The 70,095-nt window shown below is 51.9% G+C and overlaps 2 protein-coding genes across 8 annotated transcripts; both read left to right on the plus strand.

Annotated features, from left to right (window-relative positions):
• Window positions 1-10,526: 10,526 nt before the first annotated feature.
• On the plus strand, window positions 10,527-37,616 carry UNC93A (unc-93 homolog A). 7 transcript variants are annotated; one of them, XM_036870841.1, is made up of 9 exons: window positions 10,527-10,580; window positions 11,549-11,678; window positions 16,292-16,473; window positions 17,398-17,627; window positions 19,243-19,368; window positions 23,236-23,450; window positions 26,223-26,358; window positions 27,441-27,572; window positions 36,739-37,616. In XM_036870841.1, exons 2-9 carry the CDS (start codon window positions 11,592-11,594, stop codon window positions 37,002-37,004), a joined length of 1,374 nt encoding a protein of 457 aa, XP_036726736.1. In that variant the 5' UTR covers window positions 10,527-10,580; window positions 11,549-11,591; the 3' UTR covers window positions 37,005-37,616. The 7 variants fall into 7 exon arrangements, with proteins under 7 accessions (XP_036726736.1, XP_036726735.1, XP_036726739.1 ...); XM_036870843.1 differs by lacking the exon at window positions 10,527-10,580 and adding an exon at window positions 15,238-15,425 and having other exon boundaries at window positions 11,612-11,678; window positions 15,775-16,473; XM_036870840.1 differs by lacking the exon at window positions 10,527-10,580 and having other exon boundaries at window positions 11,448-11,678.
• Window positions 37,617-58,828: 21,212 nt separating this feature from the next.
• GPR31 (G protein-coupled receptor 31) lies at window positions 58,829-59,788 on the plus strand. The gene has a single exon (XM_036872106.1). The coding sequence runs from the start codon at window positions 58,829-58,831 to the stop codon at window positions 59,786-59,788; it is 960 nt and encodes a 319-aa protein (XP_036728001.1).
• Window positions 59,789-70,095: the final 10,307 nt, after the last annotated feature.

Here is a 70,095-nt window from a genome sequence, read left to right on the forward strand (position 1 = left end):
TGTTTTGTTTGTTTGATTCTTAGATGCCACATATAAGTGAGACCATATGGTAGCTGTCTTTCTCTGTCTGACTTATTTCAATTAGCATAATTCTCTCTAGATCCTCTCATGTTGTTGCAAATGGCAACATTTCATTTTTTACACCTGAGTAATAGTTCGTGTTTATGTCTGAGTAAAGTACCGGCATGGTCATTTTTCTCTAGTGTAGCAAGGAACTCACAAGTTTGTCCCTCAAGGGACTATTTATGACCTGGACATTTTGCCTGCAATAGAGATACACTTTCACCAGAAGGCGGTGTGGTCCATGCTGCTCTTTCCCTACAGCCACTGTTACCAAAAAGAGGACTCACAGTTTTCCATTCAACTTTACTTTTTCAACAAGAACATAGTTCAAGCATTTGAAGTTACTTCTTCTGATGCTACCAGGTTTCAAACAATGACAACGTTTATCATCCAAACACTTTTCTGCTTGTTCTCTTAGCAATGACCCCAGTAGACTCCCAGGTTGGTTATAAGAATCTGCTTCTGAATTAGCCTTTTTTTTTCAGGTCAAATCTTGCTTTCTGGAACACAGCTTGAAACCCCACTTCAAAGATCAGCATACAGGTAGTAGTGATTGGAGGGGTCTCTGCACTGGACACTGAGCCTGGGGAAGCTTACTTGCTGACCTCTCTGAGCATGTCAGCCCTGGCGGTGGGGCAGCCTCAGGGGGCGGGCTTGCTACTCGGTTCCCCTCCGCTGGTTGAGGAAGGGGGAGCCCTCAGCAAGACCTCACCTCTGCCAAGCTGCCTCTATGCTTGTTGCAAAACTAAGTGAAGATAAGCCAGCAGTTTACTTGTTTTAATGTAATGAATGGAGAGCAAACTTCACTGCTACTCTGTTGCAAAATATCAATAGCAGAGTAGGTAAGATTCTCTGCCTGAAAATACATTCTTATTTCTTGTTAAATACCTCTTTTAACTCCGGGAAATAGGAACTAATATAAACAGCACTGAGAAGTCAACAGTTTAGCATATGCTCTTCCACCTGCGGGCAGTTCCCTGGCTGTGACCTCTGGAGAAGTTACTTAACTCCCTTGGTCCGTACAGAAGGGAAATTTTGATGATTAGATGGGATAGAAAAGTGTATAGAAAGCACCTGATACTTAGTAGATTTTTATTAAAACTGCTAGTTCCCTGCTTTTGTTCTTTATGGTCTCAGTTTTCGTTTTTCTAAATTAGAATTTGAAAGTAGCTGGCATCTATAGCCTGCTGTAACATTCTATTTGGGTCTTTGGAAGAGATGAAGCTAATTAATGCTTTTGGTCTTGAAGATGTTTGAGAAAGAACCTTATCCTGAAGACTGAAGGAAAGGGGTTGGGCTCCCCAGGGGTCTGAACGCAAGCCTGCCCCGGACATGATTCCAGGTCCCTTACATCTCCCAATAGAGGGCTGGACAGACCTCTCCTGCCGTTTCTCCCTGAACCTTAAAATACCGTTTAACATGAAAACTCCCCTCATCAGGAGTTTTCCAGGTGCCTGATTGGCAGTTTGGATGCTGTGTGGGCAGATGGAGAGAGGAGGGCGTACGTGCAGGTCCATCTCAGTCACGGGTTCCAGTGTGCAGTGGGTATCGTCCTGCAATCACCCCCTTTGATGTCAGGAGCTTAACTAGGGCGTAGCTTCCATAACATGGTGCATGGGACCCTTAACCCCACGTCCCCCAGAGACGTCCGCCCACCTTCCTCTGAAGCACAGTCTCCCCTCTCCAGCCCCCCAAGCTGACCTCTGCTCCTCCCTCATTCTTTTCTCTTGAGAACCATCCTTTCATCATACGGTACTCATCACAGGGCTTCTCAACCTGTGTGACATCGCCCCCTAGGGGACATTCTCAACATGTCATCGTGTTGTCTCCTTTATCACCAAGACAACTGACCCTCAGGGGCTGGCAGCAGGGTGCTAAACACCCTGAAATGAAGGGGACCTTCCTGCTGGGGGAAAACCTACTTCTAATCACAGGAACACAGTCTAAGCCTGCTTTACTGTTAACACCCGTCTTCAGGCCAAGTCTCAACAAGCACTGAATTTACCTGAAACACACACAGCCCTCTGACTTGCAGGCAGATCGTACTTGGCTCTGCTTGAATTTCTCAATAACTGGTGTTAATCGATTCACTCTAGGTTTCTCGGTGTCAGTCTGCATCTTGACTGCATCCATGGGGATCCTAATATTAGTGAGTGGTTAACCAGCAACAGACGACGCCATCGTTATCTTCTCGGCTACTGCACCCAAGCACTCAGATATCAAAGTACATGTTATGTTATTAAATTTCTGTATTAGTCAGCGTCCTGCAGAGGAACAGAACCAATTATATATATATATATATATATATATATATAATACATATATTTATGAGAGGAATTGGTTCACGAGGTTTTGGAGGCTGAGAAGCCCCACACATGCCGTCTGCAAGCTGAGACCAGGAGAGCAGGTGGTGTGATTCGGTCTCGGTCTGAAAGCTTGAGAACCAGCAGAGCTGATGGTGTAAATCCCAGCTGGAGGGCAGGAGAAGATGAATGAGACAGTCCGGCGCATCAGTGAGGCAGGAAAACCGGGAAGATTCTCCTCCTGCACCTTTTGTCCCACTGGGGCCTCAGCAGACGGGACGCTGCCCACCCACGCTGGGCAGGGCGACCTGCTTTACTACGTCCACCGATCCAAATGCTCATCTCGCCCGGAAACACCCTCACACACGTCCAGAGTCCTGTCTAATCCGGCGCCCTGTGCCAATCAAGGTGACACAAAATTTACCATCACAATTGCTTTCTTTTTACTTCTCCTGCATGTAAAGGTGAGGGCCTTATATTGCTTTTTAAAAGGTTGTGCTACCTGTGAATTCCATTTGAAGATCATAAAGGAGCATCACAAAATATTCGCTGCAGTGGGGGAGGTGTGGCGTCTGATAAAATAAAACTGCGTTTATGAGCAATGGTCCACGGGGTTACTGTTCCCGGGGTGTGGGCTTTTTATCAAGGCTCTTAAAGACTGAAATGCTTAAAGTTCTTAAGATAATCTATTTCTAGTGGGGAGATTTCAGAAGACATGACAAAGAAAGATTCAGGAATAAGTGGGGAATTTTCTGGTGCCCTGAAATTACAACTCACAGATGGCTACTGGATTCTGCCTTTCACAACTAAATGGCATGTTAATAAGCTGAGCCCAGGCTTATTAAGTCTGAAATAATGATTTTTGATCCAAGCAGGGGATTAAAGCAGTGATCATCAGGCCCTGAGAGAATCGCCCCAGGCTCAGGCTCTTGGCAGGGGAGGGAACTGTGTGTCCCTAACCTCAGGCCAGAGGCTTCCTGGCCGTCCCTGGACCACAGCCAGCCGTAGGGGCCCTGCCTTCAGAGTCTCTTTTCTCTGGGTCCACGCTGCTAAGTGAGCAGACTCAGAGGCCAGAACGTGGCCTGCGGAGATTTTCCTTCACTTCCCACCACGGATGTCTCAATGGTGGCACGACTCTGAAGAGCCTCGTGCTGGATTCAAGCCCCGTGGAGACACTGAAGTTGACCTGGGGGGTCCCGAAGCTGCTCACACCCCCTCCCCTCCTTCTCCACGGCTTCCCGGGGACACAGCAAAGAGGGAGGGGAGCGTGGTCTCCTCCTCCCGCAGCCCACAAAATCGGGGAATAAAGACAATCCCTGGGGCTCTGGCGAATACCCTGCTTCCTCCAAATTACCTGGGAGAGTAACACGGAGCAGTGGCTTGCTTTGCTTTCGTCAGTCAAGCAATTGCTTCCATTCTTTCCTTTTCTTTTTCAAGAAAAGCAAAGGAAAAGAATTGAAGGAAGGAGGAGAAACAGAAATTTTCAAACCTGCAACTGCAGCTTTCCAGGGTCCTCTTGGAGAGCTGAATGCTTCTGAGCCCTTGTATGTGTGGTGTGAAGGGAACCCTGGCCATTGCTGGGAATTCCAAGATCAAAGGAAGGCCTTCCTGGCCACTGCTGTGTTTTTTTGAAAGCTGCAGCTTTGAAGACGTGCTGCAGCTATTTATTGCTCACTTTCAGAAAGCAGCTTTGTATTCTTTTCTGTTTCAGGTTTTTCTGCTAAGTTAGGAAAACTATCTTTTCATTTACTGCCACCTTCCGTTCTGCCCTGGTGGTCTTTAGATGACGCCTCACCAAAGGGCCTGATCAGTGTGAGACGGGATGCCCGCTCCTGCAGGAGGGGCCGGAGGGGGAGAGACAGGAGGCAGACTGGTCTGGTGAGGCTCCTGGTCCCTAACTAAGAATGAAGGATGGAGAAACCTCCTGCCTTCCTTCCCTTCCGTGGGCATCTTCTTTTTCATTCTTGAATTCTCCCCACTTTGTTGGGAGGCCCTGGGGTTTGGAAAAGTGTGAGAGAAAGCCCGGCTTGGACTCCGCTGAGCGAGGCCGGCGGCGGCCCTGACAGCCTGGCGGGGTTTACTGAGCCCAGGACCTTCCCAGCTTCCCCGCCGGGCAGGCGTGGCCACGTGACTGATTCTGGCCCGTGGGGAGGGGGCAGATGAGCCCTGGCTCTGGATGCTTCTGACCTAGGCGGGGCTTCTCTCCCGACTCCTCCTCTGGCTGAACGGCGAGGATTCCATGGCCCGCGGGGACGGAAGGGTGGGGACACGGAGGGACCCGGCGTAACCACGGAAAAGGTCACTTACCCACCCAATGTTTTCTAAGCAAAAATTAACTTTCTGAGATTAAGCTACAGAATTGGGGGTTTATGTGTTGGGTCAGCTAGTACTATTCTGAGAAACACAGGCCTGTTACCCCACCTCCAAGCCCTGGATTTCTTGTCTACACAGAGTGAGAAATAACACTGCCTGCCTTGCTGTGTTCACACCAAGATCACAGGACATGAAATTTGGGGGTGTGCCTTGACCACCCCCAAATATTTGGCAAACCAAATATTTATCAAGCATCTGTCTGGCCTCGGCAGATGCTTGATAAGTATTTGTTTTCCTACTTTTAAGACAGGCTCTCTAATCATCTTCGCTGCCTTTCTCTGAGGCGTCTCCATCCCTTGCTCATTTGTGTGGCCCCCAAACCCTCACAACTGCCCAAGAGAAACAGTGAGGGAAGCGCCGCGACTCGGCAGCGGGTTACACCCTGTCTCCTGCCATCTGCCATTGTCATTCTTTCCAAGGCACATCCCCTCCACCCCGCCAGTTGCATTTGGTACACCAAGTGGATCAAAATCAGGACACCGGGACAAACGTGTCTATCACACCGATGCCTAATATCAAGAGGGCTCCAGTCGCACAGTCGTCAGGATGACGGAGTCGCTCCCAGTAGGAACAAGGCTGGTATCACTCCCGAAGAGCTCATAACTGTGTGTCTGCCAGCTGCATGCCCGGGCAGAAATGCGCCGAGCGCAGGCTCCAGGCAGGAAGCTGGGGCCCCTCCAGGGCCGGCGGAGTCCTGGTCCTGAGGTCAGCCCCGCAGCCTGTCTCTGGGTGCCAGACGCCAGCCTCTCCCTAAGTCCCGGCCCTGGGGGCACCCACAGAGCAGGACCCACCTTTTTAAAAAAGTTAATTTCTTTTGCCCAGCTTGATTGGGGTGTAAGTGACAAATGAAACTTACATACGTAAGGTGTACAACGTGTGGTTTTGAGTAGGAATACGTGTGAGCTGTTTACCACACCAAGGTCACTGACACGTCCTCACCCCACATAGATACTTTTTTTTTTCTCATGATGAGAACACTTAAATCTACCCTCTGAGCAAATTTCAAGTACACAAAAACGTATTACTAACTACAGGCCCCATGCTGGCATCTGATCCCAGGGCGTCCTCACCTTTTAACTGGAGGTTTGTGCCCTCCGACCGACATCTCCCCATTCCCTGCCCCAGCCGCCGGTGGCAACCACCCTGCTCTGGTCTGGCAGCTGGGCTGGTTTTGATGCAATGCAGGTGAGGCAGGCAGCGTTTGCCTTTCTGTGTCTGGCTCATTCCACCAGACCCCCTCTGGCCCATCCACGCAAACGACAGGAGCTCCTTCCTTGTCATGGCTGGATGATATTCCTCACGTGGGGAGCACAGAGCAGATGGAATTGGGGTTTCGGAGATCAGAGCAAAGAAGGAGCTGCAGGCGCCCCTTTCAGGTGGACACCGAGATGCTCTGAGTCAGCAGAAGAAGGTGATTAAAGGGCTTGGCCTGGGCAGGAAGCTCCTTTACCAAGGGCACCACCGGGCCCAACTAGGCTCCCCAGAAGCAGGGGCAAAATGGGCCACAGGAAATGCAGCTCGTACATTACACACCACCTGTGTCTCACGCGTGCACACACACACACACACTCACGAGGCTCTCCCACAAGCCGCCGCTGTGAACCAGGCACTGGCTGTCTGCTTCACGTGACACCCTTACACTCACACCTCTGACCTCCGTGCACAGGGGCGGGGGGGGACCCCCGAGGGGCCCCTCCCCAGTGGCCTGACACCGTCTCAGCGGAGTCACGCCTGCTGCCGTTTCGTACCTGCCGCTCAGAGGTGATGAGTCACCTGAGAAGCTGGCAGGGGACCCGCTTCTTCTCCCGATCATGTGATTTCAAAACACGCAGTCCCCAGACCCACCCGCTGGCCTTTACTTGTGCCCGTGGCCCTGGTCAGCCATGAAACCTCAGACCGGACGGCCAGGAGGAGGGCTGCCTGCCTGCCATCCGTCCCCACGCCGGGGCTTCCTCACCTCGTGGGGCAGAAGCCATGCCCGGGGGGCCTTAGAAACCCCACTAATAATTCACCTCTCGTACGAAGGGAAAGAGAGTCTCGCGGGCTGCAGACCAGAATACCGGTGGCTTGCTTCCCAGAAATGGCAGGCTTGGGAGGTTTCCAAGGGGGGCAGCCAGCCGAGGGCAAGGGGTAGTGGGGAGACAGGACCAGCGTTTGGCAGAGAAAGTGAAGGGAGGCTGCGGGTCTGGGGCTTCCCCACGCAGAGATGGGGCTGAGGACGGCTACACAGTTTGCAAAGAGAAACTGTGTGTGTGTGTGTGAGTGTGTACACGCACGTATGTGCACGTGTGTGCACGCATGTGTGTGTACGTGTCAATGAAAACAAACGCACAGCGTGAGAGTTGTGAGTTAGGGTTTCTCTGGGGCAAAATGAGGACTATAGCCCGAGAGACAGCACTTCAGATAGCTCTGGGGAGCTGCTCCAAAGAGGTAGCGGGGAAGGTCAGCGTACATGTGATTTGGGGGCAGGTGGGTACAGGCAATCAAGCACACATTTTTGCAGAAGGTTTCTGCTAGTCACTCCTTGCAGGGGGTGTTGAAGGTCAGCGGTCACAGCAGCTTGTGATTTAATCATCGTAGAGGCAGACAGCAAGCACCGATGTTTACTCGGCATGTGCATGTGTGCACGTGTGTGTCCTTTCCTTCCCGCAGTTCCTGCCCTCAGGGGTCAGGGATTGTCACCTGTGACGGCTGACCCCTTCGGGCATGTGAGGAACAAAGCAGTGGTCCAGACCCTTGGCCGCCAAGCCACAGAGCAGCCCTACCTAGTCCAGGTGTGTGAAGGCAGGAGTCCACACCTGGAGATGCTTCCTTGCCAGGCTGGCTGGGACGGCTTTGGCTCTGATCTTGCACCAGGTTCTGGCAACTGCAAGGACCAACGTGCAACCAGAAACTTTGGAGTGTGATGCAGGACAAAGATTTCTTCTGACTTGACATTTCAAAGACTCAGACGTGCGCTATGCAAACCCTCCTTTGATTTGGTGGTGCAGACTCAGGCACCACCATCTTTCTATCTTTAATAGAAAGATCTATTAAAAAGAAAGAACAAGCCCAAAATGGAGTCATTTGTCCCCCCCCAGGACAGCAACTTCTGCTGATTTCTGTTCATTGCAGTTTCAAGCTCTCCCAGAAACGGGACCTTTAAATAGACTGTCGGAAATGCCTGATCAGCTCCGGTGAGGTCATTGGTGTGATTAGACCCCTGCCTTCCCTTCCCCCAGAAGAAGGCGGCCTGGCCTGGAACAATCCTGTTCCTCCTCTTGCTGACAACTTCCTGCCCCCCTCACCCCACCCCCCTGTAAAACCCTTTCTTTTGGGTCCATTCCTCAGAGCTCCCTTCTCGTTGCTCTATGGGGTGCTGCCAGATACATGAATCATTGAATAAAGCCAATTGGATCTTCGCATTACTCAGTCTATTTTTGTATTTTAACAGATCAGAGCCATTGGCTCTCCATCCTCCCAGCCAAAGCATCCACGTGTGTGCAGTGACAGCGGGTCACCTTGGCTGCAGGCGCGGTGATTTCTTTCCGCTGCCCATGTTCCCACGTCGCACACGGGGGCCCTTCCCTTCTCAGTCACACGTCAGCTACAGGTCTACGTGGGAAATGATGATTCCCGTCACCTCTTGTAAAATCTCCTTGGTGACAGTTGATATTTCCTGAAATGATGGTCTTACCAGATCTGCACCCATCTAGAGAAGGGCTGGGATCCAGGCTCCGTTACCTCCCGCCCTGCTTCAGGCACCTCCCCAGCCTCGGGCTTTGCTTCTCATCCTCAAACCCAACAGCAAAACCTCCAAGCAGAGGGCCTTGCTGCGCTCAGTAAGGATGTGATGAAACGTCTGTGAAGTACGCTCCTGCTGTCAGTGAAAATTGCTTGGTCAGGACCGTTCCCTTAGCACCTGGAGAAAGCATCTCTCAGTGGAGAGAGAAGTGGGTCTCCCACACACGCTGCCCCCAGACCCAGCCGATGATCCCAGCACGTTGTCCGCGATAGGCCAGGCCCCAGTTCTCCAACCACAGAGGACCCAGCAAGCGTGGCACAGGGGTCCTTGGTGCAGACCCTCGGCACATCCTGCTTTGTTCAGGATGATGCCCTTGGAGGCACCTGGAGTCTCTCCCCTCACTTCTCACCGCGCTGCTGGTCATCCTGCTGAAACACTGTGAGGCGTCTCTGGGGCCCCCTGTTACCCGGCCACCTGGGACAGCTGCTGGCCCAGGGGAGCCTCGGTCCCTGTGGAGGCAGCTGGATGCTTCAGGGACATTGGGCTCCGCTGGCTTTCTGTCTGTCTTTCTGTCTGTTTGTCTAATGGGGTGTGGCCTCTTCACATCCCTCCATTCTCCAGGCGATTCTCAAGGTTGCCCAGAGAATGCAGGTCAGTCTCCAAGTACGAGTCCCCAGGCATGGACTTTCCTGACACCTGGTGGCCACTCGCCACCTCCCAGGGCACCTCAGGTCTCACCCATCTTAGGGTCACTGCAGAGGCTGCAAATTAGGCTGACTTGAGAGAGAGCAACAGGAGAAAAGCAAACAGAAGTTACTAAGGCGTGTGTGGCGTGTCTACACAGAGAACTCAGGGATGCGGAACTCAGGGCAGTGGGAACCCCCAGCTCAGACAGCGTCCCTGCAAACGAACAGCAGGCTTGGAGAGAAGGGACAGGCCAGAGGACAGGGACCTCGAGCTTCCAGAGGCAGCGAAAGATGGGACGGCAAATGCATGGGGCGCTGACGGGAGGCGAGGGTGTCTCGGGGAGGGGCGGAGGTTGTCACGCAGATTCCTCGGTGCCACCTCTGGGCTGAGAAGAGTCCAGAGTCATCTCATAATTAAGAATAGTCTGGGGCTTCCCTGGTGGCGCAGTGGTTGAGAATCTGCCGGCCAATGCAGGGGACACGGGTTCGAGCCCTGGTCCAGGAAGATCCCACATGCCGCGGAGCAACTAGGCCCGTGAGCCACAACTACTGAGCCTGCGCGTCTGGAGCCTGTGCTCCGCAACAAGAGAGGCCGCGATAGTGAGAGGCCCGCGCACCGCGATGAAGAGTGGCCCCCGCTCGCCGCAATTAGAGAAAGCCCTCGCACAGAAACGAAGACCCAACACAGACAAAAATAAATAAATAAATAAATAAATAAATAAATAAATAAATAAAAATTTTTTAAAAAATAGTCTCTGACTGATTTTTTTTTTTAAAATCCTTTTAATGGCTTAAACCCCTCCCTGCTCTGCCTCAGCCTTCTTCCATTCCACTGAAAGTTAACGTCATCTTAGCTGATTTACATTCACTGGTGATTTCTATGTGCCAGGGCTGTTCCAAGGGCTTTCCCAATGGTTAGCTTCTTGAAATTTTGCAACCCTCCTTTTTCAAGAGGAAACTGAGGTTTGGAAAGTCATGTGATCCACCTGAGCTAGTCCAGCTAAGAAGTTACAGGATTAGGGTTAGAACTTCCAGATCTCATTCGTGTCCACGGTTATCATTCCTTTCCCTAGACTGTGTTGCTCACATGTCTCTGTAAGTGTGAAAATACATGTTTAGTCAATCCCCCAAACTCTTATTTTCCCCAAAATGTGATTTTCATAGAGATAAGTTAAGCTGCAAGGGCAAGAACTTTATCATGCTATTCAAATGGTAAGGTTTGCTTCCCTGAGCTGTGTCACCACCCTGTGTGACATTTACCTACACTGTAAGGTTTGCCTTATTGATCCCAACTAGATGAAAATAACTGATTTCACAGAACTTTGGAAACAATCTCCAAACTCCAAATTTTACCAACAGTGGAATAAAGCAACTGACCTAACAATTGGAAAGGCAAATGATTTCGCTTGCTTATTGGCTGTGAGATGTGGGGTATGTTTAAACTCTAGACTGGTCCTGTCCAATACGATAGCCACTGGCCACAGGTAGCTATTTAAATTTAAATTTTAATCAATTAAAATTAAGTGCAATTGCGCATTCAGTTCCTCAGTTGCACTAGCCACGTTTCAAGTGCTCAAAAGCCACGTATAACTAGTGGCTACTGTATTGGATAGTGCAGAAAGTTCTCTTGGACGGCACTGCTGTAAACCTGAAATCCAAAGCCTCCAAAGTCTTCTGAAGCTGTTTCCTGTCTGGTAATGGGTCTAAATTCTAATGATAATTATCACAGCACTGTAGTAGGACAGCATGTAAAAGTGCTTTGCAAATTATAAAGTGTTATATAATTTTTTTTAAATTATTGCAGTGTTGTAAAATCATAGTCTTTGACATACTAATACTTTGGCCCTTGGATCTTATAATCATGTTAACTCTTTTTCAGAAGTTGAACTATAGATCTTGAAGCTGACATTTATACTTTGTTCTTTAAGACTGAAGTACATTCCAAGTTCTGCACCACTGACAATTTCTCTTAATGAGGAAGGTACCATTTATATGTATGTATATATATATATATATACATGTATATATATATATATATAAAGATATACACATGTAATACTATGTAATATATATAATTATATAATATATGCGATTATATAATAATATATAATATGAAAAGCACCACTTTCCTATAAGGACCATATCTATCAGAAATCAGTAGAAAAAATTTCCAGTCCATATGAGCTGATAAGAGTCCTAATTTTTGCCCAGTTAGAAAGTGATTACTGTGGGTTCCAGAGAAGGTGAATGAGTAACAGCCCCGGGTGCTTCAGTAACTGTCAAGTTCATTAACGCTCAGCAGCCTTAGTGACTAAATACACGTCTAACTCAGACTCCAAGATAGAATGTGACTTCTAGGTACCGACTGCTTTTCCTGAGCCCTATTTGGTTTCTTTTAGGGAACTACAAATCTATTGGTGCTTGAAGCTTTTGGGCAGCACGATGGAAAGAAGCCTAAAGAACATCCTGGTGCTTTCCTTTGGATTTCTACTTCTCTTTACTGCCTACGGAGGTCTGCAGAGTCTGCAGGTAGGTGTGTACAGTTGTCATGTGATCTTACCTTCTGAACGTCTCTGGCACTCCAAGAATTCCCGTGGCACAGACAGCGAGGAACGTGGAGTTTCACCCTCCAAAATCCTCTAAAACAAACAGTGGTTTTTATGTGCAGCCCCGACTCCCAGTTTAGCGGGATTGCACAACCGTGGGTGTTTGACCCTCGGACAAGGAGAGCTGGTCTTGGGTTAGTGATAAAATCCGCTTTGCCTTTGTGTGGGTAAAAGGAGACACAAGACGAATCACTGTGAATCTGTGGTCAGGGGCAGTAATGAATTCATCAGAGGTCCTGTCACCACGTAGATTCCTGCTAGATCTTCCCCCGGGTAGTTCCACTTTAAGTCTGATCTTTAACCGTGAACAAAACCCCAAGGAAGCCCCAGGGCTGGTCAGGAAGCAGCCTGTCATCACGCTCTTGTGCCTTCTTCACCAGCTTCATGCTCTGTGGCCTGGGGGCTGCCACACAGTGAAGTATCTGCAAGGTTTCTGATGACAAGTTAGTGTGGTCCTGGAAGGTCTGTCAGTCAGCGACAAGAAGTAGGCGCCTACTGTGTGCACAGAGCTGAACAAGAAAAGCACGTGCAGGGGGCTCAGAATTGGAGGTGCAGGACAAGAGAGGAGAAATTCAAATTTTCTGTCTTCATTGTTACAGTACAAACTCTTTGGACTTGTAGGTTGGCGAGGTAGCTCAGATTCAGCCCTGAATTCCAAGTGCATGTTTTCCTCAATGAAGCCCTATTCAGTCTTTTTTCTGATTAGGGTCACAGAGAATGAAATCATAGCCCATGGTGATTCCCAGAATCAAGTTGAAGGGGGAGCACAGTCTTCTTGCTTGCCAGGATAGCCCATGACTTTGTAGACATTGCTCAGAACGTTGTGATGTTGTAAAATGCTAATGTGTGTGAAACACCTGTTTTGTCATGCTGCCTTGAGCTCACGTTGAAAGTAGTGTGTGCTTTCTGGAAGGAGCACTTAGCGAGACCATGGACCCATCAGTGACACTGTCCCTACAGAAGCTTGCCCCACCGGAGGAAGTCCTGCTGTCACCAGGTGGGGCAGCTCCCCTGGGTTCGGGCGTGACTGATGGGGTCAGAATTCTCAGGAAGCGGTTGTGATCTGACAGCTGCAGCTGAATGACGGCAAACTGGCCCCCTTGGAAGCCGGGGGAGGGAGTGGGGGGACCCTAGGAGCTGCCAGGAGTCCCTTCTCTCAGGCTATGACTGTGGGACGCTGAGGTCACACACAACGCAGAAGCCTCACTCAGGAAACTCTCAGAGTGGCATCTGAGTGGAGAGAGCAGTGCAGCTGAGGGGAAGGCACATTGGCCTCCACGTCTTCCCCAGGGCTCCGGGGCTGGGCACTGCTGTCACTGGGGTGGCTTCTTCCTCCTCAGAAGACCGGAGATGTTAGAGAACCAGCCCTCCTACCCTGCCGTGGAGCTATCCCACCCACCACTCCCCCCTGCTCCGTCCCCGCCCTTATCTGGCCGCATTTCCTTGCCCACTGATCCAGGACATGTAAACATGGTTTGACTCTGTCAGTCAGGACTGGCTTCGGAAACAGCAGGTAAGGGCAGGGAGGAGGGACGTGGCCTTAGGGATGGCTGGATCCCAGCCACGTTGAAGGGACCTGCCAGTCTCCATCACTTCCTTCTGCTTCCATCTGCTTGGCTTCATTCTCAGGCCCCAGCGAGGCGGCCAAGGTGGTCATAGGCATCCCCAGAGTGCCAACCCCGGTCTGGATTCGGTCGTGCACTTGCCCAGGACGCAGACACGCATCTACCGCCTTCCCCACAGCAGACGATCTCCTGTTTATTATTCAGATCTCGGTGTGCATGTCACACTTCCTTCTCCGCCTTCCCGTGCCCTGGGTCCCACGTCTGGGTGAGGCGCCCCGTGTGCACGCCAGGTCCCGTGGCACACACCACACGGTGCCTGTGAGCTCCATGAGGCCAGGCCCTCACCACTCGGTCCGTCACCGTATCCCCTGCCTCAGGCAGCGCTCAGCACTGGCTCCAATGGATCCAATCCGGCCCCAGTATGGCGTCTGGGGCTCCTGTTGCTCTAGTCTGGCTGGCTGTCCAGCCTCACCTCACCAGAAGAGCTCAACAGCTGTGACCAAAGCAGCTGAATGCTCCTTGGGGTCCTTCCTCTCAGGATGGGGCTTCTGTAAACACACCCCCTAAACGTCCCTCCTCACCCACACCTCCCAACCTTTCCCTGGTCACCGCCACATCCCGCAGGTCTCGCGAGGCCTTCACTCCTTCCAGAAAGTCTTCTGACGCCTCTGGACTGGACTTCGTGCCCTCCCAGGAGCTCGGCCCCTGAGCGTCCCCCTGCAGCACTCACTGTCACACTGCAGTGGCCGGCTGGAGGCGTCAGTGGCCCTGGAAGTCCTGCCCATCACCCGCTCCTGGGTGGTGGCCGTTGTCTTTCCCTTTTGTGTCCCAGGAGCCACACGTAAGCCTCTGTTGGTCAGGGCTTACAGTCATCAGTCGATCGGCTTGCTGAGTGAGTTGAGGGACCGTCCTCGTTGTTTACATACAGGTCACTCCCATGGGCTTCTCCTCGGGCATGGATTTTGCAGGTTGGCTCTCCTAACACATGGAGAGACAGGTATTTGAACATGGTCATTCACTTAAAAAAAAAGACGTTTGGTTTTGAAATTTGGTTCCCAATTTGGAGATTGAAATCGCCTTCCTTTCCAGCGGTGGGCAGCGGAACTCCATTATAAGTAACAAATGTGCCTCGCCGCCGACGGGCAGCAGGGCTGTGGGTGGAAAGGAAATTCCAGAGCAGAGCATGCTGCCAGCCTCTCATTAGCACACAAAGAGGCAAGCTCACTAATACGTAAGTATTAAGAAAACAAAGGGCCCCGGCTGAACCTGTTCCCACATTGCACACTCCTAGCAACTGGAGTTAGGAGCAGAAATTTCCAGATAACCCCACTTCAGGCAGACTGTTCAACTTCTGTCTTCCAACCAGACTTTAGAATTTTCATGGGACCAGATGTTCTTCTTCTCAGTTTCAATTAATCAGCAAACATGACTAAGTACCTGTTTGGGGCAAGGCACTGGGTGAGATTCAGAAAAAGCAGAACGTTCCCTGCGCTCAAGACCCCTGGAGACCCTTGGCATGCACTTGAAGAAAGGGCACCATCTGGAAAGAGGATGAGGATGGTCAGAGTATGTTGAGGGGTGGAAAGGGAGAGAAAATCCTGGGGTGAGAACACAGCCTATGCAGTTTGGAGTCTCCAGGAAACAGGAAAGGGATGGGCAGGGAGGGCTTCAGAGAGGCCCCTGGCTGATGGGTGGGATCTTCTGTTGTGTTGTTGGGGGACCAGGCAGGAAGGAACGATAATAGTCCAGGTGTTAAAGTCCTGGCTTTGGGGTCATCTGGACTAATTAGCTGAGTGTATGATCCTACGTGGTGTGTTTCTTCCCCCCGTGGAGGTAGTAACACCTGTCTCAGCCATAAAGGAGAAGGAACGTAAAAGCTCTTATTTCGGTGTCTGCACTTTGTCGACTCTCAAACAGTGGTGGTTTTCTGAGTTTTGGGCTCTGGCTTCTGCAAGGAAAGAGACCCTCTCTGCGAATTTTTCTTCTCTGGTGTCTGGTCAGTTGTCTGCAGCACAGCAGGGACCCCCTGCACAAGTGACCACAGGGTCGGGCTGAGCTGGATGTGGAAGCCAAGGAAACAGATGGCGGGACCCTTGTGAAAGAAGGTCTGGCTGCGAAGGGAAGCACTTTTCTTCTTCCCCGCCCCCTCCTCTACCCCTCCTCTCCTCCCCCTCCCCCTCCTCTTCCTGCTATTCCTCCTCCCCCTCCTTTCCTCTCCTCCCCCTCCTCCTGTCTCTCCTCTTCCCCCCCTTCCTGCTATTCTTCCTCCCCTCTCCCTCCTCCCCCATCCCCATCCTCCCCCTCCTCGGTTTCCCTTCTCCCCTCCCCCTCCCCCTCCCCTTCCCTCCTTCCCATTCTCCCCCTCCTGTCTCTCCCTCCTCCCCCCCCCTCCTTTCCCTTTACAAGTGAAATAAATGGAGGAAGCAATTATGCTAATAGGTTTTTCTTTCACAGCAAAAGCCAAATGTCACCGCTGCCATTGCCTTTGCCTGAGCTGGCTCTGGTTACCTATTTGACCCTTTGTTCGCTTCACACCAAGCTATGCTAGGCACCAAGTGACAAATGACAAAAACAAGAAAAATGTGCATTGTGTTTACACAGCGTTAAGCTGGAGCTGCTTGCTCTGCCTCAGGCATAGCGGGAACCTTGGTCTCCGAGGAGCCTGGAGACGCGGCTCCCTGGCTTCCCTGGCACCCCGCCTTCTCAGGGATGAGGCAGGGGCTGCGGGAAGCAGGAAGCGTGAGGGCACCTCTGCCCCAGGCCGGCCACACTGGCTGCTTCCCCCTCGTCTCCACTTGCTGATTCCCCTTGACCAGAGTTCTCCGCAGTCTCCTCCCCTCCCATCCCTCAGCGGGAGGAGAGGACGCCCGCCCAGGCAGCCTGTTGCTGGGGGTCTCCAGGACCTGGAGATGACCCAGAGCACCTAGCCCTGGCCGCCGGGCCCCTGACCGGGCTGGCCTTGTCCCCGCAGAGCAGCCTGTACAGCGAGGACGGCCTGGGGGTGGCGGCGCTCAGCACGCTCTATGGCGCGATGCTCCTGTCATCCCTGCTCCTGCCGCCCATCCTCATCGCGAAGCTCGGCTGCAAGTGGACCATCGTCATCTCCATGTGCTGCTACGTGGCCTTCTCCCTGGGCAACTTCTACGCCAGCTGGTATGCCCGCGTTCAGGTGCTTCCCGAAATTCCCCTCTCGGCTTCTGGGACGGGACCGTAGCGTGGCCTTCTTCCCGTATTTTCCCACCAAGGTGCCTCTGTCCCCTCTGCTGGGCCCATGCAACCCCGATTGCCCATCCTGGCCTCTCCTGAGGCCTCCAGCTTCCCTCCTGGGCCAGGGCACTTTTACAGCCCAGCAACGAGGGGAGAATCTGCCTAAGATGCGGAGGGTGAATTTCAGGGGGACTTAGCAGAATGGGACCTGTGGACCAAATGCCACACCCTCACCGCATCCCAGGGAGTGGACACAGCAGGGCTGGAGCCAGTGCCCTGGGCCGGGCCTGAGCTCTACCTGCTCCCTGACAGAAAGGGACCCTCGGGGACCAAGCTCTGAGGGCAAGGGCCACATGCCCTTCCTCCCAGGCATACACTTATCAAGCATCTCTTTGAGGGACACCCCGCTGCCATCCAGGATGTATTGATAGGATGGCTTCACATTATTCTTTTTCTTGTTACCGTGGAGTTCTCATACAGAATCCTCGTGGAGGAGAGCGACAGCTAGATGGATAGGTAGATAGATAAGTAGGTAGATAGATAGATTGATAAATAATAAATCGTCTCTAATGTACTGCCGTTAGAAATACCTAGAACCCGTCCAGCCTTATTTGTAACCCCAGCTCATTGTAGCTACATCCAAACACAAAGAAACTGCACTGGCACTGAATTTCACTCTTACAAATGATCCTGAACCAGAAAAGACGCAGATTTTCACGTTCATCTGAGGCTAAGGGGCGACTCTGTCAAGCAGAGCACCACCAATGACACGGCAGTGCTTCACTGGGCCAGGCAAGGAGCTTCCTTCTCCCCGAATGGAGGGAAGAGCGGAGGGCCCGAGGCACCCCATGCCCGCGTTTCATTTCTCAGGTACACGCTGATCCCCACTTCCATCCTGCTGGGACTTGGAGCAGCCCCGCTGTGGTCCGCGCAGGGCACCTACCTCACCATCATGGGAAACACACACGCAGAGAAGACAGGAAAGGTCAGCAAAGACGTGGTCAGCCAGTATTTTGGCATCTTCTTCCTCATATTCCAGTCGTCTGGTGTGTGGGGCAACCTGATCTCGTCTCTGGTGTTCGGCCAGACGCCCACTCAAGGTAACGGGAAGGAAGTGGTGACCGCGGAGGGCCCCTGGTCCCTCTACACACATCCACATTCAGGACTTGAGCGGGTGGCCCCGTGAGGCCGCAAGACGTGGCTCTCAGGCTGCCTGTGCCTCAGGGTCACCTGGTCCCGGCTCTTCCCCAGACAGTCTGGGCGGGTCTGAGGGTCCGCCTGGTCCACGCGTGCCCCAGCGATTCCAACCCTGGCCTCCCCTGAGCACAGGGGAGCCTGAGGTGCCCTGGGGAAACTGAGGGCCACCGCCTGTGGAACTCAGGTTCACGGAGTCCTTTACTATCCTTCTAGACTAAGAACGGGTCCCATGGATTTATTTTGCCACTGAATTGATCCATTCACCAGCATTTTCCATGTTACACAAAGGAGCACTTATCACTGAACAGATTTGAACATTTGGTGACTGATGCTTTAATTCATCCGTCTGCCCGGCCACACTCAGACAGGGTTACAAAGTGTGGATCTGCTTTATGCCTGCACCCTTTGATGTCTGAGGACTTAGACCAAGGGCAGAGGAAATAAATATCTTCAATTCTCACAGGAAATTTATTAATGGGGAAAAATGTTCTAACTCTCCTGCTATTATCAGGATCATGTCTCTCTCTCTCTGCCCTGGTCCTGTTAACCCATGTAAAGTCCCACGTTTGGGAAACTGTAATAAAAAATCTGTCTCCCCTTTTTGCTCATGTGATGTCATCACTTGCTAAGTGCATCCACAGAAGGGAACCTTTATGGTTGATAGATACCAATCGTTACTCAGTGTTGGCATAACCGTCAGCAATCAGCCAACAGAAGCTGGGGTGAAGGTTCAGTCTCTGACATGACCGTGGTGAAGGAGCGAACGGGTTTACTTTTAAAGACATACAGACAAGTGAGCTTCAGTCTCTGCCTGATCGTAGGACACAGAATGTGAGGGCTGGAAGGCACTGTGAGAACACTGCAAGTTTTCTCAACCTTTCTAGGCTTCTAGCCTCCATGCTGCCTTCTCATCCGACAGCTGCACATCTCACTGGCCAAGGGGATTTTGCAGCATTTTATGTGATAAAATCTGTATGATGGAAACAATGAAATACTGAGTATTCTTTCCTCCATGACATCCATCCTCTCTCTCCTGAGATTCTGATGTGGGTCTACTGAGGGTCATTGATCGTTCAAATTTTATTCTTTTAATGGAGAAGAAAGTAACATTCAGAGAAGGTATGCAATAACCTGCCGGAGGTCATAGGACTGGTTCCAGATGAATCTGAGAGAGAACCCAGTGGGCCTGACACCCAGTCTAATGTACTCTAGTTCTTAATTAATTCTGAAAAGTGGACAAGGTCCAATTACGTCAAGAATGTAATGTAACAAGTCACCAACATTTATTGGACATTGGTCCAAAGTGTCTTAAAATCAAGTACACAGACACGTGCCCAATGGGAAAAGCATTCTGAGACACTGGGTCAAACGAGCCCTTGTCTCGTGACTCTGACCTACGGTGATGTCTTGTCCTCTGTGTGTCCAGGCTCCTTTTCCCTGGGCGTCTTCTTCCTTGTGTACCGTCTCCTGTCAAGTCACCCGTGTCCTCAAAGCACCTCTTTGCTTCCTCGCTCACAGGGGCCATCCCAGAGGAGCAGTTCGAGTCCTGCGGGGCCAGTGACTGCCTGGGGGCCACGGCGTCCACCAACAGCACAAACCGTCCCTCCCAGGAGCTGATCTACACCCTGCTGGGCATCTACACGGGTACGTGCTCGGCACCAGGAATCCAGGCAAAGCAAGCCCGTCGCCTTCCTGGGTTGAAAAGACCACCTGCTCACAGTATGAATAATCTCTCTTCGTCTGCAAAAGCCCCACAAAATGCATTCGGCTGGGTTGTACTCAGCCTTTTCCACATGAAATCGAATGCAGCAGCCTCTGCTGACCGAGGTGTCCTGTGATGATAGAATCACTTCACGCCTGCACCATCCAGGCCAGTAGCCATTACGTGCACTTACTTAAATTCTAATTAACCAAAGTAAAATTACTGTTCTGAGGTCACAGCAGCCACGTTCCAAGTGCTCAATGGTCACGCAGGGCTACGGCGGCCCCATCAAGTGGACCACGGCCTTGGTGGGTTGGCTACTTGTGTTCTAAGTACGTCCAGGTGGATTTGGGAAGTCCCAAATCCCGGTGTTATCACCTTTTTCTGAGGAGTACGTTTGAACGGCTTCTGCTGAGAGGCTGGGTTTGGGCACGGGTCTCCCCAGCACCCACCCTCGGGCATCGGCGAGGCCTCGGGGCTCCCACTGCTGGTCACAGGGCAGCGGCAGGCACAGGACATTGGAAGTTCATGAAAGATGGTTGCCCAAGGGAGTGAATTCCTAGGATGTTCTTATCCTTAGACGCTCATCTGAATGGAAAATGTTTATGTTAATAGCTTTCTAAATGACTTTACTCTTACAGATGTATCACCACTTTGATGGGAGCACCTTTAGACTAGTTTTTTTGTTGTTGTTGTTACCATTTGAAGAAAATTTAAGGGTATTCTTTGTCATTCTTGAATTCTAGAATCTGTAAAGGTCTTGGACTGTGTCCTTCTTAAAGATCAAGAGTCTGATAGGTGTCGGATTTGGTGGGACTGAGTGCAGGACTCCACCGGGAATCAAAGGTCCAGAGGCCACGTGCATGGTCAGTTTGTCTCCCCTGTGAGATAAGCTGCCACCAACACGCGGGTCTCTTTCAAGGTCGCTTGCAAGTCAGCGGTGCCAAGTGAGCCCTTTAGGCTACAAGGCAGAGCGAGCTCTGGCAGACGCCGAGCAATGTGCTAGACCTTCTGTGGCCCAGAAACCAGCCAGACAAGACCCTGACTTTCAGTGACCTTAGAGTCCAGAAGTGCCTTCAACTAACCAAAATTTGATAGGACACGTGCTTTGAACAAAGTTCCCAGTTGACATGTAGTTACATCTTCTGGGGAAATTGCGTTCTAGGGCAGCTTTGATGGGGAGGTGGTACCCAAGCCAGGTCTTGAAAGGTGAGTAGGGGTTCACCAGGCGGAGAAGGGGACGTGAACGACACTGAAGGCAGAGAAGCCCCAGAGGGAGCTAGAGTGGCTGGAGGACAGGGGCCTGGAGGGGGCAGAGGAGCCAGAGATGGGCGTGACCAGCTGTGGCCTTGAGTCTGGATGCCCACTTATTTGTCTTGTAGACAGAGTCTCCTGTTACTTTAGTGTGGGCGTGAGAAAAACAGCGGACAGAGAAACCAGTGCAGGGGCGACACAGTGACCCAGAGGAGGCAGGGGAGTGAGAACGGCATGCAGAGTGAGGGAGGGGCGGCGCAAGAGAGTCAGAGCGACAACTAGCAGGACTTACCCACGCACTGGACTCGGGATATGGGAGAGGATGGGCCGACATTCTGTTTGGGAAACGTTCAGCCTGATGTGAGGGCAGAACAGTGTGTCCCCTGGGTGGTTAGGGACCTTCCACAGAGGTCCTGGTTCACAGAGAATCCAGCCGCCTAAGTCCAGACGTTTATGTAAAGCAGGGACCATGCATACGTCATACGGGGAAACTCTCTTAGTATCTGGATCCTGGTTCGCAGGGCTTCACACCCTTCTTCCTTCAAGCAAGGCCATGTTACCCCAAAGACAAAAGAAAATAATAAAAAACAGAACTAAAATAAGAAAGGAGAAAAACAGACCAAAGCAAAGAGAGCACCATCTCCCTGGAGTAATTTTCTAGGATGCCTGAGCTCTGTCCTCACGATGCAGCGTCTTAGCCCTACCACCAGCAATTGCCCTGTCCACGCCCCTGCGGACGGCCCTGGACCGAGGGACCCTCTGGACACGCATCTGTGTCCTGGTGAAGGTGTCACTTCTAGTCCTACCCCCGGCCCCCGCCGCTGCATCTCAGCCCCTGTCCCGGGGAAGCTGTGTCCTGGGGCTGCTCCGAGCTCAGGCCGGGGAAGGAGCTGCGGCAGGTGGTGGGCGCTCGCAGTCAGCTGACGGGCCGGTTTGGAGGAGCGCCTGCGTGCGCTGACTTGCGTTGACAGTTAGGTGGGATCATGACCCCAGAGGACATCAGTGCCATTGTGAAATGTCTGCGGACAAGAGCCCGGCCTAATAAACTTGGTCACAAGGTTGAGTTCCCATGAAATGGAGGAGGGGACCAATGTTTAGCCAGGAGGAAAAGTAGCTGAATTACAGAGATAAAGCTTAAATGAAAGTAGTACTCCTCTGCGTGGAAATGTGTTTATTGACTACGGACTTCTCTGGGATGCGTATGGGGACTGGTTTCCCCACCACTTCTCATGCAATTTGGAGGAGGGATGACTTTGTAAGCCTCACGGTTTCAGTACGGCTCAGGCAGCTACACCACAGTGAGGGGAGAGCCTGTGGCCTTGGGCGTCTGTGGCTACAAGAGATGGAAGAATAGTAGGCAAGGTTGGGGGCCAGTAAAGACACAAAGTGGCTCAAATCCTCTTTAAAGGGTGATGGGTCAAAGACAGCAATAAGCGATAAAAACTGTTCTGAAGGGTCCCGATCCCACCAGGGAGAGGAAAGACCACCACCGGTCCTTAATTCATCTGTGGATCCCAAACCGTGTCTATCATTATCATTGTAGATGGAAGAACAGTAGAGACATAAGAAATGACAAAGGGTCCTCAGCCTCAGTGAGGGAGCGAAAAGGTGTCCATGTAAAGAACAGGAAGATTAAACAGACATTCGTTCTCCCTCAAGAGACAGGAAGGTGGGTTCATGGCAGAGAAAGAGATCTCTTCATCACCTTCCGGAATCATGAAAGTACAGGATATCCCCTCAAGGGTGAAAGGAATAGTTGTCTTGAGTCACTTTTTGATAGATCCCCTGTTCACATGGTCCCAAATACATATATTGTAAAAGGGAAAATCCCCCTCTCACCACCACCCAGCTTTCCTGCAGCCGTAGACAACCCACATAGTCTTTAATTCTTAGACACACCTACCGCACGTCTAAACAAATATGTCTTTATGCCCCTCCTTCTCCAAATCAAATGGGAGCACAGTAGACTCCCAGCTCTGCATCTGGCTTTTCCTTTTAGCCATTTGTCTTGGGGGGAAACTTCCCATCTCCGTATGCAAAGAGCTCCTTTCCTTTCTCCAAACGCATCATCCCACTGGGGTTGGGAGATACCCTAATACATGCAGCTCCTACCACAGGACGTTTGGATGAATAGATTTGGGATGAACATGAAGAGAAGCCGATGGTCACTTTCCAGGCGGGACCCATAACCCTGGGAAGGGAGCCTAGCTGTTGGTAGAAATTACTTTGAGGATTCTGACGAGAGAAATGGTCCATGGTTAAGGGCCCTGAGGACCTCGGGGGTCTCTCCCCGGGTGTGTGGGTTTCCCATCACCTGCTCTGTGGGTGAGACAGCCCGACAGTCACAGAACCAGCACACGAGGATCGAGGCAACGTGTGTGGCCCCCGGGTCCACGTCAGGGGGCAGGGGCTCAGCCTGCCTCCGTCGCCGTAAATGTGGATTTGAAACCGACCCTCCGTTTCGAGAGGAGGAGGAGGTGAGGAGCCGAGTCCGCGCACGTGTGCGGTGCCGCTGGCGCCCGTCACAGCAGCCTGTCCCCTCCCTGTCCTTTCAGGCAGCGGCTTCCTGGCGGTCCTGCTCACCGCCGCGTTTCTGGAACCCATAAAAGACGCTGAGCAGAAAAGTGAGGGAGAGAAGCAAGCGCCATCGTTCTGGTCCACTTTGCTGTCGACGGTCAAGCTGTTTAGAGACAAGCGCCTGTGTCTCCTGGTCCTGCTGCCGCTGTACTGCGGCTTCCAGCAGGCCTTCCTGGCCGGTGACTACACGCGGGTAGGAGAGGCGGCCGGCGGGGTCGGCGCGGGGTCCGGGGCTGCGCGGGGTCCTTCCGGCCTCAGGAGAGCCGCCGTGTGGTTAGGACATCAGCCCACCTGGGCTGGGGCCAGCCCGGGAACACCTCTCACTTGAGATGTGTTTTCAGGGAAAGGACCAAAGCTGCTCGGAGTCATCGCATTTATTTGCCTGCATCTCACCCTGTGTCCTCATTTTAGAGTGAAAAATAGGGAAAACCATGAAATCCACGAGTAACACTGAAATTCCTTATTACCTAGTTTTTTAAAAATTTTTATTTTATATTGGAATATAGTTGATTTACAATGTTGTGTTAGTTTCAGGTGTACAGCAAAGTGATTCAGTTATACATATACACGTATCTATTCTTTTTCAAATTCGTTTCCCATTTAGGTTATTACAGAATATTGAGCAGAGTTGCCTGTGCTGTACAGTAGGTCCTTGTTGGTTTTCCACTTTAAATACAGCAGTGTGTACATGTAGGTCCCAAACTCTCGGTCTATCACTCTCCCCAACCCTTCCCCCCTGGTAACCATAAGTTCGTTCTCTAAGTCTGTGAGTCCGTTTCTGTTTTGTAAATAAGTTCGTTTGTATCATTTTTTTAGATATCGCACATACACAATATCATATGATATTTGTCTTTGACTTACTTGACTTAGTATGATAATCTCTAGGTCCATCCACGTTGCTGAAAATGGCATTATTTCATTCTTTTTAACGGCTGAGTAGTATAGCATTGTATATATGTACCACGTCTTCTTTATCCATTCATCTGTTATGGACATCAGCAGGTTGCTTCCATGTCTTGGCTATTGTAAACAGGGATGTAATGAACATTAGGGTGCATGTGCCCTTTCCTACCATGTTTTTCTCTGGATATATGCCCAGTAGTGGGATTGCAGGATCATATGGTAACTCCATTTTTAGTTTCTTAAGGAACTTCCATACTGGTCTCCATAGTGGCTCTATCAATTTACATTCCCACCAGCAGTGCAAGAGGGTCCCTTTTCTCCACACCCTCTCTAGCATTTGTTGTTTGTAGACTTATTGATGATGGCTATTCTGACTGGTGTGAGGTGATATCTCATTGTAGTTTTGATCTACATTTCTCTAATAATTAGCGATGTCGAGCATCTTTTCATGTGCCTCTTGGCCATCTGTACGTCTTCTTTGGAGAAATGTCTGTTTAGGTCTTCTGCGCATTACCTAGTTTTTAAATGATGCGTTCCAATCTAGAAACGGAGGTTGGTCTCAGCCTGGTCACCCTGGCTACTCAGATACTCTTTCCCTGGATGCCCGCCTGACCCCTGCACTGCCTGCCCGCTTTGTGCCCAAAGGGGCGCCCTCTTTGGGGGTGGCTGGAGTGGTGCCCCAACGCTGGACACCAAGCGTGACCCATGTCTGGCCGACCACCTTCCATCAAGGGTCTCTCCCTGAGCCTCTGTCTCCCTAGTTCCCCTGCCCAGGTGGGATCCTGTCCTGAAGAACCTTCTGGGATTCCGTGGAAGGGAAGCCACAGACGGAGATGTTAGAGTTAGGGTCCTTTTTCCCAGAGAGTGTTGGAGAGGAGCTGGGCCTGGTGGGAGCTGGAGACAGCCAGGGTCAAGGCTGGACCCGTCAGCCTGTGTCCGAGGGGCTCTGCCCCGGAGGACCACCCTCCCCATCCAGGAAACTTCCTGTTCCATCCCCACTCCAGCTCCCTCCTGGGAAGGGTTGCCAAATGGGCAAGATAAAAGGCAGGGTAAAAATCTGAATTTCAGATAAACCACAAATATCTCTCAGTGTAAGTGTGGCCCTGAGTATTTGGACACCCAAGAGTTTCTTTGGCAACCCTACTCTTAGGACAGTCCTGTTGGGGTCTTGGAGTTTCAAAGAATGAAGACAGAATGACAAAGAGTCCCCCCGCTCTCCAGATGCAAGGGGCCTCCTAGCCAGTCTCCTGTCTGTCCCCAGCCCCGCCCCCGAGTCTGGGGCAGGGGCACTTGCTCTTCTTCTCATCTCTATGGAGATTCCCTTCCTGTTCCTTCTGTCTTCTTCTTTTTTATTAAGACTTTATTTTCTTAGAGCAGTTTTAGGTTCACAGCAAAACTGAGCGGAAAGGACGAGAGTTCCCACACACCCCCTGCCCCCACACGGGCACATCCTCGCCTGCTGTCCGCCTCCAGAGGGTCCGTTTGTCACAACTGAGGAACCTACACGGATACATCGTCATCACCCCGAGTCCACAGTCTACCTGAGGGCTCGTTCTTGGTGCTCTACATTCTCAGGGTTTGGACAGATGCATAATGACACGAAGCCATCATTATGGTATCGTTCAGAGAAGTTTCGAGACCCTATAAATCCCCTGAGCTCTGCCTGTTCATTCCCCGGCTCTGTCCTCACCGAGCTGTCTTATAGGCAGGATGGGAAATGACCCACACCAGCAAGAAGAGTTCAAATTCGCCCCTGTATAAATAACATATGGTACAGATACGCGGGGAGAAGTTTGCCAGACGTCCATCCACAGCGTTCCCTGTTAGTTCTTACTCAGAAGAGGGTTTTCCTTACAAGCACCAGCAGTGTTTTCCACCCTGGGAGCTGGAGGCCCGGACAAGCTTTTGGGACAGCTTAGCAGGCCAGCGGTCACAGGGCAGAAAGCGTTTTAGCATGGGCTGTATTCCCGGATCAAAGTGAACCCCCAAACTGCAACTTCAGAGCTCAGCCCTGGAGCAGGCCTGAGGCAGCGCAGGTGACCGGTCTGTGCTTCTCCCCCAGTCCTACACCACCTGCGCCCTGGGGATCCAGTTCGTGGGCTACGTGATGATCTGCTTCTCAGCTGTCAACGCGCTGTGCTCCGTGCTGTACGGGAAGCTGGCCCAGTACACGGGCAGGATCGCTCTCTTCGCGCTGGGTAGGTGGACCGTGGACGCAGTCCTGGGGCAGATCTGGCTCCACTGCGGGCGATGAGAGCGTGTGCGATGAGGGCCAGGGTTGGGGTAAGGACGGGGTTTGGTGGAGGCACAGAAAGGGGGGGCCCACACCCGCTGTGGGGGCCATGGGGTCAGGCAGGAGACAGGGAGCCTTCCAGAAGGAGGAGATCTATGTTCACGTGGTGGATGAAGCTGGCCTTCTAAACGGGCATCACCTTCTGTTTTTCTTGAGGGAACAAGAAGAATTGGAGACAGCGTGAATAAGGAGAAATGAGGGTGTTAAAGAGACAGCTACCTGGTGGCCCAGTCAAGGCCCAAAGGGTCTGTGGTGATGCAGCAAGAGGGAGGGAACACATTAACCATTGGTCAGTGCTCACTGGGGGCCAAGTAATTTGCTTTATATTGAGGAGAGAACAGAGAAGCTTAGTAACTTGCCCAAGGTCACACAGCCTCGGGGAACCCAGGATGCACCTGCTCTTTCTGCTCCTTGGCAGTCCCTGAGGGTCATAAGCTGCTCTGTTCCCACATTCGAGGGACACCACAGTGTCTGCAGAATCACGAGGCCAGGACTTAGGACCCATTATGAGAAAGTCAGGAGGAATGAGGAAGTTCTCCCCCAGCCTCTCCCTCCTTGTCCTGTTTGGAAGCCCCAGCTCCCAGGCTGGGGGCACCCCTTCCCGTCCCCTCCTCATGCCCCCTACTCAGTGAGAAGCAGGGGTCCCACCACTCACTCCTAATGAGAAGCCTTTCTCTCTCCCACTCTGAACCCCCATAATCTGGGGCCCCCTCTGCCCAGCAAGGCGACACTTTCCTCTAAGACACAGGTGTGTCACCCCAAGGCCCCCCACCCGATGATGTGGAGGCCAGAGGTGGACAGAATCGCACACCTGCCAGGCGTGCCCGGCATTTCACCTGCAGTCTCCGTGTGCCACGTCAAAACCCACCTGAAGAAATCAGTCTGGATTATTTTAGGAAACATCATTCCAGCCTGGAAGCAGATGATCAGAAGACTCGTCCTGTGGCACGGAGTGTCTGAGAGAAGCCCCTTCCCCGCTGCTCACAGGTGCCGTGACCCAGCTGTCCTGCTTCATCGCCCTCCTGCTGTGGAAGCCTCACCCCCGCCAGCTGCCTTTGTTCTTCGTGTTTCCCGGCCTCTGGGGCATGGCCGACGCCGTCTGGCAGACACAGAACAATGGTGAGTGCCCGGCACAGATCCATTGCTGCTCAGGGGGCCCCGCCTTGGCCAGTCATGGGGGGACACGTGGTGGGTGGAGGGCCCCCCAGGGGGACATGGTGACATGTGCAATAAGGGCAGTGGAGCGGGGACCACACAGGCGGGAGGGCTCCAGGTCCACACTGGGGATTTGCAGCGCTTTCTCTGAGCATCTACTCAGATCCATGATGTCCACGAGAAAAGGTACCAAGCGTGCAACTTTCTTTCCTGAAATGATCGTTCCTTCGTGCTTCCCCCGGAAGAGCTGCTCTGAGCTGTGTCCTCCCCGTGTTCTCCGTCCTGGTGTCTGGGGAGGACGGCCCTCTGCCACTCTCAGCTGAGGTGGGGGACAGGCGGAAGCGCCTACAGGTTACCGTGACAACGTCCCTGCAGTGGCTCTGGGGCTCGGGGTGGGTGTCAGTCTTCAGGAGAACGGAGTTAAGGGCGGAGGGGTCAGCAGAGGCTTCATGCTGGGGGCCAGGCCCGAGATAGTCCTCCAGGCCGCGGGGAGCCTGGGGGAGGCAGGGAGGTGGGGAGGCCGGAAGGGAGCCGTCTCTGCCGCTTTGGTGCCGTAACGGGGCTCCACAGACGGGGGTGCTTGTGAACAGCAGACATGTGCTGCCCAGAGCTCTGGGGCTGGACGCCCAGGGTGAAGGCACCGCAGCTTCGGTGTCCGGAGGGCTGGTCCACAGAGGCTCTCTCTTGCCGTGTCCTCACGCAGAGGCAGGGGCGAGGGGCGGATCTGGGGCCCCTTCGCAAGGGCACTGACCCCTCCCTGAGGGCCACACCCACGACCTCGCCCCTCCCGGAGGCCATCGCCTTGGGGTTTCAGCATGTGTCTCGGGGGGACACTGAGAGGAGAGGCTGGCTGGCCCGACGTACCGCTGCAGGGTCCACTTTCATTCGCTCAGCTATGGTGGAAGCAGCGGCAAGGGTTTAGGGCGGGGGCTGCAGGGTCACTGCTGCCGTGACGCAGGGGACGGTGCGGACCCACGGGGAGGTGGAGGGCAGCGCCCGGGGTGGGAAGGAGGCCGAGGGGCGGAGCTTCTGGACGCAGGGACTCAGTGGTCCCGGGGCCAGGCTGGGCACCGGGATCCCCAGGCTGAAGGCGGCAGACGAGCCCACAGACCGGCAGGGCTGGACGCGTCCACTGAGGGGCTTGGCTTGAGCTTGAACGCGACACAGAGAGAGGACTCCGGCGGGGGGACCCAGCACTGAGAAGGGGCTGTTTGGGGCGCGTATCACTTACGATTGTTTCATTATTTCAGGCTGCGCCGCACGGCATGCGGGATCTTAGTTCCCCGACCAGGGATTGAACCTGGGCCGCCGCAGTGAAAGTGCCGGGTCCTCACCACCCGACCGCCCGGGAACTCCCTCTCTTAGGATTTTAGATCCAGAGGGAAGGGCTGTGAGGAGAGGAGATGGGGGAGGGCAGGAGCCAGGAGAGGAGGCCGAGAAGCCGGGGGAGGGAGGCCCCTGGCCGGGAGGGGAGGGGGGAAGGCAGTCAGAAGGAAGGATACGGGCCCCTTTGTCACCACGGGGAAAGGAGCTAAGTTCACGCCTGAGACACGTGGCTTCCTAGAGGAGCCACAGCCAGCAACGACCTAGCAGACCGTCCTCACCACGAGGCGGCCGTCAGTCCCTCGAGGATTCGTCCCCCGACGTAGCCCAGCCGGGCGGCATCGCCCCCAGCGCACCGCTCCCTGCAGAGGCCCGGGCCTGGGGCAGAGCGGGACTCGGGCCCAGAGGGGCAGCCGCAGCCTCGGCCGATGCTGCAGGGAGGGCGGGTGAGAGGCGAGGCGGGCAGAGCCGCTGAGGGCAGGGCGGCCCCGCCAGCGCGGGGAACGGGAGAGCTGCCCTCAGGCCGCCGAGAGCGCTGAGCGTGGCCAGTGCTGTCCGGCGCCCTCGGGGGCCCCGCAGCCCGACACAGCGGCGGGTGGGACGGCCAGCAGACGTTCGACAAAGGCCTCGGAGGCCAGGCTGTGGACGTGAGGGACACGGGAGAGGCAGGCGGGGGGCCTCAGGGGAAGAGGCCCCGGCAGCCCCGAGCGCGCGGGGAGCTGGACGGCCGGAGCCAGGCCTGGGGCGGAGGCCCAGGGTCCAGACGGTGCGCGGAGGGAGCTCTTCCCTGGGCTGCGAGGGCCGCAGCGGGCGGGAGTCCGGGAGGAGACGCCCAGCCGGGGCCCGGGGAGGCCGCCTGTGGACGCCGGCTGCCCGCGCGTCAGGAGGCGCCCTGGGGTGGCGGGGTGGCGGTGTGTCCTGCCAGGGGATGAGCCGTAGCTGAGTGGGTCTGGGAGGGAGACCACGGGAGGGAGGGGAGTAGGGGGCTGGCGGACGGCCCGTGGAGGACCGGGAGGGCGGCTTGTGTTCTGTGTGACCTAACGGGACGAGGGCTGAGGGCGGGAACACTTGGCCCTGAGTTTCCCGAACCACCTACGGCCCTGGCCCGGGGGAGGGTGTCGGAGGCCCCAGGAGGTGAGCCGTCTACACAGCCAGCATCCTGCAGATGTGTGAGCCCGGGGCCCGAGGTGGATTTGGCTCAGAAGAGAGCCTCTTCCCTCGGAAGCACCACCCACCCTTCAGCCCTTATCGGGGAAACACCTGGGACTGGAAACTGGGTCAGGCCAATCCACAAGCCAGCCACAGGCCAGCGTTTCCAGGGACGGGAGGCCTGGCCGCTGTCCCTACACCCAAAGAGGACAAGTGCACGTGGCCTCACCCATGGTGGACTCAGTACTCCAGGACGGCCCCTGCTTACCATCTCAGTTGTTGCCGGCTTATGAAACAGCTGAAAACATCACTGAACAAACCCAGTGCTGTTGGAACCAAGGGGCTTGGGTTTCACAATCTTGGCAGGAGGCTCTCCTGAAGTTCTTAACCCGGTGACAAAGGGGTGTTAGGCTCAGTGCCATAATCTGGTGTGTTTGGACAAAGGTCGGTTGGTGGAAGCAATGACAAACTAGTCTCAGGCTGGGCTGCAATGTTGCTCAACAGAAGAAATACTGAATCGGTAGAGGAGAGGTTCACAGACACCACGTTAGCTTTTCTTGGCAGTGCAGCCTTCTAAACGAGTGTAGGTCACAACTTCCCCCGTAGGAATCTTAGGCATTTTCCCCAGGGAGCGTCTGGAGAGAATTGCTTTCAACATCCCAGAGGAGGTGTGAAAGACCCCCACTATTTTACTGAACAGTCCAAATGCTTCTGCCGTCTTGCTTTCTAATTAGCTGACATCTCTGAGTTCACTTGAATTTTTTACAGTATTTACACATTAGACGTCAGCAGCCACGCAAGAGTCCATACAATAATTCCTCAGGTGTTTCAAATGATGGCAAATAAAATGTTTGGTTTTCTTTCTCCCTGAGATATAGGAGTAATTGCTTTAACTCTCCTTTTCTTTCCACGGACATGAGAGACCGTCAGGCAGAGCCTTTGTCAAAATTGTGCAGAGTTACATGAGGTCCAGTGAATAACTTGGATAAAGACCTCCTTGAATAAGGAATGCTAATTTAAAATGAATTATTTCTGTCTTTTTGTTCAGATCAAAAGTAATTTGTGTCAAGGAAAAATCAGTTGCTGGGGAAGATTGTTCTTTTCGTGTACGATTTGAGAACTTCTTTTGGCGTCTATACTGGCAATCGTCTTGGCTAGGAGGGATGTTTTAATGACCGAGTTCCCTGCAGGCTGGCTCCACCAGGCTCTCTCGGGCTCGCCACCCTGCAGAGTGGTCCATCCATACCGTCCCTGTATTTTCAAAACCTGGAAATTTTGTGTAGCTTTTGCCACCTCCCAAGATCAGCTCTCTCTCATTTTCGCTTTTTCAACAGCAAGTTGGATTTCTAATCCTATTCTCCCTGAACGTGCCTCTCTTCTAAGAAGATACGTGAGCCACATACTTTCCTAGTTAATGAGACTGGATACAAGTCAGTACAATTTAACCCTCCTTTTCAGTCATCACCTCTCAGTTGAAAAACTGATGTTACAGTTCTCCAGTTTAGAGGCAAATCAGGGGCGGGAAGCATCCAAGCCCCTCCGTCCTGGGGCAGAACCGTGCTTCTCGCTGCTCGTGTTCCCACTGGGCTCCAGGGATCCCTCCGGCCGTTGGAGCCCGTGATCTGGGCGGCTTTCTGTTTATCCGCCCTGACAGTTCACGAGAAGTGGGAACCGTTGCCATGGCAACCCTTGCGAGCCAATGCCTGCACTTGAGATACAGAATGTCTGGCCTAAAAATACTCTTCTGCCCTGTCAGCCACCAAAGAGGCTGTTTTCAGGTTGATAAACTCAAAAAATCTGTCTTCTCTTACATGTCCAGTTCATGTATCCCGTCTTTTCCAACCAAACAAGACTCACTCACATCCTGTCATCCAAGGACAGGGGTCAGCATCCGGTCACTTCCACCTGCTGCCTTTCCCAGGTCAGGCTGCGAGCAGGCTTTTTTTTTCCTTTTTCTTTTGAAATAATCTTAGATCAACAGAAAAGTTGCCAAGACAGTACAGAGTTCCCATATACTGTTCACTCTGTTTCCCTTAATTCGAACATCTTACAAAACTGCAGTACATTTGTCAAAACCAAGAAATTAATGTTGGTACATAACGAAACTTCAGACTTTATTCAAATTTCTCCAGCTTTCCCCCCCGCACCATCCTCTGTGAGCTCCCAGGCAGGCACCACGTGACACGTAGCCATCACATCGCCTTTGTCTGGTCTGTGCCAGTTTCTCATTTTTCTTTGTTTTTGATGACCTTGACTTTTGGAGAATACTGGTCAGGTGTTTTGTAGACTGTCCCTTAATTTAGGTTCATCTGATGTTTTCTCATAATGAGGCTAGAGCTAAGGGTCTTGGGGAGGAAGACCCCAGAGTGAAGTGCCTTTCTCATCACATTGATCGGGGGGCACAGGACAGCACATAACTGGTCACTGATGCTGTGGACCTTGATCGCTGGTCAAGCCAGGGTCTGGCTCCTCCCACGCAGAGGGCTGCTCTTCCCTTCCACTGTCAGTTCTTTGGACGCCAGTCACCAAGGCTACAATTCAGGGGGAAGTAATTACCCCTCACCTCCTGGAAGGGGAATGTGTACGTGCATTAGGTATAATTCTTCTAGGACGAACATTTGTCCCTTCTCCCCAGTTTATTTAGCTATTTACTCAAAAGTTTGTCTACATCAGTATGGGCTCATGTATTTATGGCATCCTTTGGGCTACAATCCAATGCTACGTTACTTACTCCTTTGCTCTAACTGTTCCAACTTTGGCGATTGGGGTCTTTCCCGTTGGCACCTGTGTCCTTTCGACTCGCCCCCCCCCCTCCCCACCACTACCAATTTTTTTTTTTTTTTAGTACTTCCTCACTTTTAGGCACTCCAGAATAGTCTAGGCTCATCCGGTAACTCCTGTGCCAGCCCTAGATTAGCCATTTCTCCAAGAAGCCTGGGTGTGTGTTATTGGGGAACGGTGTTAGGAAGTAAGATCTGAGTGCTGGGTGTGCTCATTGCTACTGAGACGACACTGTTTCTAGGCGCTCTCGGTGGACAGAGTGAGGAGATGGGCGTATGCTTGCTGGCCCACATATATGCACACACATCTATTTACTTCTGTATCTGCATATCTATCTATCTATCTATCATCTATCTATAAAATAAGGCTGAACTCCCACTGATGTCCCAGCACACGGGCTCATTCTAGCACCCCCTTCTCACCCCCTACCCCACTGCTGATCTGTAACTTCTTCCTTTGACAGTGAGAAACCCAGTTTCCACTCTGTATACCACATTGCTTATTTGTTCAGTCCTAGTTCACATGTAATTTCAGAATTGTTGAACTATTGCTTTGAGACTACTTTTCTTTTTAATGTCTTTCCCCTCTGCCCTCCGTGTCCTTAACTGTTGGAATTTGACACAATGAATGTGCTGCTTTCTTTACGTTTGGATTAAAATAGGAAACGGATCATGAGTAATTTCCCCAAAAGCCTGACTTTGTTTAATTATGACTGGCTCTGCCATCTCCTCCTCAGGCTGGGCCATATTCCCAAACGGGGGCAAATGGAGTCCCCCAGATTCCCTTCCTCTGCGTTTTCTTAGCCGGCAATTCTGGCTGCTGACATCAGCGTTCTGCCGCCCTCGATCCAGCCTCTCCTGGACACACAGCCATCTGAGGAGGCGGCAGGGGAGGAATCCTTCCCTCTTGTCCAGCTGTCACACGTCTCCTTCCGTCTCTGTCGTTCATCCAGAGGCACAGCCAGCTTCCCACAGACTTCTGGGTTCCAGGTCCTCCCGGTGAGGGCTCCTCCTGCCTCCCAAACTGCTGAGTTGCTCTGCACGCAAGGATGCGAGCTCACAGCCACCCTGGACCTCTCTTCCCGGCTGGTGGTGGGTCCCCTCACCGGGGTCACATTTCAGAATCAGACTCAGAGAATGGCAAGCTCTTCATTTGGCATTTAAGGCTCTGGGGGCCCAGAAAGTTTAAGTTTATGGGAAAACCTCAGGAAGCTAAGGAGCCCATAGCCACTTAAAAGGCTGAACTGGACTTGAACCAGAACTTGCCCAGGAGAGAGTGGGCAGTGGGTCCCCTTATCCTGGAGCACAGTGGTTTATGATTGTCACGACCTAAACTTAACCTTGAAATCGCCTAAAGACACCAACCTATAGACCAAAAACGTTGACTTAAAGCTAGAGTTGGCTGTGTTACTGGATTTTCAAAGCATCAGGGTGCATTTGTCAGGTACCACAACCTGCTAAGGGAGCAGTGGACCTTTTTGCCAGAGAACAGGACATAATCCACCACTTGTAGCCATAGTGTCTCACCTTGGAGTTTCTTCTCTAGCATCTTGTTTTGGGGTCCTATTTTAGAGTCACCCTCCGAAGAAAGACAAGAGACCTTTAAGTAATCTCAGAAGTTTAAGTCCCAGGGTGTGGTTATTAGGTTCTCTTTGTGCGTTAACTTCCACTAGGGAGGGCGCTTTGCAGACCCCACACAAGAAGCACACCTCCTTCTGAATGTTCCAAACGGCCTCCAGTTTTCCCAAATAGGCATGTGTTGTTTAAAATGTGTATCTTATGTCATATCTTATATCTGCCCGATGGACCCCCGTCCTGGGTGGTTCCTGCGCAGATGAACATCTGAGTAACCAAATGCCAAGGGGCGTCTCCTGGGCGTTGACATTTCCAGGCAGGGCTGCAGGAGACCTTGCTGCCGCCCTCAGACCTTTCCCCCCGGTGCTGGAGGGGCCCCTCCCCCCTACAAGCCTCTCCTCTCCTGTTCTAAACGCGGGGAGAAGGGGAGGGGTAGAAGGAAAGGGGCAAAGTTAAAGGAACAGAATGAAAGCTGAAAAATGAATATGTGCGTGAAAGTTCCGCCATCAGCTCTCCCCGCCACAGCTGCCCGCCCTGTAGGCGGGACAGTTCTGAGGACACGTCCACCGCTCTGCAGACTGCGGCTGCCCCTGGGAATGAAGGACTCCGGGGGCAGATTCTGTCTGGTCCCGCTGGGCTCCGGGCTGTCTGCTCATCCCCACCACGCTGGAGCCCACGCTTGACATTTTGGTTCACGCATCATCTGACCCACGTGCAAAGGGGGTGCCTTGGCCCGTGCCGTGCTGTGTGTGGTCGCGTGTCCTATGTTACCTGGACTGCCTCACCAGCGTGGGCTTTTGGGTTGTAAGGGGAAGGGGAGAAGAGGAAGCAGCAGCTCTCCCCCCAGGACCGCCCACCGTTTACTTGGGTTACTGTTTATCCTTTGAGAGGCTTGCTGACCCGCAGGGTGTGCTGACACTGCAGCTCGGCGGGCTCGGCGTTTTGCCACTTCATGAGTCACCGTCCACCCATGCGTCCACTCAGTCATTCAATGAGGATTTTCGCTGACACGGGGTTGTGCTGGAATTATCATTCCAGATAAGATGGGTTCCTGCCTCAGGGAACCCACGGCCTAGCAGAGGACAGGGGGAGGCAGGGCAAGTCCTTCAGCCAAAATGGCAGGCGTGGTGACCAGGCAGCTCTGGAGAGTGCAGCAGGACCTCGGCCGGGACGCTCAGGCCGGTCCCCCTGTTGAAAACTTTCCCTTCCTAAGTGTCCACCTTCCAGACACACTGCCACCTCGCTCACGTCCTGGGGATGGGGTTGATTCTCGTTTGGCAAAACTTTACCACACTGCAAACAGGAACAGAAAGTCATTTACCTTCACCTAGAAGCATTATCAGACTGTACTAGTTTGCTAAGGCTGCCGTGACAAAATACAGCAGAAATGGAGACTTGAGGTCTGAGATCCAGGCGTGGCAGGGCTGTTCCCCTGAGGCCTCTCTCCTGGGCGTGTACTCGGCCGTCTCCTCCCCGCGTCCTCATGTGGCCATCCCTCTGTGCATGTCTGTGTCCTGACCTCCTCTTCTTATATGGACACCAGTCACACGGGATTAGGACCCCCCCCTGATGATCTCCTTTAACTTGATCACCTCTCTAAAGGCCCAGCTCCAAATACAGTCACACTCTGAGGTCCCGGGGGTCAGAACTAGCACATGTGGATTTGAGGGACACAGTTCAGCCCCAATCACAGACTCAGGTCATTTCTCTCCCAAACCTTCAGACAACCACCCAAGGGGGTTTGAGTCCCTTCATCAGGAACTCGGTGTGGGGCAGTCTCACTTCAAGGCCTCAGCTGGCTGAACGCTCTTACCCCTAAAGCCTCCAGGATGGGAAGGAAAGGCCCACACGGTGGTAATCCCCTTACCCTGCGGCAGGCACCAAAAACCCCACGGTTGAATCACTTATGTACTATGCACTTCCCCTAAGTGCAGGAATGAATGGCCTTCCCCCTCACGACTACGGCCTTTGTTTGTCTTCACTCTGGGCCATCTCGCCTTCACCGACACGGGTCCCATCTCTCGGCCTTGCTTTTCTTACCTGCGAAGCTCGGGCTTGGGCCACATCCCTACAGGGCTAACTTTCATCCGTTCTGTTTCTGGTATATATGATGGTTCTTCACTGCTAGAGAACGTCACCTGCCTTGCTGCCATCCACAGCGTGAAATAATTCCAGTTTTTACAAAGGAAGGTCCTGGTTTTATTGGGAAAACTGGGCCGTGGGGAAGCTGCATATTTTCGGCAATAATCAGAAAGGTCGTTTGCGGTTTTACAGCCACGTTTTCACCCGTCTCTCCCCTGCAGCTCTTTTCGGGGTCCTGTTTGAGAAGAACAAGGAGGCCGCCTTTGCCAGTTACCGCCTGTGGGAAGCCCTGGGCTACGTCATCGCGTTCGGATACAGCACGTTTCTGTGTGTCAGCGTCAAACTCTACGTCCTCCTGGGCGTCCTGAGTCTGGCCATGGCGGCGTATGGAACTGTCGAGTATCTGGGGTCCAAGAAGGTGGCCAGGCTGCTCACCGAAGAGCAGACAAAACCAGCTGAGGAAGGAGTAACACAGACAAAAATGTGAAGCAACAAACCCCACGGTGGATGAACCCAGAGCGTATCGGCGGGAGAGTTTTACCTGAAGATGCCTCAGAGTTTATAGTTGATTCTTCACGACTACTTCAACGATATTTCATCTTTTACGTGAATTTTTTTTCTATTTTATCAAATTTTTCAGTCCACCCTCTCATCCATAGAGACCCAGAGCATATGTGAAAGAAATAAACTCAGGGTACAATCAACCACTCGGAACTGGCCTAGAATCATGGGGGCAACAGCTTATGCTTGTTTTTGTCGTTGTTGCTAAGAATTGGAAGGCTGCTGTGACAATGCAGCCCAACACCATCATTTTACAAACAGGGAAACTGAGGTCCAGGCAAGTCAGTGACTACCTCTCAGAGTCAGCAAGTGACAAAGCCAGACTAGGGTTTATGTCTCTTGACACTTATAGAGTATGAGTTTCTAAATAAATGCAATTACGCTATGGACTTGACTCTTGTCCACATACTTTGGACACACACACACAAGTCATCACATTACCCTGTTGTAGACCATTGGAGACAACAGGCAAAAGTAATTTCCAGGGCTTCCCTGGTGGCACAGTGGCTAAGAATCTGCCTGCCAATGCAGGGGACACGGGTTCGAGCCCTGGTCTGGGAAGATCCCACATGCCGCGGAGCAACTAGGCCCGTGCGCCACAACTACTGAGCCTGTGCTCTAGAGCCCGTGAGCCACAACTACTGAGCCTGCGTGCCACAACTACTGAAGTCCGCGTGTCCAGAGCCCGTGCTCCGCAACAAGAGAAGCCACCGCAATGAGAAGCCCGCACACCGCAATGAAGAGTAGCCCCCGCTCGCCGCAACTAGAGAAAGCCTGCGCACAGCAACAAAGGCCCAGTGCAAGTAAAAATAAATGATAGATAAATAAATTTTTTTTAAAAAAGAATGTATAGAAGTAATCTCCAAAAGGATACGACATGTGAGGCTGATAACACGACGAGCCTGGAGGTGGGGCATGCCGGTCGGATGCCTTCTACCCACTCACCAGCAGTACCTACGTCCCTCCGTCTTGCTCCTTCCTCACCGTCTTTGACGGCTCAGGAACACCTGGTATCGCGGTCACGGCCCTTCTTTGAGCCCCGCTTTCTTTCTGAGGCATCCCAACCCTCTGGCACCTCTCGGACAGTGTTCCCCGTGTTTCCTCTTTTCTCCTTTCATGGACTTGTCAGTTAGCCCGCTGTTTAAACACCAGCCCCCTGTGGCCGGTGTTTCCGAGGTGCGTCCTTCAGCCCAGCCCAGCGCCCTCCAGGAGGCTACCTGGCCGCTCTCAGGGGCACTCTTGCCTCTAGGGCTTTACTCACCTGCCTCGTCGACCTTGAACGCTCCCCTGCCCTCAGCCCCTATCCATCGAGCTTGTCTGGGCTATGCTCGTGGCCCGTGAACACACACTTTCTGACCTCATTCTTTTGTATAAGCATCTCCCCCTGCTGGACCTCAAGCCTCCCGGTGTCCACTATGTAATACTAGTGGGCCTAATGGAAGTTTGTTGAGTGAAGAAAATGTAGCAATAATTCAAAGAAGGATGAACCCATCCTTGGCCTGTCCACGAGCTTCCAGCCAAAGTCTGGCCCTTCCTCAGTCATTCGTTCACTCACTCACTCAGTACCAACCAAGCCCCAGGCGCCCCAGATGCAAAGCTGAGCCGACACACACGTGGTCCTTCCTTCCTGCAGCTTTCAGTTTCAGCCAAGAGAGAAGACAGGTGTTAATCAAATAAATAAACATTTCGGCTGCTGTGAGTAGACACATCAGGCCTCTCAGATGCCACCTGCCCCCGCTGGGATTTGCCCAGGACCCCCGGCTCCGGGACGGGCCACGCTCTGCGCCCCCCGCCGTCCAGGCTGGGCGGTCCTGTCCACGTGGCACCCTCTTGCCCCGCCCATCCGCCAGACAGCTCAGGTGCTGTGCTTCCCCTCCGTCCTCCGGCCGGTCTCCTCCAGGCCACACACAAAGTCAGCCGCTCTCCCTCACGTCCTGCCTGCCTTTCACGGCTCCCAACTTCCAGTCCTTTCTGCCGGCGCCAGACCCTCCCCTCCGCCCAGGACCAACCCCCTCCATCCCACAGCCCAGCTCCTTCTGAGGGCTCTCAAGTTCACGGTCTGAACGGACCACGGCTATAATCTTCTTAACACCACTGAGCCTTTACGTTCTCGAGATCTCATAGCACTGTTGCCCCTTTTCTGCCAGGCTTGCTGGCCAGCTTGTGCTGTGTCTGTCCGCAGGATGCCTGACCCCTTTGCATTCCCCCAGTGCGGAGCTCGGGTCATTTCACAGCGAGTCATGCTCAGTGAGCATCTCTGCAGAAGGCCCTCGGCGAGGGCTGGACAGCACGTAGCACCCGCCGACCTGGAGCGCTGAGCCTCTGTACATAAACCGCGTGGGCCCTGCACGCAGGTCAGGCTGCCCACAGCCTGATTCGGAGCTGAGCTTTGGCTGTTCACTCAGCTCACAGCATCTGAACCTGAGGTGCCCTGCCTGACTCAGGAATCCCTCAGACCTTGGCCCTGAGACACAATGGCACCAGGAGTATGCCCTAGGCCGAGGGTCCAGCAGGGGTGCACACTGTCCCACAGTGTCCCAGCATCAGAGCTCAGAGACAGGGGCACCCCAGGCAGTCCCGGGTTTACGTTATTTATTTTATTTTTTGGAGGCTGGGGAGGCGCCCTTGGTGACTGTCAGCGCCGGTGTGACCCGCCGCAGGGCCGCGTGCTGTTGAGCACCGGCATACGCCCCGAGGATGGGCCGACCTGGCTTAGGAGGCAAGAGCCAGACACTCAGTACTGTTGCTGGGAGTGCTCAGTCCTCCTGAGCCCGGGTGCCGGTGCTGGGGGTCCTCTGCCTGCAGAGATCCAGCAGGCACCCAGAAATGAGGAGAACGTGGGCAGAGAGGCCCGGACTTGAATGTCCGGCCCGAGGCTGTCCCTTCTCCCAGTTCCAGGCAGAGAAGCCAAGTGGAGGGCATTGCATCTCCGCGTGGTCCTGAGGCAGATTCCGCTGCCCTAAGAGCTCACTCGAGGCCAAGGCGTCACCAGGCTCTGAACAGACGGCTGAGCACCTTGATTTGTTTGCTGCTGCTGATGCCCAAAGAAACACGTGCCCGAAGCCCAAGCCCCTCCGGGGACGGGAGGGCTTCAGGTCCAGCTGGACGCAGGCGTGGGCGTCTGGAGAGCAGCCGCAGGGCAGCCGGATAACACTTTCCCATCTGCCAACCGGCTGCGGGGCCGACACGTTGGCGCTCCTGGAAGGTTGCCTACGGCATTCGGGCCGTTTCTTTCCTCTTCATCCTTTGAACTTGGGCGTGTGCCCAGGTGGCCTGGTACGACGGGGCGGAGAGGCAGAGTCCTCGGGGCTCTTGTCTCCAGCTGGGCCGGAGGGGGTGCGGAGGGTGAGCGGTGGGTCCCTGCACCACATCAGTGTTGCTCTGGGAAGGCTGAATTGTAGCCGAAAGCAAGTGATTTAATCTTGTTCTTAGTATTCCATTTGCAAAATGGGACTATTCCTGCTTCATAAGGAATCATTAAGACAGTGTGTTATTAAAAGGGGAAAGGGGCGGGGGAGATAAAGTAGGAGTTTGGGATTAACATAGACACACTACTATATATAAAATAAACAACAAGGACCTATTGTAGAGCACAGGGAAATATACTCAATATTTTATAATAACCTCTAAGGGAAAAGAATCTGAAAAAGAGTAGAGAGAGAGAGAGAGAAAGAGAGAGAGAGAGGGAATATATACATGTAAAAAAATAAAATGCTTCGAATTTTTTAAAAAGACAGTGTGTTATTATAAAACACTGTGAAGGGCTGTACACAGTGGAGTGAGGAGAATGAACACCCCAGACTAAGGTTAAAATGCAATGGTTTTGTCTATCTCTGAACTCCAGTGGAGTTATTACAAGCCTCGACTGGATTGGATCCAACAATCGTAAATCTCTTGACCCACCTCCCAGGGCTCAGGAACAAAGGCGTAATCTTACTACTTGCTCAGAGTAATTAATGAGGGCAAGGTTTATAAAAAATAATGTATGAAAGTATGTCACAATATATTGTTAAAAATTTCCTAAAAATTAAAGGTATGTCTAAAATAAAATGTTAAATGTAGAAATAGCAAAGTTAAAAGCATAAAATAATAAGGAGAAAGTGAGCATGGCAGTAATCCAGGCTTATGCGGCCAGACTCACGATCATTGTCTAAAACAAGTGCTGAGTTTACTGGCAGCCCAGGCGATAAAAAAGAACACAGATAGCCTAACAATCATTATCTGATACAAGGAGGCTTGCCAGTGTTTCAAAAGAGAATAATTTTCTAGGTCCTAAGAGAATAGTTTTCGAGGTCCGAAGATGTAAGGGAATATTCATGTGGGTCGCAGGTGACGAACGTGGACGAGCCCATGAATGCTGCCTCTGACAGACGACCGGGTATTTTCTGGCAGGTTGGTCCTGGTGACCATTGACAGTAGCTCAGGGACTTCTGCCGGGCGGTGACTCTGTGGACAGGCGGGGCCAGGGATGCTGCAGGGCCAGGAGGGCGGCTTTCAGTGAGAAAGGTCAGTCACTTCCCGCTGTGCCCTCCAGGAGCCTGGAAAGTTCTACTCAAGGCCAGGCTTTGGGCCTTAGGTGACCCATACCCTCAGCCTCACCCAGAACGGACTAGCACCACTCCAACAGGGTTTATGTAGTCAAGGAGTAAAGTACACAAACCATTTTACTAGTCAGAGATGATGACAAAATAAATCACATAGAATGTGAGGGTTAAAAAGGACTAAGGTGTTTGGCAATCTTTTCCAGTTTCACATTCAGATCAAAAACGAAGATGGTGTTTCTTCCCGAGTCCCTTTCCAGGACCGGGTCGCAGCTTTCCTCCGCATCCCTGAGCCCCACCTCCAGCCCCCTCCAGACCTGCTCTCAGAACCTCCCCCTCCCCCAGCCGCACAGCCCTCTCCAGGCCTCCCCTCCTGCCCCTCATCTGTGTTCATCTCCCATTTCCCACCTCCCCACGCGCTTCCAACTGCTCCATCAAATTACCTCCTCTCCAGCTCATGGGGCCCAAGCTTCCTGGTTTTCTCTTTCAAATACCAGGATTAAATATTTGACGTATCAATCTAGTTGCAAAGTATGCCTCCAGGGCTTCGTCTCCGCTCAAGGGCACGTCTCCCCCCTCACGTGCCGTGGGGAGGTGAGGCTCTGCAGGCAGCCCAGCTGGGACACATTCACGGGCGGTGCTTCGTCTGCTGGCCTCCAGATGCTCGGCTAAGCGTCTGGGTAAAGCAGCCTGTTGGGGGGAGCGTCTCGTGAGCTGCAGGGGCGCCCCCAGCCCAGGCGACGCGGTGGTCCCTCACAGGGCCGTCACCACCCCCTCGCTGAGCCCTTGACCAGCCATGAGCCTTCTGCGTGTGTTAGCTCATTTCATCCTCACGGTTGGGGGGCGTTTGGGTTTGTCTCTCCCGACCTCTGACCCAGGGGTCCAGCCTGGCGTGGAGCCTGGACATCAGCATTTTTAAAAGCTCCCCAAGCATTTGAAAGTGTAGCCGGTGTGAGGCTCCCCTGGTTTTAAAATCATGTTATTTCTCTGCTGCTGCAGCAGCTTGCTCCCCCCGGTCTCCAGCCACCCACTCCGGGGGGCCCGGCCCCCCCTGCGGACCTCTGCCCCCCAACTCAGCCATGGGCAGACAATACTCGTGAGCTCCGGGGGCTCTGGGCCGCGGCTCTCGGCTCTCTCCCGCCAGGCCCCGGACACTCCTCTGCTTCCAGCATCACCTGCCGTGGGGAGCCGCCCCTGCCAGGCGCCAGCTGCCCCAGCCGTAATCCACACACAGCCCCCACCTCGCCTCCCTCGGTTGCCAGCCCCTGTGGGCTTGGCTTCTGGGAAAGCTTCCAGCCCCTCTCTCCTTGGTCTCTGGTGCTTCATGACCCAACAACAATCTTCCAAAGTGCCAGCGTCACATGCTGCTTCCCCGGCTCGCAATCCACCAGCCATGGTCCTTTTCCTTCAGGGTGAAATCCAGCGCCTTAGCCTGGTACACAGGACCCTCCAGGATTCGGTCCTCTCTCGTCCTTGTCCCCCGCCATCCCTTTTCTCCCCGAGATATAATATACACTGTCCCCAATATAATATAAATTTATGTGTGTGTTACTTGTAATATAATCATCTCTGCATCTAAGCGGGTATTGCTGGCTTTATTAAAATTCCTTTCCTCCTCCACTGCTGGGCTACTTTAGTGCTCAAAATTCCCCTTAGATGTCTTTCCTTAGGGGAAGTCTTTTAAAACTGCCCTAACCTCCCCCAGGCAGCAGCCTGGCTGGCTCAGGTGCCCTTCCATGGCTTCCCCAGAGGGTTCTGCCCTTTCTCCCTCGCCGGCCCTTGAGGCTCCTCCCGGGATAACAAGCTGTCCCCTTGTCTGTCCCCTCCCCAGCGTGAGGGTGGGAACGTGGGCAGATCCCACAGCTGGAGGAACCTGGGTCCGGAGCAGCAGTCGGTTCGTTTCCCTCTTTGTGCTTTCCTCCCGCTGGGGCTCAGCACCCTGGAGGGGCGGCAGGTGGGAGAGGAGCGCGTGTCCGGGGGCCGCGGGGACCGGGCGGGCGGTGCCGCATCACCCGGGCCGCGGGAGCGGGCACGACGGGTGCACGGCGCCCCCTGGCGGGTGGGGCGGGCGGAACAGGGCGCGCGGGCGGGCGGTCCTCCGCCGGTCGTTCACCTGAGTTCCCGGGGCGACGCTCCAGCCACAGGCGATGCTCCTGGCCCGCCTTCCTCTGGCTCCGTGAGCCGCTTGTTATTTCCGTTAGAACATCGGTCCGACTCTCAGTGCGGTGCTCCTGCACCTCTCCTCCCTGAGCTCCTTACAAAAATAAAACAAAAAACCACAAGCCTCCCCACCAGGCTGCTTTGGGAGGGAAAGCCTCTCACCCAGGAATTCAAAAGCAAGTCATTCTCCTACGAGGCTCCATCCATGTCAGCCCTCAGGGTGTTTTCATATTGTACGGAGCGGCCCTTAATCAGAGACCAGGTCTTTCCTCCCAGTCTCCAGTCCTGTGGGGTTTCTGTTTCCCTGCACCTACCGCCCTGGAGTGTGATCAGGGACCCGAGTGGAGATCTTAATCTGTGGCCGTGAGATCCACAAGGATTCACTGGTGGACACACTCAGGGAAACACGCATTCCATCGATGAAATTCTGAGGCGAGGGAAACGTCCTTAAAGAAAACCAGGTGTGGGAGGGTTTACATTTAATGTAGGTCTGTGGGAGGTTCCAAGGACGTGAGGAACCCCAGTGCCACCGTTTGAAGGTCTTTGCCCCCAGCCCCTCCCCTCTGCCGCTCTCTCCTCAGCCCCCTCGCTGTCCCACCCGCCCCTCCAGCTCCGCAGCACAGTTTCCTGGAAGGCAGTCGTCTTCTTTTTTTTTTTTTTTGATTGAACTATAGTTGATTTACAATGTTGTGTTAGTTTCAGGTGTACAGCAAAGTAATTCAGGTATATATATATATATATATATATATCCTTTTTAGATTCTTTTCCTTTAGTTTATTAGAAGATATTGAATATAGTTCCCCGTGCTATACAGTAAATCCTTGTTGCTTATCTATTTAATATACAGTGACGTATATATGTCAATCCCCTACTCCTAACTTCCCCCCCCCCGCTTCCCCTCTGGTAACCATAAGTTTTCTACGTCTGTGAGTCTGTTTCTGTTTTGTAAATAAGTTCATTTGTATCACTGTTTAGAGCCCATATATAAGTGACATCAGATGACATGTGTCTTTCTCTGTCTGACTTACTTCACTTAGTTCGATCATCTCTAGGTCCACCCGTGTTGCTGCAAACGGCATCATTTCATTCTTTTTTTTATGGCTGAGTAATATTCCTTTGTATACATGTAACCACATCTCCTAGAAGGCAGTCTTGATCTCCGCTGTGCCAGCAACCTGTCCTGAGGCTTAATCCTCGCCATTTAGCTTCCTTTCTCGACCCTACAAATTCCAAGCAGGCTCGTTTTGCCTTGAACAATCTTGTCACACAAGGAAGTTATCTAGTAAGCAAATTCAAATGTATTTATCCATTTATTACACAAGTACTTATTAAGCACTTGCTAAGTACCATTGTCCTAGGTCTGGTCGACACAGCAGTGAACAAAACAGCAAGGTGTCGCTCTCGAGACATGAATGATAAGCCATTGGGTGAAGGCGCTGTGAGGAGCAGTGAAGTGAGATGGGGTGTCAGGACGGCTGTTCCTGCAGTGGGGGAGGGAAGCCGCTCTCCCGTGTCGGATGCGTGTGTCCAGCTCTGTGACGAGGTCCTGAGGGGGAGGATCACAAGGTGCCCAGGAGAACAGAGCCCAGTCGATCAAGGGGAGCCACCAGTAGCCAGAGACAGCCTGGGGGCAGGGTGTCTGCAGTGTGTGCGTGTGTGTCTGTGTGTCTGCAGTGTGTGTGTGTGTGTCTGTGTGTCTGTGTGTGTGCGTGTGTGTGTGTCTGTGTGTGTCATCTGTGTGTGTGTGTGTCTGTGTGTGTGTCATCTGTGTGTGTGTATGTGTGTGTCTGTGCATGTGTGTCTGTGTGTGTGTCATCTGTGTGTGTGTGTCTGTGTGTGTCATCCGTGTGTGTCATCTGTGTGTGTGTATGTCTGTGTGTGTCTGTGCATGTGTGTCTGTGTGTGTGTGTGTATGTCTGTGTGTGTCTGTGCATGTGTGTCTGTGTGTGTGTGTCATCCGTGTGTGTGTCTGTGTGTGTGTGTCATCTGTGTGTGTGTGTCTGTGCGTGTGTGTCTGTGTGGGTGTGTCATCCATGTGTGCGTATGGGGAGGGTGGAGGGCAGTCAGACATGAGGCCGGAAAGGAGCAGGGACCAGGTCACTAGGGCCTACAGACCAAGGTGCGACTTAGGACTGTACTCTGAGCACCAAGGGAGACTGGATTCCTTTCCCATGGCTGCTGTAACAGGTATCACGAACGTGGGAGGCTAAGACAGCAGGAACGTGTCTACTCACAGTTCTGGAGGGCAGAAGTCTGCGATCAGATGTCAGCAGGGCCGCGCTTCCTCTGAGGCTCTGAGGGACAGCCCTTCTTGCATTTTCCGGCTTCTGGTGCTGGCGGCCCTGGATGTCCCTTGGCTTGTAGCTTCAGCCGTCAGTCTCTGCCTCTGACATCATATGACCGTCCTCCATGTGTCTTGTCTTCACCTCACATTCCCTTCCCTGTGTCTGTCTGTCTCTGTGTCTCTTCCTTTCTTATAAGGAGACCCATATATTGGATCAAGGGTGCACCCTTTTCCAGTATGATCTCATCATAGCAGATTGCAGATTACATCTACAATTATCCTACTTCCAAAGAAGGTCACATTCTGAGGTTCTGGGAAGGATATGAATTTGGGGGGGACATTATTTCACCCAGTACAGAACCCACTGGAGAGCACTGATCAGAGGAGTGACATAATATGACAATTGTAAAAGGCTCACTGGCTGCGGGTGGAGAAGACACAGCACAAGGGTGGGACAGAGTCAATTAGGAAACTACTGATTTGATGGGGCAAGAAACAGCATGGCTGGCACCAAGGTGGGCTGGTGGCCGTGGAGGGGTGAAAGTGGTCTGATCTGGGATATGCTTTAAGGCAGCGTCTACAGGATGTGGTGATGTAGAGGCAGGGAGCAAGGAAGACTCCAGAAGTCTGGCTTAACAAGAACTGAGAGTGAAGTGGCCCCTTAGATGGGGAAGGCTGGCAGAGGGGCAAGGTCACAGGGTGAAAAATCAAGAGTCTGGTTTTGAGTATGTTAGTTTTGAAAAGTTATTAGACATTCAGGTGGTTTTGTTGAGGGGGTACCACACGGAGAGAGACAGACGCGGAAGTTATCACTATAGAGATGAGATTTAAAGTCGTGGCACAGCAAGAGAGACCAACTCTGAGTGAGCGGAGATGGAGGAAAGCAAAGATCCAGGGTCTGAACCCCTGCATTTTCCAGGCTTTGAAGGTCAGCAGGAGGAGCTGGGGAAAAGCGACCAGTGAGATAAATGACGGCGCTGAGAGGGGCACCACGGAGCCCAGACGGAGAAAGTGTTCCGAGAAACCGGGCCGCGCCACGTCCACAGCTGCCCGTGCGATGGTCGGACGAGGACGGAGGGTGGGTCACTGGTTTGGCAACGATGAGGTCGCTGGTATTCATGACCAGAGCAGCACAGGGGAGTTTGGGAGGAAGATGTGAACCTAGTGGCTCAAAGAGAAAAGAGAAGTGTCGACAGTGGGTGCTTCCAACTCTTCCTAGAGGGCTTCTCTGGAAAAGAGGCAAAGGCCCAAGCATGGCCTTGGGGTCAAGGGTCATGGGGTTACTGAAAGTGGGGTCCAGCTGCTCGCCGCTCAAAAGCCAGTAAAGAGGCAAGTTTGGTGGAAAGGAAAGCTTGCTTTATTTTGGATGCCAGGAACCAGGGGGGAGGGCAGACCCCTGTCAAAGACTGGCTCCCCCCGCCCCAGACCATCAGTGGGTGAGAGCTTTTAAAAGGGGAGTTTCAGGGGTGTCTAGGAGGAGGGAGGGGGCTACGTGCAGAAACGGCACAGGCAGCCCTGACGGTCGTCTTGAAATTGGTCGTGCGGTGCTCTGACCAGCAACATCTTGATTGTTTTAGGTACAGTTAGTCTTCAGTCCCAGGGTCGGTTTGTTCCCATTTCCTTGAGGCCAGTTCTCAGAATTGTGGCGGCTTACGTCATGGCTACAGTCTGGTCATCGTGTAGTTAACGTCTTCCACCTGGTAGGGGGTTCCGTATCTATTAAAAAGCTCAAGGGACATGGCTCAGAATATGATCTATAGCCCTTGAGAAGGAACTAAAGGTCCCTGACTTTGCTTAATGACCAAACTATTATTATGTAGTCCAATTGGACTGCTTTACTTTGCTTCTGCATTTTCTCACTTCTCTAATTAAACTTATTCTTAAGCTAAAGTTTTTTCACAGACAAAAGGCAGGCGGAGGACATGGGGGGCATAGACCATAGGTCCTGCTCCATTTCAATTACACGGTTGAAATCTGTGGGAGTTGGGAAGGACAGGGCAGTAAGATGATTCTAGTTTAAATTCTTCCTGTGATATTAATGAGAAAAGCAAGACTAGTCAGTAAGATTAGTGACATGGCCTGGGTCCCATACCCCAGGTACTAGAAAAAAATGGTACTAGAACCTGGCTTCATAACTCCTGGTTGAGGGTGTTAGCTACTAAAAGGGGAGACAGTGATAATAATTCCAAATGCTCTTCAACTGAGATAGATGCTCTTAAGTTTTTGGAAGTTTTTACTGAATTGTAACATAAAGACAGAAAAGGTATATGTGTACAGTTTGACAAATTTTCGCACACTGAACACACCCATGTAACCAGCACCTAGAACAAGAAACAGACGACCACCAGTACGGACCCCTGGGGACCCATTCCCACCACTTCCTCCAAGGCAACAGCTCCCCAAACCATAGATTCATTTTATGTGCTTATATGTGTCTCTCTCAAGTTTTTATTATAAAACTATCTTGTTCATGTAAGTCCTTCAAGCAGTACAGAAGTGACGACGGTAATAAGTAAAAGTCCATTCACAATCAATATTTACCATCCTTCCAATGAACCAGGCGCTGTACAAGTTTTGGTTTTCAATGAATGTTAACTGGCAAAATGTCAAGGGCATGGTCACAGGGTGGGAAGATCTTTGGGGGCCAGGAAAGACTTCCACATTCGCTTAATCATGCTGTTTTCCCTGTCTCCCTCCCTCAGGCTTGGTAGATGGGGTCCTTTTTCTATCGACCACCTGGGGTGTGGGTCTTACAGATGGGACTGAGGGGTAATCAAAATAGTGAAAATTCTATTATGGGTTCAGAGCTTCCTTGGACTCCACCAAACTCCTAGATTTAAACATCATAATGAACCCAGCTTCCTCCTAATCCTATCAGAGGAGGGCATGCAAGATAAGAGCCTCCGGACGCAAGGAGCAGGCCTGCGCACTTGAAGGTGAGGTTAGACGGATGCTGTAAATGGTGGGCGCCTGTGAGGTCCACGTAACTGATGGGAGAAAGCCCCAAGGGCGTGGGCTTCAGCATGGAGCCGAGGTGGAAGGCGGCCCTGGGTCAGTACTGCCCCGGCGCATGGATGCACCTCTGAGTCGGTTTTCTGACCACGAAGTCCAAACTGCATGTGGTCAGTGGCCAGCGGGCACTGAGCCATCCTGAAGCCTTTCCGTGTCCGAGGAGGCCCAGGGTCTCGTAGAGAACGCAAGCCACGGAGAGAACTGAGCCCGACGAGAACTTATCAGAAGGCAGCTGAATGTGGAAAAGACACAGTTGGAGGAGGAATGTGCTCTCTCTTTCTGGAAAACAACGATCCTTGTCATCAGAGAAGTGCTCCCTGCATTTTCCTTATTGTTCAGGTGCCCTTCTCTGGACAGTCGCCTCCTTTCCCAGCCCTGACGCCCAGGCGGGCACTTAGCTTGACATCCTGGAAGCCCACGCGACCATCTCAAATTGACGGGAAAATTTTAAATTGTTGTTCAAACTCAAGAGGTGTAAATCGCTCACCTGGACAATGCAGCCCAAATACCTGTACTGGAGTCTGCAGTGCCCTCCCCGGCGTGCACGTCACTGAAATCCTCCCCAAACCCGCCCTTCGTTCGATGCGCCTGAAGACAGTCAGGGGAAGAACTTAATTACACTTCATGTTTACAAAATTTACCAGCACACGTGGCTGGAGGATAACGATAAATAATGAACAAGCGAACACGTCAAACCGAAAAAGAGAAATGCCTTCCAGGCTACAGACAATGAATTACTGTTATTCTCGGTTTGCTAATTAGAAAATCTGCAATGGTTCCCTTTTGCTCGATACAACTTAGCCAACATCTACAGCTGCTGTGTCGTGCACTTTTCATATAGCTACATGAAGCAGTTTATTGGTCCTGAGCGGTTATAACAGCGCCTGTAATCAAGTAGATAGCAGGGAAACATTAAACAGTAATCAATAGAGGTAATAACACGCTGGAGGCCGAAGGCACTGAGTACAGAGATTCTGCAGTGAGGCTCCTGCTTTGAGATGCCAGACGGTTCCCTTGGGTTAAGCCCTGAAGTCCGCAGGCGTGGCCCACGGGCCCTGGAAGAGGGGGTGAGACCCTGGGGGCAGCATTCAGCCTTCCTGGAGGGTGGGTCCAAACAGCTCTCTGCTGTAAACGTGGCTTCAACGAATAATAAAGATTCGTTTTGGAAAGTCAACTGCTTTTATGCAGAAATAATGTATTTTGAGGCCCCACTAGGGTACATCCCCAGGAGACCCCGGGAGGCCCACCAGAGGAGCATACCGCCTCTCCTCTGAGTCCGCAGGTGTGTCGTTGACGGGCCACCAAGCCCTCGGCCTGCGTGGGTCTCCTGGAAAGAAGAACCGCCTCCAGGGCGTCCACACCCTGGACGGGCTTCTGAGCCCTGGCCCTGCCCCTGAGGGGACGACCCCCTTTGTGAGGAGAGCGGGCTGCATCGCTAGGTGACCAGCATGCCGGCTTCTGGTCCTGCCCCCTTCAGCTGCGCTCTGCAACTGCCAAAGGAAGACCCCAGACTCACCCTCGGACCAGACGAGAGAGGGTTCCCGCGTCTACACCAAGCCGGCTCGGGGACCGGCCTGTGGAAGTCACACCCACAGCTGGACGGTGGCCCCCGGCGAGCCGGCACCCCAGGACCCGCCCTGCACGAAGCACTGTGTCCAGGGCTGCTGGAACGGTGCGTGGACATCCTGTGCAGCCTGCCTCCTCTGTCCCTGCCCGGGTGGTGCAGCTCCCGCCCACTGTCAATCCAGAAAATAGGCAGAGGTCTACTGCGTGCTGGGCGGTCGCCACACAGGGCAAATAGGATAAACAATGTCTGTGACAAACGTTACCAAAGGGTGAAAGCTTAACTCTGGTGGTGGGAGACATCCGACTGAATGCAACCCAAACGCTGAAGAGCCAGGGGTCTCCGTCACTCCAGGCGGAGTGATGCCAGGGCCATAGACTGATCAAGAGGGTCTCCAGGGACACAAATGGCTGTAATGTGCTCCACAAAGCAAGTCTGAAGCGGCGTGGGCCCAGCGGAGGGGGCAGAATCCTGCCGGTGGGAAGGGACAAGGAGCAGGTAAGTGGGTTTTGAGAGCCGGGGGGCAGACATCTTCTGGGCAAAATTAAATTCTTTTTTATTCAGAAAAATTCAGAATGTATTGGGTTGCTCATTCTGTGCTGAGACTACAAATACTTATGATTCTCATACTATTTCCCAGCTTTAAGCGATTTACATACCAGTGAGGAAGACCAATGGGGACACGCATTTGTAAAGAGCGACATGATATATAATTCAACACAATGTGTACTTGAGTGGCAGCGGGCTCAGGGAAGAAGGAGAAACATCCCAAGGCGGCCAGGCGCAGGGGGAGGCCCAGCGCCTGGAAAGTGCAGCCGGGGACATGGAACCACAGCTCAGGCCCAGCTGTGGACCGCCCGCCGGTCCTGTGCTGGGAGGGCTGCCCACCTCTCTCAGCCTTGGTTAGCGACTTCCCCACAGACTCTCAGAAGTCGCCAGAGCCAGACAACGGCCCGGGCCAGAGTCCTGCCCTTCCTCTTCCTGAGGGGCCTCTGCTCTCTCCCACGTGGGCTGACTCTCCAGGAGACTTGCTGACTCTTCACCCTCTCGTCTGATTTTCACCTCCGGCCTGGGAGGGGGACCTTATAGAAAGGAGCTATGTCATTTCCAGGAAAAGAGGTCGTTTCAGAGAAAGAGGCTGGAAGCAGTCTCAGAGGTTGGAAGTTCCCACCTGGGGCAGTATGCGACGGTCCTGGGCACCAGTCTGAGTTTATGGTTCGTGTCAAGGAAATTTAGCAACCTCAGAATATTCCTAGGATGTGAATAGCACCAAAGGAAGGAATGAGTGTTTCATGCCTAAGAAATCAGTCATCAGTGTTTCATGCCTAAGAAATCACCTTGAGCATCATTTATTGTTGCAGAAAAATTTTTAATCTTACAAAAGTAAAATTTCAGCAAAAGTTGAATAATTGTACTTAAACTCCAACATGGTGTGCAAATGCACTTCCTAGTTAAAAAAAAAAAAGCCCTTTAATTTTTTTCTTCATTTTTTTTTCAGTACAGGTGTAAATGAACTGAGTTTCAAACTCAAAATGATGAAAATCCCCTACATAGACCTTCCTGAGTGGATACACAAGAGGAAGATGAGGACAGAAGTTAAGGTGACCAGCACAGGACTGGTTTTCAAAGGTGTTCTTTTTAGTTTCATTGCTCCTGGAGAAATCAACTTATACCAAAACATGGCATTCCTTATATATTTTATGAAACTGAGAATTTGTAATTATGTTATTTATTCATTCATTTCTTTATTCAAAAAATCGGTGGGAACTTCCCTGATGGCACAGTGGTGAAGAATCCGCCTGCCAACGCAGGGGACACGGGTTCGAGCCCTGGTCCAGGAAGATCCCACATGCCATGGAGCAACTAAGCCCGAGAGCCACAACTACTGAGCCTGCACTCTAGAGCCCATGAGCCACAACTACTGAGCCCGCGAGCCACAACTGCTGAGCCCGCGCACCTAGAGCCCGTGCTCCACAACAAGAGAAGCCCCTGCTTGCCACAATTAGAGAAAGCCCGTGCGCAGCAACGAAGACCCAACACAGCCAAATATTAATTAATTAATTAATTAATTAAAAAAGAAAAAAAAGAAATCGGTGGATCACTGCCACACGCCCAGTTCCGCTATGGCCCTAGGAGTGGAGCTGCATCTGATCCAGGTGACACACCTGGGTCACCCGGTGGTAGTGAGTGAGCGGTGATGACGGCAGTGCTATTTTAGAAGGCTGGTCCCCGAAGGCCTTCTTGAGAAGTAACAGTTGAAGCGAGTCCTTGAAGGGAAGTGAGGGCAGGAGCGTCCGTGTGTGGTGGGGAGACACGCACAATGGCGCCTAGAGCTTTAAGAAGTTTTTGTGACTTTCTCTTGGAAGAACAAGTAAAAGTATCCAAGAGCATTTTCTAAATTAGATACCGCCACGTACTCTCAGGTTACAAAAGTTAAAACAATCTCATCTTGATGCAGAGATAGAAAGTTGAAAGTTCAGGGGAAGGGAATAAGTAGTAAAGAAATAAAGTCAAATATGTAGAATATGATAAATTTGCTTTTGAATATTTTGTACTTTTGTTTAAAAATTTTCCTTCTGTCGCATCATGGGAAATCACAGACGCCCTTCTGTGGAGCTAGCACCAGCGAGTAGAGACGGTCCATGGAGGACGGGTTCCCAGCAGGCGGGGTCGGCGTGGGGTGTGGCCAGCAGAGTGCCACCCACTGCCACAGCCAGGATCCCTGCAGCAGGCAGGTTTCAGCAGTGACCTTCATGCCGCTGTTGAAATTTCCATGCCGTAAATGAAACGAAGGTCACTGGAAGCCGTGCCACGTCGAGGAAAGGCAGGGAGAAGGGACGTCACCTCCAGGGCTCTGCACTTGCTGGAGGAGACCTCACGTCTGGGGGGAAACTCACCAAAAGTGTCTTCACCGGGGAAACAGGCGTGAGCAACACCAGGACGCGGGCCCCCTTCCTCCTTTCAGTCTGAGGATACACGCGGGAGCTCGGAATCTGGAAGACAGGCAAGCAGGGCGCAGCTGCGAACGGTTTATAAGGTGGCAAGTAGCCCCCGCCTTGACCATGTTTGGGAAGCAGTGGAATCTTAGTCCTTATTTATGCAGCAACGTGGGTGGACCTGGAGATGATCACACTAAGTGAAGTACGCCAGACTGAGAAAGGCGAATACCACGCGATATGACTTATATGTGGAATCTAAAACACGATCCAAATGAACTTATCCATGAAACAAACAGACTCACAGACGTAGAGAACAGACTTGTGGTTGCGGTTGCCAAGTGGGGCAGGGGGATGGATTGGGAGTTTGGGGTCAGCAGATGCAAACTAGTATACATAGAATGGATAAACAACAAGGTCTTACTGTACAGTACAGGGCAATATCCTGTGATAAACCACAATGGAAAAGAATATGAAAAAGAATGCATATATGTATGACTGAATCACTTTGCTGTAGAGCAGAAAATAACACAACATTGTAAATCAGTTGATTTACTTCAATACTTCACTAAAATACATTTTTAAAATGTCCTCTTTCAATGATGAATTGCTAGATATATATAGTATATGCATACATGTGTGTCTGTGTGTGTGTACATCACAGATTTCTACACTGAGCTAAAAGGAGGTCAGCTAACTTTCAGGAGAAAGATGACTGTTACCATGCATCAAAACTTCTCAAATTTCCTGGGGTTTTTTTTTGGGGGGTATAGTTGTTTTACAATGTTGTGTTAGTCTCTACTGTACAGCAAAGTGAAGTTCCCTGTGCTACACAGCAGGTTCTTATGAGTTATCTATTTTATACATATTAGTGTATATACGTCAATCACAATCTCCCAATTCATCCCACCACCGCCCCCCGCTCAAATTTGCTTTAAGGACAACTTCGCTAACGGTGTGATTCTCCACAACGCCCTTGTCAGGACGCCTGAGCCCCAGGCTCGCTCTCCTCCCCAAGCATGGACGCGTGGTCGCGATGCCGTGGTCCTGGGGCTCCATCCTGCTCCTTGCCCTCCCGGGAGAGCTCGGGGCTGGAGGGCAGTCAGCGCGGCCACCTCGTTCGTCCCCACCACGCCCTCCTCGGCTGCCCCCTCGTTCTGCTCTCACACACACCCCCCCCCCAATATTCACACCATCACTCCGATAATGCGCAACTCGAGGGATTAAAAGAAATTGTTTCTCCTTTTCCTAAACACGATTTTCCATTTTTTACAGAGTACTCTTAAATTTTATCTCATTGCCAATCTGATATAATCTCAATGCATAACAAATGGAAAACACAGAGAAGCGTGATAAGAAGAGAAATCAGCTGTTACATCACCACCAGTTATATACATATATATATATACACATATATATATTTTTTTTTTTTTACACATATATTTTTAAACATAAACTGTGTCACACAACAACTACTTTTTGTGGCTTGTCTGATCATTTTCCCGGATCAGAAGACACGACTCTGCAGGGCGGGCTCCCTGGCGGGTGGTGGGACCGCCCCCTGCCCGCCCCCTCCTCAGCCTCCCCTGGTCAGCACTGTCTGCGTTTTCTTCTCTCTCTCTCCCTCTCTCTCTCCTTTCTCTCTGTCTCTGTCTCTGCGTGTGTCTCTCCCTCACCCAGAGGGTGTGATCCCACACGACCATAATTAACCACACTGCGAGGCCGGCTACCACACAGCGTACGCGGCCATCCTTAGTCTTGGACTGATGCTTCCAAAGAAAATGGTTCCCTCTCAGGTGTAAACTCACAGTTTAAAAACTTAATTTTAAAACTTACAGTTATTTCCTGATTATTAAAGTGATCTATTCTGTTATAGAACATATAGGAAGCTCTAAAGTAAAAAAAAAAAAAAAATCGTTTATAATCCCATTACTTAGAGATAGCTACTTGCTAAAAATGTGGTAAATTTCCTCCCAGTACTTTCTGTAAACAAGCAAGATTAGGTGCTGCTCTACACAGATGACGATGTGGAGTTTTTCTCCATTTAATCCGTAACCTTAAACAACTTCTCATGTCATTGTGAACACAGGTATCATAGACACATCACAGGGATCTCCTGTGGCTAAGTCTTTGTTTATGTCACTAGCTATCACTTTATGAAAGATTCTAAGACATGGAACTTGTGTCCAAGGTATAGGAGGGCTTTGTGTGTGTTTGATTTTTATTGTTTGTTTTTAGTAAATAGGTGTGAAGTTGACAAAGAAGATCTTACATTCCTTTGGTGTTCTTTCTAGATCTATTAGGCCAGGAATCCGGGGAAGAAAAATAATTTGAGGGGATCTGCCGAGGAGGCACTGAGACTGGATTCTCCAAGGACGGGACCCTGCTTCCACGGGCACCAGGCCCTACCCCCTGACCCAGACTTGCACCCCTGGGGCCGTGTCACGTCCCGGCAGAGCTGCAGCCCCGTTGCTCTGTCAGTGAGCTGAGACACACCCCTCCAGCCTGGTTTCGCTGGGCTCGCCCCAGGTCTCTTCAGCTCTGGGAACTTGTGCTCGGCCCACCAAAGTGTGCGTTTCAGGGACAGGCCCTCCTTTTCCTGTTTCTCAGGCTTGTGGTTACGAAGAGCCGGCCACTCCCCAAGCTGTGACACTGGAAGGGCAGCCCCCTCGTGGGTGAGTGGGTGGTAGGTTCCCACAGGGCTTGGAGGTGAGGGAAACTCTGAAAGAGAATCACAGTTTACTGACCAAGTATTCTTCATTTATTGACATGGAACAAAAAGTGAAACCAATTGGAGTGAGAACAGAGAAGTTTCCTTAATAGGAAGAGTATTGAAGAAATAGAATGGTTTTTGAAAATGGAGTTTCTAAGGATTAAAAGATTTAACAAGATCCCTAAGGGAGAAGCTCGAATATTATAACTTTAAAAGAGAGGAAGTAAAGGACAATTCAGTCTTTCAGAAGTAAGGAAAATACACCAGGGTGCTGAGAAAGACAAGCAGAATTTTCAAAAATTCTGTAACTTTGATTTTCTATTTTTAAAAAGGAAAATGTGTAATTATTAATGTTTATGTTACCTATTGAGCTAGAATATTTATAATTTAGAAAGTCTTTGGTGTACTGTGGACAGAAATCTGCCATTAAGGGGTAGCTTTTAACATCTCTCAAAGTTATCAATGTGTTGAGAGAAAGGATTTAATCTGTTTCTTCCCTGCATTTGTGTAACTCCCGTCCCTGAAAAGATGAGTGAGTGCCAGCTTTTCTGGTGTTACCGTGCGTGTGCCATGGCATCCCTGGAGGTGAGACACGTGGTCCCCAGCCAGCCCTCACCTGGAACAAACGCATCCTTTTGTGCCTCCAAGGAACCCTTTATAACAGGCATGCGGTTCATGGGAGGTGTCAATAGAGGTACCAGTCGGGACGTTTCTGCAGCTCTGGACGCTTGGACGGCTCTCCAAATGCACCTTCTTAGGTAACACGAGGCAGGTGAACCTGCGTGACGCAGAGATGGGGGGACATGTGGGCTGGTGGCCCAGTTGGAAAGGAAAACCCTGATAAAATTAAAGCAAGAAGGACTACAAGTCACATTACCGGGAATGTCACGCAAATCAATAGTCGTGGTGGGCGTCCTGAGACATGGACCTTTCACGCACACAGGAGTGCGCTGCTGCCAGCAGGGAAGCGGTGGGCGCGTGGTCAAGACCCTGGGCTCTGGTGCAAGCTAGGCTGGGGGGTCCTGCTCCTGCCGCTGACTGCCCTGTGACCTGGGGCAGGTGACCTAACCTCTCTGAGCTGCCACGCCTTCATCCATAAAATAGAGCTTACCCAACGCAGCCAAAAATAAATAAATAAATTTTTTTTTTAAAAAATAGAGCTTAAAATTGTACCTACTGCACCTCGCGTTGCTCGGTTCATTGCAATAACACAGGAGAGCACATGACACATGGAAAACATGCAGCGAACTAGTAATTCTTACTGTTGAGACCCCTTAAAGCTTCCAAGTTAGGTCTCAGAAACGAAGGCATCGAAGCACCGTGGAACTGCAGTTGGGTGCGAAATTGTATTACTACATTGGGAGAGAAAAAAAGTTGTTTTGTTAAAAGTCTAAGCATCAGACAGAGGTTAATAATGACTGCAGCAAATGTATCTGGCACCCGAGATGTCCCAGATACAGTGCACAGTGCTGTACCTGTAAGGGTATCTCAAATACAAGGACCCCGCAAGCAGGTATTGTCATATTCACCCCACATTGCTGCTAAGTGGAGAGACCAGATAGAACTAGAGTCCATTTGACTCCAAAGCCCAAACCAGGCTGAACAGGGTCTTCCCTGGGAGTCCAGCAGTTAGGACTCCAAGCTTACACTGCAGGGGGCACAGGTTCCATCCCTGGTCAGGGAACTAAGATCCCGAATGCCATACGGCCAAAAAAAAGAAACAAAAAACCACGCTTAACAGAAACACTATGAATTAGGGTCAACTGTGGGTCATGACCCAGGTGAATTAGGATCAGGATGGGTAGGAATGACTGAGTTCATCGGTATTTATTTTTTGACTCTCGCTACGCGTCAGGCACTATTTTGTCACTGGCACACAGAGCATGTCCCTGGGCTCGTGGACCTGCCATGCGGGTGGATTCTGTGCATCTTGACCAGTCATCGATTTTACTCTGCTTCCCCGGCGCACCGAGGCCCAGGGGTGCGGGTCCTGACCCAGGTGGTGCGGGAAGGCAGGGAAGCCTCCTCAGCAGAAAATCAAATCTAACAAAATGAAAGGACAGGTGAAAATGGGCAACTACAAAATGGCCAGGCCCCCCCCCCATATCCTCTTCGAGGGGAACGCAGGACCAGATCTGACTATCGGAAAACAATGCAAACTAGAGAACAATCTATTTGCTTCCATGTTTATTTTAACTTTATAGACAGCAAGTCTTCCCGAACTTCCCAAGCCCCTCCAGTGACAGCTGTGGATGCAGAGCCGTGCTCACGCACAGACTCTCAGGACACTAGGGCTTCAATTGAATGCCAGATGTGGGAAGTGAAACACAATTTCCCCGCTTTCAGGGCAAAACAAAACTGCAAGGGGTTTTTTCCCTCTGCCCCTGATCCTCTTTCCACAGACAAATTTCAGTTTGCCTTTGACTTTATTGGATGCTGGTCAGCGTGCTCTCTGTCCTTCTGTGGGAAAGAGAACAACCTCGGGCCTGCGTCCCTGCCCTCCACTGCGTCAGGCTCGGCCGCGGCGGGGACTCGGCCACATGCTGCCACCCAACTGCTCGGTGGTGCACAGCTACGCGGCAGAGGTGGCCACAGCCTTGCTGCTGCTGCTGGAGTGTGCCCTGGGCACGCTGGGCAACGCCGTGGCGCTCTGGACCTTCTTCTTCCGTCTGAAGGTGTGGAAGCCCTACGCCGTCTACCTGTTCAACCTGGTCCTAGCGGACCTCCTGCTGGCTGCCTGCCTGCCCTTTCACGCCGCCTTCTACCTGCGGCACAAGACCTGGGGCCTGGGACGTGCGTCTTGCCAAGGGATGCTCTTCCTGCGGTCCCTGTGCCGCGGGGCGGGTGTGGCCTTCCTCACCGCCGTGGCCCTGGACCGCTACCTCCGGGTGGTCCACTCGCGGCTCAAGGTCAACCTTCTGTCCCTGCGGGCGGCCTGGGGGATCTCGGTCCTGGTCTGGCTCATGATGGCAGCCCTCACCCTCACCCACCAAAGCGTGTTCCTCTCTGAGGCCGAGTGCCCCAGTTCTGAGCCCAGGACGGAGTCCTCCTTCAGCCTGATCTGGCAGGAAGCCCTCTTCTTCCTCCAGTTTATCCTTGCCTTCGGCCTCATCCTGTTCTGCAGTGCCGGCCTCATCAGGACTCTCCAGAAGCGGCTCCGAGACCCACACAAGCAGCCCAAGCTTCAGAGGGCCCAGGCGCTGGTGGCCACGGTTGGGGTGCTGTTCACGCTGTGCTTTCTGCCCAGCTTCCTGGCCCGCATCCTACTGGCCATCTTCCGAGGGGCGCTCAGCTGCGGGGTCCTGAGCTCCATGGTCCACGCTGCTGACGTGACCGGCAGCCTCACCTACCTGCAGGGCGTGCTGAACCCGGTAGTGTACTGCTTCTCGAACCCCACCTTCAGACGTTCCTACCGCAAGCTCTTCTACACCCTCACCCTCAGGGGCCGAAAGCAGGAAGCAGAGGCTCCGGGCTGTGAGCTCAGAGACTCTTACTCCTGAGGATGGCCAGCTACCCGGGGGCGCTGAGCACTCATGATGGTTAGTTAAGATTCCGCACTACAAACTTGAACGCAACTTCAGCAAGTGTCACTGTTGTTTACCAGGATTTCCTTCAGCGATTTTGTGTTGCAGAGCCGTTCATCAAAATGAGCGAGCAGAGCCTCCTTTACGCAATTCCCATGCAGGTTCAGTCACTAAATGACTGCGACGCATTCGTAGCTGGAAAAAGATGCTGTGGTGGGCCGGTGACGCAGAAGGTGGTGGAAAGCGGTGTTGCAGACGCGGTCCTGACTCTGTTTGGTGTTGGCAAGTCACTTTATCCTTCTGTGCTTGAATGCAAAAAATGCAAAAAATCTATGCTCTTTTCCTACCTATTGCACAGACTTGTGGTAACTGACATGGGGAAGTGGGGCTTTGGGTCTAAAACAGGTTCTGCAGGGTGTAAGTGTCCTGAGCTCCGTTCTACTTAGCTCACAACTGATTGGTAAACTTGAGCTTCACTTGCACAGATTACACATTACATCCAAGACAACACAGTCAGTGCCCTGGTTTATTATAAGGAATACTTTCCTGCTAAACTTCTCAAAATTGCTTCTAGTACCTTTTTTTTTAAGTTTGAATGTCTAAATGCTTTCAAAACTCAATCTGCTTCCCCTGCTCTAAAAAAATCACTGTACTTTAAGCCTCCTGGGAGAAACACACAGTATGAGATACCAATTTGCATGTGAAATGGTGATTTCCACCCAATGGTAACTCCTGAGGATGGCAGCTAGGGACCAGCCCGGGTGCAAGGCCACTGCAGGGAAGGTGGGCACAGCCCCTGGACACCAGCAACGGCTGCATCTTTTCCTCTCACTCTTCTTAAATTATGTCCTGAATTTGTAGCTCATGCTGGTGACAAAGGATTTAGAAAGTCAGCTTCCTATCTGCCTTATCTCTCACTCTCTGTTCAAGGCGGCTGTGCTCTCTCCCAGAGGGACTCACCAAGATGCCTAGAAGAGGCCTGGGGTCTGTGTGTAATACAGGGTCCCATGCAGCCCACACCGGGCGGCCTCACCTGGAGCTGCACCTGTACTGTCCCCAGGGAGAGACCTCTGCTTTTCCCAGGAGGTGGTCCTATGATCGCTGTAATATTCAAGGTTAAAACTGCTGGCATTAAGCAATAGAAAAGGGCAAATCTACACCCTCTCCCGGAGCTGTTTGCCTCCCAGGTAGGTTCCTTACCAGAACCAGACTTGAAATGAGGGCGTGACCCCACTATTGTGCTTCTGAAGGATGTAGACCCTGTTGACACCAGGAGTATAATGTGCCCAATGGTCCCAGGGGAGCGAGGGTCCCATCAGCAACATTGTGCTGTTTTCTCGGGTTTTATTTCCTCCTTAGTGAACAGAATTTCAAAGGGCTTAGAAGGGAAATGTGACCAGATGAGATGCAAGGCGGTCGAATAAAATTCTCTGATGGGAACATTCTATGCTGTGTTTCTTCCCTTTCAAAGAAAAGAAATGTCTCCATTTTTCTTCCTTTGATCTTACTGCATTTAAAATATACAATTTTAAATGCTGCTTTTAAAAAAATCTAACATTTAATATAAATATTTTCCACATTATGATAAATTCCCCATAAGCATTACTGACGACCTAACCATCTTCCCAGAAGCTGTTTCTTAACCATTTTCCTGCTGATGACATTTAGATTCTTTACTCCCTACACAAGTAAATTCCACACCCTGAGAGCACATAGCCATCTGCAGACATCAGGCGCCCTTAGGCGGGGCAAAGCCAGCTAATGTGGTTGTCTGGACAGGCCTGCTGGCGAACACCGGGCACGAATGCTTCCCACGCACGGTCGGTCCTGCCTGGCTCCCTCCACGATGCTGCGGCCAGCGGCTCTGCCTGGCGAAACGGGGAGGCCTCCTCACAGCGTTACTGCCTCTCGGGCTCTTGCTGACCTTCTCCTGGACTCGCTGTGGGATCCGGGAGCTTTTGAAACCCCCATGTCCCGGCTAACCCCGGGCGGCCTGACTCGGTTGGTCTGGGAGACACGGGTAGGTTCAAAGTCCCCTCATTAATCCCACTGCTGTGCAGCCGGGGCTGAGGGTCCCTGGGTTACTGGCCGCGGTCAGGGCCTTTGGGTCAGCACCTTGCTCCGTCACTTCCCTGCTTTGTGACCCGGGTCGATTCACCAAACCACTCTGAACTTTCCTCTTCCGTAAAATGGGGATAATAACAACAGACCGTACGGGATTATTGTGGAGACAAAATAATACATAAAACTCTGTTGGGCACAGAGCCTGGCACACGACGATATTCAGTGGGTGTTACTTTGCTGTTTCCAAGCGATAGTTTTATTCTCTAATCTTTGTTTACGTCTCCAACAGTCTGTGGGCCCTTTGCAGACACAGCTTTTCACCGGTACACCCTCAACCCAGAGCCTCGTGAACTGGGTGTTGAATAGTTCTGCTAAGTCAAAGCTTTATTACTATTCTTTCTTTCTAGTAATTCCCTTCTGCATATTTTCTAAGGATCCTGTGAAAAGGACAATGTTTTGTAGTGAAGCTTCAGGATCCTCTGAACACCCATCTCTGTGGATGTTGTTGTCACTCTGTCCTGTCTCTCCCGTCAGACGCCAGCTCTGCACTCAGACGGTTGTCTTCTCTAAAGACGTAGAGTAACAAGGTTCTCATCTTCTCCACATTATCTTCTCTGAGAAAGGAAAAGACTCAAAATGAAAGTGTGAGTAAACAGTACATGATGGGCCTCAGAACCACAACGATTTTGCCACCAGTAGCAGATTTTGGTTTCTTTTCCCGTGTGACTCGCTTCTTGTAACACAGCAGGTGCCCAGCCTTGGCTGCGAGGCTTGCAAATCTCAGCACTGTCTTAATCCTGACATATTCAGGAGCCCAGATTTTCATTTGAGTGATGCATTTCTTTCCCTATTCGGATAATGCCATCACTATTTCAAAATCCTGGTCATCTTCGCCTTTCTCTTTCCAAAATCCAGCAGGCCGCTGAGCCCTCCCTCCCTGCACACATCCTGCAGGTGCCGGTGTGCTGTCTGGGACACTCCAGTCTCTGTCTGGGGAATCCCTACCCCCCACTCAGGTCCAGCCTCTGGGACCTACCTCTCACATGCCCCAGCCAGATCCCAGCATAGCGCCTGACTCACCCCAGCCCGAAGGCCTCCCGTGAGCCTCACATCTGCTCTCCCCTCTCCGTCAGCTCCTTGCACGGGGCCTGGCACACAGTAGATGCTTAATAAATCTGTAGAATAAATACATAAACAAATCAACCAGATTTAAAGTTAAAAAGTTAACTTTATCCACTATTTAATAGGTTTAAAAAAAAAATACACTTTGAAAGACTAGATCCAGAGGCAAACTTAAAATTGTATCTTAAAGAATCTTCTAGGGAAACACTAATACAAAGGAAAATATAATTTTCACATTTATTGGAGAAAGCTTTTCCTCTATATTTTCATAATAACTTCTGCCAAGAATTCAGGTAACGATTTTGATTTATCTAAGGGTCGGGATGGTGAACGGACCCCACGTTTGGCCGTGGCCTTGGCGGGGACTGGGAAATGCATCACGTACCTCTCAGAGGCTTCCCGAGCACAACGCCAGGGCTCACGGGACCCCCCCAAACAACAGTCACCCTCAAAATGTCTCTTTTATAAAACTGGGGTAAAATATACATAAAATGTACGATCTTACCCGTTTTTAAGCACACAGTTCAGCGGCATTAAGTACCTTCACACCATTGTACAACCATCACCACCATCCATCTCCAGAACGTTTTTATCGTCCCAAACTGACACTCTGTCCCCATTAAACACGAGCTCCCCTGCCCCTCCCCCAGCTCCTCCCTCACCACCCTCCTTTCTGTCCCTATGGATTTGACTCCTCCAGAAAATTCACATACGTAGAAGCAGACAGTACTTGGTTTTTTTCTTAATGATTATTTCACTGCACATAACGTCCTCAAATTTCTTCTATGTTGCAGCCTGTGTCAGTCTTTCCTTCCTTTTTAAGGCTGAATAAGAGTCCACTGCACAAATGCACTGCGTTCCGTTTATCCATGGGTGTCAGTGGATACGTGGGTTTCTTCCTCTTCTTGGCTGTTGTGAATAACGCTGCTATGAACATGGGTGTGCAAATATCTCTTCAAGACCCTGGTTTCAGTTCTTTTGAGTCTATACGCAGAAGAGGAATACTGGGTCCTATGATAACTCTAGTTTTAGTTGTTTGAGGACTCTCCATACTGCCTCCACAGCGGCTGCACCAGTTTACACTCCCACCAACAGTGCAAGGGCTCCAGTTTCTCCACACCCTCGTCAACACTTGTTGTTTTCTGGTTTTGTTTTTTCTTTGTTTGTTTGTTTCTTTCTTAGAGTAGCCATCCTAATGGACGTGAAGTGGAGAAATGCTTCTTTGAAAATCGGGAAATGCTTGATAACGTCAGAGACTAAGAAGAAGACATCCCTGTGCCTGGATCCCGGAACACCAGACCCAGGCCCACCATGAGTTCGTTTGTGGCCACACTGCTCTCTAATCCACCGAGATCTCACACAGTGTCTGTTTCTAAGGCTCTTTTTCACTGAAACCGTAGGCCTGAGGACAAGTGCACCGGGGATTGTCAGAGAAGCCGTCCCCTGGATGCAGAGCCGAGCCACCCCTCCCCCGAGCTCAGGCACAGATGCTGGACGTGCCCTCGGCTCTGAAGTCAGGACCAGATAGGCTGCCGTCCAGCTGGGAGTCCTTCGGCCTCAGCTTGGGTTTAGCCCTGCTGCTCTTTGGCCAAGGGACCTCAGACACATCACCTTGTGGAGGTTACGTCTTCATCTGAAAAGTGAGGGTGACGACCCTTTCCTGGAAGGATGGCTGGGAGGACGGCTGACCACCCAGGGCCATGTCCTGACCCATCCACACTCCATGTCACGGGGTCTTCAGTGAAAGGGCCCCTGCAGAACAGCAGTCTGTGGGCTGTGATCAGAAAACAGGAGAACCGGGAGCTGCGAGGCGCCGTCCCTCTTCACACCCTTCCCCTCCCCCCACCTGGTACCCACAGCCCAGTCTCTGCCCGCTTCTCTCTGCTGCACGCGCCAGCCCAGCCCCGTGGCCTCTCCCTCTCACGCGGGGTTACAGACACTCCTCCATGGTCTGGGCTCTCTTATCTTCTCTTCCTCTGTAATCTGACAGGCTTTCCACTGATCGGGCAGGTGGTCTGAGGGTGTAGATGGTCTACACTCGCACACACAGGGTGTGCTGGGCTGCCTGTTGAGTCGTCCAAGTCCAAAACAGTAAAAGGACCAGTAGTTCTTATTTACAAAACCTATGAGGTCAGCAAGGAAAGTACTACCCCATCTGCAAAGGAGCAAACTGACGCTCTGAGGGGTTTGGGGGTCTGGCCACGACCCCGCAGACACGAGCCGGGTCTCCTGGAGCGAAGAGCCCAGGGCTCCGCACTGGAGCGCCGCTCTCCCAGGTCCTCCTCCTCCCCCTCCTCTCCCTCTGGCCGAGTTTGGCCGGCCAGTACTGGATCCCCTTCTGTGCAGCGTGTGCTGGTACCAGGCTGTCTGGGAAGAGACAACAGCCCTGACGTGCAGGAATCGCGCGGTGTCAACACTCCCGGGTGGCTGACTTGAAGCTGTGGCCGACTCACAGCGGCTTCCTGAAGGCTCCCCGACGGGCCTGCAGCTGTGGCCCCCCCTCCCCCGGTCCTGGCCATCAGTCCCCGGGAATGACGCGCATCTCGCTCCCGCACCTCGGGTCACCCAACAAGGAGACAAGGACAAAACGCAATGCGCTAAGAAGGGAAGAATCTCCCACAGACCTCGGGGCGGAGGGGAGAAGTTCCCATTAAGGGTTGGCGAGGGCGATGCTCGGGAGGGTGTAAGGCGCCCGTGATCCTGAGCCAGCATTTAACCCTCTCAGCCCTGCTCCTTGTCAACCAAAAGTATCACGTGCCCCTTGTGGAGACTTCTGGAAACATCCTGCAAAGAGAGCTTGTCTTAAAGGCCACCGAAAGGCCAGTCAAACGAGGCACCCAGAAGACACCTAGTGGGATGCTTGGAAGCGTGAGCTTTAGTAAGTGGAGGACAACGGGAGATAAGACCTCGGATTTCTGAAGATAACGGGAGATAAGACCTCGGATTTCTGAGGATAACGGGAGATAAGACCTCGGATTTCTGAGGATAAGACCTCGGATTTCTGAGGACAACGGAAGATAAGACCTCGGATTTCTGAGGACAGCGGGAGATAAGACCTCGGGTTTCTGAGGATAACGGGAGATAAGACCTCGGGTTTCTGAGGACAACGGGAGATAAGACCTCGGGTTTCTGAAGAACTAACAGGAGGCAATGTGCTGCGGCAGATGGCACGTGAAGAGGTCGGACATTCTCAGGCTGGAATTCCAGCTTCTCCACTTACGGCTTCCGACTGCCCCCCTAGAGCCGCATGGCCACGCTGTTTGCATGTCTGCAGAGAGGAGGTGATGCTAGTGCGTGCCCAGTGAGATTGGTGTGTCCTCTGAGATGCTCGGCGTGATAAAACCTCCTGGTCCCACACGTCTGGACGCACTGAGCTCGGGGCCCTGGCTGGGTCGGGCTCAGTCCTCCTTTCCCTAAGGAGTGAATAAAACAGCGTCACATCTACAGACAGAGGGAACTAAGATGACTTTTGGAGAATATCTTAAATGAAAACTTACAAATGCACGTGATATTCACCAAAACCGCTACAAGATTTCCCTTTAACATATTTTATTGGAAAAGTATATAATAACACGGAACTTTTTTTTTAAGTGTTCTAATCAAGAATAGCAGCAGATGGGATGAAGTGAGAGAGTGGCGTGGACATATATACACTACCAAATGTAAAATAGATAGCTAGTGGGAAGCAGCTGCATAGCACAGGGAGATCAGCTCCGTGCTTTGTGACCACCTAGAGGAGTGGGATAGGGAGGGTGGGAAGGAGGGAGACGCAAGAGGGAAGAGATATGGGGACATATGTATATGTATAGCTGATTCACTTTGTTATAAAGCAGAAACTAACACACTATTGTAAAGCAATTATACTCCAATAAAGATGTTAAAAAAAAAAAAAAAGAATAACAGCAGGAATATTGGGCCCCAACTATACTCTTATTTCCTAAGTGAAACCAACTGACTACAGCACAGCAGGAACTGGGGAGGAGGTGGGGTCTCTTCGAGCCATCCTTAGCACGAGGGCGCCGACCTCCTTAGGGCCCCGCCTTCCTTTCTACACCTCGGGGTGCTCTAGTGTCCGTCCTGGTGAGCCCTGGAGGCTGCACTTCCTCCAGACAGCGCCTGCTTCCCGGACGCGGAGATGTCACCAGAAGTCATGCGGGAACGTGCACCTGAGTGTGCCCAAGGGCTGGGTGGAGCTGAGACACCCCGATCCCCCAAAACCCCCTCCTCCCAGGGCCGCTCTTGGCCCCAGGCTGGGCTGTCAGGGAACACAATGGAATCTTCTATCTGCAGTCCAGCCCCTGACAAGCAGCACAGAAAGCTTTCCACATCTTCATTCAAATGGGACGGTTTGCTTAATGGGCCACTTTGAACGGACAAGACAACAGTCTCTGTTCTGTGACATTTTACGTTACATCCTCAGCAGTTTCTTGATCCTGTAAAGGGAGAGCACGGCAGGAGGCTGTGCTCCAGTGGATTCCTGTGGATCCTAGATGCCCAGGCAGCCCTGGCAGACGGAGAGTCAGAGATGGGAGGACGCAGATCTGTGTGCAGCAGACGGGGGGAGAGAGAGGGAGGAAGAGAGGGGGTCTCGGGCCCAGACCTCAGGGGCCCTGCACAGCCGCTGCCCCCGGTCACCCGGCTGGGCACTGCACCATCTCTGCACCAATCTGACGGCCCTGGGGAGGTGGCTCTCCAGTCTGCTGCTGTGTCTGGATGGTTAAACCATTGTCCATCTCAGAATTCTTTAACAGCTGCCCAAGGGCTGCATTCAGCCCACAGAAGGCTTTTGATTGACTCACAAGTTATTTTTAATTACTTTATATTATACGTAGTTAAAAAACAAACCCAAGACTCTACATTTTTAAAAGTTTAGATTTTCAGCTCTTGAAAAGTGGCAGATCCGCCAGCCCTGGGCGCAGACTGCCCCGGCGTGGGTGGGGTTGGAGCCCCACTCCTCGGGGGGGTTTCACCTACCAGCCCCTGCGTCTGGGCTGGTGTGTGTCCCTCTGGTCCCAGCGAGCGTTTACGCCATCGTGGACCCTGATCTACACCTCACTGGGTTTCAAACGCGTTTTACAGTTTCCCCCTCGGGTGAGTGTGATGGTTAACTGTCTGTGTCCACTTGGCCAGACAGTGGTGCCCAGTGACTCATCAGACACTAACCCAGTCGTTGCGAGAAGGTGTTTGTGGACGAGGTCAGTGTCGTGAGCAAAGGAGATCCTCCTCCATAACGTGGTGGGCCTCGTCCGATCAGGAGAAGGCCTTAGAGACAGAGCCCCGAGGTTTCCCAGAAAAGGAGGAATTCTGCCCCCAGACCGAACACAGAAACCCGCCGGAGCTTGCAGCCCTGTGAGCGTCAGACTTGTCACCCTCACAGGCGTAGGAGTCAATTCCTTTAAAAAATCCCTATGTCTGTGCACACACCTGTGTCTCCTACCTGTTCTGTTCCTCAGGAAGGAGAGCTCTCCTCCACTCTTGCTGTCCGCCTTCCCGTTTACCAGAGGCAGCAATTTCAGTGATGGCTGTCAGTGCAGATCTTCAAAGGATTTGCTTTTATCACTTTATTTCTGTTTCCATCACCCCCAGTCTCTCTCACTCACATGTCTTCATGCTCTTAATTTCAGGCTTCACCTGGGTCTCTGTCCCCTTCTCATCCAGAGTGTCCTTCTGTCCTTTGACACCCTCGTTCCTCCCCCTACACTCTTCAGACCCCTGCCTCTGGCTTTTCTCTACAATCTTCTTGTGCCTGCGCTGGGGACAGTGCAGAGTCCCCAGAGCTCGTGCATTTGGTTTCTGTTCAACATGAAACTGAACGGTTCTCGGTTAGATTCAGCCTGTATCGGATCCGGCTGTATGTTTGTACAGCCCTGTTAAACATGAAAGTTCAGCGCAGAAGGTAGGTTTGTTTCTGACCTCTGGACAAAAGCTCAAACTGCTCTGTTATCTATACATTCGTATGACACCTTTTTTCATTTAGCAAGAAAAAAGCAGCCAGATCTCACCAAAATCCTAACCCCATCCAACACCTGCATGAAATGCAATCACCAGCTCTGAACTACAAGTTTTTGTCAGTTAAAACTCAACAAAGGTATATTTAATAATAGCAATTATTCCCAAATTAAAAATACAGGCAAAAGAAACCTTCTTTAATCCTGAACAGGAAACTGGGGTGTGAACACACTGGCCATTCTAGAGAAAATAAATGTGTTTTAGGGAAATAATTCCTCCAGGCGGCCACGAGCTCGGCTCGGGGGAGACTCAGATGCACTGTTTTTTGTTTCTAAACGTGAATTTCAATGTCGAGTGGGAGAAGTTCCCAAAGTCTTTAATGACTCACTTTTCTCATTTTTACTAGAATTCTGATGCAATCATACTTCTGTTATTTGAGACCCCAGTCCAGCTGCGTAATAACAAGCCTGTTATTCTTATTAACAAGCCTGGGACTCTCCTGTGATTATATTATTTTACCCACAACACATTAAAAGCAATTACAGCTTTAATTTATGCTAAAACATTTAGTTTGATTCCCAACACCAGCACCCTAAAATTTTAAGAGCTGGCTGCCTAGACGAATGCATTGGCTATTACTTTTGCCAATACAAAGGCAAACACTGTGAAGATAAAGGAAGAAAACAATAAAAACGAGGTAGCAAAATTACCTGGAAAGTTACCATAGTTACCTGGAAACCATGGTAACTCAGCAGTCGCATTACTTGAAGATTAAATTCCCAGCCTGCTATTTAAGGGGTGTGGGGGGGTGTGTGTGTGTATGATGGGAGGAGACTGAGAAAAGTGAACAGATTCACCAGCAGAGAAGCAGACAAAGGGACCCTGTGTCCTTGGTGGGCACGAGATGGAAGGGGGCGTCCAGCGGCTTCTGATCTGAGGACTCACAGGCTCTTTGCCCTTTCACACTGGACAGCAACTTGAGTGTCTGCAGGCGGGAAGGGGCTTCCTGGGCGCTGGTCACAGGCGGATGCTCCCCTCCTGCTCCTGCCCAGCTGCCTGGTAGCCACGGTAACCGTCACCAGCCTGGAGAGACCTCGGGGCCGAAGTTCCTGGCGAGTGTCCGGCCTCAGTTGTGAGACATCGACAGG

This window comes from Balaenoptera musculus, chromosome 12 (genome assembly GCF_009873245.2).
Source record: "Balaenoptera musculus isolate JJ_BM4_2016_0621 chromosome 12, mBalMus1.pri.v3, whole genome shotgun sequence".
Taxonomy (NCBI): Eukaryota; Metazoa; Chordata; class Mammalia; order Artiodactyla; family Balaenopteridae; genus Balaenoptera; species Balaenoptera musculus.

Bases quoted from the DNA above. Each gene is read 5' to 3' on its own strand.
- UNC93A (XM_036870841.1), top strand. From the start codon at position 11,592: ATGGAAAGAAGCCTAAAGAACATCCTGGTGCTTTCCTTTGGATTTCTA. The intron at 11,679-16,291 runs GTAGGTGTGTAC...TTGTCCCCGCAG, and splicing joins GAGGTCTGCAGAGTCTGCAG to AGCAGCCTGTACAGCGAGGA. The intron at 23,451-26,222 runs GTAGGAGAGGCG...CTTCTCCCCCAG, and splicing joins TGGCCGGTGACTACACGCGG to TCCTACACCACCTGCGCCCT.
- GPR31 (XM_036872106.1), top strand. From the start codon at position 58,829: ATGCTGCCACCCAACTGCTCGGTGGTGCACAGCTACGCGGCAGAGGTG.